At 32.7% G+C, this 72,089-nt stretch overlaps 1 protein-coding gene across 1 annotated transcript; it reads right to left on the bottom strand.

Annotated features, from left to right (window-relative positions):
- Positions 1 to 26,797: 26,797 nt before the first annotated feature.
- Positions 26,798 to 27,271, bottom strand: LOC131871764 (SKP1-like protein 14). The gene has a single exon (XM_059215995.1). It carries the CDS (start codon positions 27,269 to 27,271, stop codon positions 26,798 to 26,800), a length of 474 nt encoding a protein of 157 aa, XP_059071978.1.
- Positions 27,272 to 72,089: the final 44,818 nt, after the last annotated feature.

Below are 72,089 nucleotides of genomic sequence, written 5' to 3' on the forward strand. Positions count from 1 at the left end.
GTATATGCTGCTTTATATGTACTGAGAATTCTTTCAATGAAGTATGAATAAATATTCATTTTTGGTTGTTTGGCTTCTTCTTTAGATCAATCTTTGACTAAGAATTTTCTCGCTATTTAAACTATTAGTCTCGATGTGACTTGAGTTATTTATTTGATGTGTATGTCAAGCTTCAAGTCTGAGGATGAGTGAACTCCTATATAACTTATCATTGATGAGGCATTTCATCCTCTACTTAATAGTTTCAATCGCCTTGTTAAAGTTTCAAATCTAGTTTCAATCGCGTTGTTAAAGTTTCAAATCCTACATTGGATATAGTATAGCTTATCAAGCTTATTTGTAAAATATTCTGGTCATCTATATACGTATGCATGCTTTTGCATTCAAAATGTACATTAAATTAATTAACTTATTTTTGAATGTGCACTTTATTGCTTTCTGCAATTTTAGATTTGAATTTATGTAGTGATGTGGCCATGTAGTTAGAGGTGCCCAAGCAAATCTTTTATCCCAACATCTTTAATGCTTGGATGGTCCTATTTTTAGCTATGTTGGAAAGACCAGTTCCTTAAGAAGGGAAACCAACTGATCCAGGACAACACAAATCTTGGGAATGGTGGAAAGTAGAGAACTGGACAATGAATATTATGAATTGACTATACACACGGTGAGCTTAAGCTAGTTAGTTAACATTCGTTGACTATGTAAAAAACTGTGCTTGTTCAATGAAAATCAACAACAATAGAATCTATTGTCTAGCCTTAAACAATTCAATAATCCAATGAAAAGTTGTTCAATATAAAAACACAAAATGGTTGGTAATGTTCACATGTTTTCAACCATGCATTATTCAGTCTAAAAACTCACTACTAAATCAAAAGGTGTTTTGAGACTCAAGATTCTGAATGGTAAAATTATTCTTTAAAGGGTGCTAGCTCAATGGAAGAGCACCTACTTTACAAGTAGGAGAATGGTGGTTCAATTCCATCTTGCCCTAACATGAATTAATCAATAATATTGTAGTTTATATTTAACAATATTGATTTATCTGAATAGTGAGATATGTTTAAAACTTCATAATTTAATATCATCTCTTGAGAGACAAAAGTGGTACTCTCTAATGAAAATATTTTTATCGTCTTAAGAAAGACAATAATTTAAGACACTTGATTAAAGACAATATTTAAGACAATACATAATTTTTATTTTGTATCAAATTAAAACAATTCACTCAAAAATTGTCTCAAATATTGTCTTAAAACCCCCCTCTATGTAGTAATGACCTCTGATTCCATTGCAACCATTTTCTCCACCTGGAAATCTTCAAAGCCTTCCGTACCTTTGCACAGCCTCAATTTAATGATATTTGCTGCCATTTTGTTCTTCACGGAATTGAACGCGACTTCTGAATTGATAGCACTACGAAAAACAAATGTTATCAAACTGGTGAATTGATAACGGGTAAGATAGAACATCTTATATCCTTCACTTTGCATAACTTGCCCGATTTTGAACAAGTGAGATAGGCCGAGTTTCGCTTAGCTTTATTGTTAAAATGGGAAAAATTTAAATTCTAGATGATCTCCCTTTGTGTTAACTATTACTTGATAATACTAAATTTAAAAAATTTCATTGTGTTGTTTCGCAATAGGACCACGTTAAGTAGATTTCACTTCTTAGTTTAAAGTTTCTATATTTATGTTTTTTTAATTCAATGGAGATTTGATATCATTTTAAGTTTGATAGTCCCACGCAAGACTAATGTTTTCACCTAGTTAATTGTCTATTAATTCTTGTTTGGAAAGCATGAAAACATAGAAATAAATTGTTTTTCTTAATGTTGGCATGCTTTTGGATTTTAATAATGTAATTTTAGAAAAAAACAAAAATCTGATTTTTCATTCGTATTTTTTCTAATGGGTTTCTTATTTTTTTTTAAAATTTGAAGAAAAATATGTTCTAATGAATGAGCAATGAGGAGTAAAAAATATTAAGCATTTACCAATGTAGGAGCTCAAGAATCTAGTAGCTCTAAATTGAGATTGAACTAGTAGTTGTGGAGAGGTTGGTTTTGTCTTATGAAACGCTATCCATTTTCCCTCATCAACATTGTTGACATAATTTATGTAGATTCCATTATTTTAAATGTGATATTCACACACAAAACAATGTAAGTTAGAGAATCTAGTTTTGTCTTTGAATGTGCTTCAAAATATACATAGATCGATTGATTTTTAGTTAAAATAGTAGAAAAAATGATTTTTTTCTGAGTATTTTGTTTCCCAAAATGCTCTTGGCTAGAGGCCACTTTCTACATTTTATGGGTCATTTAAAAACAATAGAGTTTCTCATAGTTTCAAGCATAATAAGATTAGATGAATTCATTTGTATTTACATCATTAGGAGGCTATATTAAGTGTTTTAGGTTTGTTTAGGTGATTCTTAACACTGGCTTTGATGAAATGTTAAAAGCGAAAACTAAAATAGTTTTTTGGATCTATAATTAAGGCCCCATTTTGACACATGTAGGTAGAGTGATGAAATTTTTTTTATAGAATTTGGCTTTGCACCTCTACTTGAAGTTTTGTAAATCCTTTAATAAAATTCATTATATGTATATCCTATAATAGTGGCATTCCATGAAACCACATTTCTAAGTTCCTTTGAGGCATTTTGTTAAACAATCCGCCTCCTCATCTATGCTTCCACATTTTGCATATATGTCTACCTGTACATTTCCAACTATAATAGATGACAAAAAGCACTCTTGCATCATGCTTTGTTGGCTCTCCATATCTAGAACCAATGCATCCATTTTAGCATAGGCACGAACAATGATGGAAAAGGATATTGAAAAAACTTTTTAACAAATCCAATTTGTGCATATCGTGCAATTTCGAAGCAGTCCAGGATTGTTCAATAGCTAAGCTAGCGTTGTATGGAGACAAAATGCCTAGGTGCATATGCTGCACGCATTGTTGGATATGCTCAAAACGGTTTCATTGGGAAAGCCTTGCATCATTTTAAACAAACATTATTGGTAGGTGTAAAGTCAAATTCAGCAAGTTTTGCAAGCATCATCTTGACATGACCCAAAGTAGGAGCTTTTCTAGTGTATGAAGATCCATCAATAAATAATAGAAACTATTTTTTTGTTTGCGATTTTGATAGTGTTGAAAGGCTACTAGATTTTGTTATTGAATCCCTATTTGTCTTGAAGACTACTTTGATTTGGATGCAATTGATTCTTTATATATTTCTTGATTGTTTTTGTTGATTATTGCTTCTAGTCGTGGCTTTGGACTTAGTGATCTCAATGGTAGCATTGGATAGCCTTCGAGTTGAGGATTTCTTCTGGTACTTTTAGTCCATCGAGTGATAGCAGGACTTCCGACATAAATGGAGCGAAGTGAACTTCTTACCCCTGCATTGAATATTTTGGATTTGGGGTCAACATGTCTGTGCTCTGATCACCCATAATATAAATTAGATTCTTTGTATGAGATTTTTTACACTCTGGATCCAAGTTATTATGCATAAATTTTTTATACATTTTTTATTTTATCCATTTAGAAGTGCACATTTTGTGGAAAAAAATTGCTCATTCTTTTCAGCACTTTTGTTCTTATATAAGGAACAAGCTACAGATCATGTAAAAATGGACTACTGATGCCCCTTTTATTTTACTTTCATTTAAAAATCCCGACTCATAAATGTTAACATATACTGAAGATATCTTACTCAGTTTTACAAAGGTTTGTGAGGAATATTTTGATTTCAATTTTGAATCATCTCTTGTTCACTTAATGCAATAAATATGTGACAGAATTGATTAAGTGATTTATTGATATTTTAGCATCTTATCTTTTATGTTAAATCTTCTAATATCATTTCTACATTCTCACCCATATGTCCACAACAAAATGAACTTTGGTCAATTATGTAACTACTCTAACCTAATTTATAAGGACATTGTCTTAATAGCACCTTAATAGTGTGGATATTTTATAGTGTGCACAAAGGATGATGCAAGAAAGAATTGAAAAAAGAACAACTTTGATTATTGTGTTTAACTAAGTACATCGATTGCTAAAGAAGAGGTCACTGCTACAACTTTAGCCTCATTTCATATTGGCCTCAAGGATACAACATAGAATATAAGATTAATACTTAAATACATGTCATTTTTAAATTTGCATCTCTTAAGAGTGAGTTGTTCTTAAAAGTTTTGATTTTGTAATTATGCTTGATAATGATTAAATCTCGCACCATTTCATGAGTAAGTTTAATCAATCAAACTTTTGTGGCACAATTAACCTTTTGATAACATGGCTTACTAGATGCATATTCAGATTATATCTATAATTTGCATCATTGAAAGATCTTGCATTTTGCCTAGGCTATACATTCAGGAGGACCGAATGTTTCCCTATTCAAACTATTATCTTTTTGTGCCCAATTCATGAATTACTACATTCATGAATAGACATCCAGCAACATCCCTATTTTTTTGATAGAAATTCAATTTCAATGAATTCCCTTATCAAGATAATATTATTACATGCCTATTCTTGGAGCCTGTGCTAGCACCTCATTTCTCTTCTATTATAACTTTTCGGATCCAATGATGAGATATACTTTCTAATTTCACACTTATTGAGTTTTATAATTGATTAAATAATTTAGGTTTTTTTCTCTATTTTGAAGGTGTTCTCTTAATGTTCTTGAAAATCTAGCAAGTGTAAAACCGACAAAGTTCCATGGTAGGTCATTAAATGTGTATGATGATGTTCCTACAAACAAGGTAGGTTTAGTTTTGAAAAATGCATTTTGCATTAAGTTTATTGTAAATATTGTTGTTTGTTACTCTAAATGATTGTTTCAAATGGAGAGAGTTAGTAGGGTGTTTAGTACAATTGTCTTTCCTATCTTGTAGGGCTCTATCAAAAGAATATGTACCAAAAAGGTATCATTTAATTAAGTGGGGTGGAAATTGACTATTATATTATATGTTTGTTTTCATTACAACAAAGACATGTTCTCATATTTATAGCATGTGGCTGAGTATAGATGTTTATTTTGCAATATCAAGAAATTATATTTTTGCATGACAATGGAAGCTTTAGTTCTATAGGACAACCACTCCCTACCCTCAAAGTGCAATAGTTTTAGTCTCATTGTTAATTGTCTTGCATGTTAAGAAAGTATAATTCAATTAAATTTATTGTCTCTAATAAATACCCAACCTCATTTCCTCTAAACGTTCATAATTACACCAAGCAACAATAGATTTAACAAACTAGTGATACAAATTTTTCGATTTTAAAGATAGCAACTCAAGGAATGCAAATTGATGCCAAAATTATTCTCATTCTGAAATTTAAATAACAATAATATAATTGTTTTTAAAACTACCCTTACATTACCTTTTTTCCCAACCAACTACTAATCACTTGCATTACTTAATTGTTTTGAAATGAACAATGCAGGGACATAGAGATTTAAGAACATATGCATCACTTTTGATGCCTCGTGGGAAGAAAAAAAGAGAAATGGGTGAACCCATTCTCCTTTAGACCTTTTAATGCTACCAAAGGAAATTATTTGTTAAGTTTTTTATATAAAAATTTCGTAGAATTTATCTTCTATAAAATCTGTTGGTCATTCTTTTTTGTATTTTTTCTTTACAAAAAGTAGTTGTTTGCATTATTACAACAAGTGAACCAAGAGTATTATCTTTCGAAAGCACAAGCTCGAAGATCCATTTCAGTCAATTAGATCACTTAAAACTCTCAACAAGACTACTCTTAAACTCGAACAAAATATTAAATACTAGCTGAAAGTCACATTTAATATCATTTTTATTTTGCAGTCAAAATCTAAAATGGGCTTTGGTTTAATTTTAATTATTGCATGAACCTTGTGACGTTATTATGGATTATCAATGGATGTAATGTGGAATAATTACAAACTATGATGTAGAAAAAGTGACACATGTTATGCAACTTATATTGTTGAATTATGGATCAATACATAATAAAATATATTTCTAGAGGTACCAACGTCATGAGTGATGTTTGAGGTACAATTGAGTCATGTAATAGTATACACTTGTTTAAATTTATTTTAGATAGAGAAATTTTGGATAATAAATTATTATGCATAATTATGTTGTAATTCAACGGTTATGTGGACAATGCTAGTATTAGACACATTATGAATACAACAAATAAATATTGTACTATGTGAGATTTTGTTTTTAAACATTTGGTATCAAATTATGGAAGGAATTTCATTATTTCTTTTTTTTTTAGACTATAGGAATTTTGTATAACAACCCTACAAATTGTAGTGCACCTAGTAAACTTTTTAATGTGATCAGTGATGCTAGTAAACATGTCCTCCAATACCATGTGGGCTAGGAGCAAAGTGGACCTCACGACCTCATGCTTTACCATAGGAAGTTATCGCCAATAGAACCAAGCCCCCAGCCCAAGAAAGTAATTTCTTACTGCCTTCATCTAGTGCCTCCTAAATAATCTTCACACCAAAAATCAGACTAACCCTATCGCCTTCAACCATTTTCAAAATTGTCCTTAATCACATAACATTAAATTGACTAAGTACCTTTCCTTTCGTTGCTTTCTCTAAAGACACAAAATGTGGATCAACTACTTTCAACATGCTTCTTATCTTACTGGAGGGTGAGTTTGTTGAATCTTTCTAAAAAGATGGCATAATTTTCTCCAACACACTTGTCGCAATGGATATCACTTATTTATCTTCAAAGTGATACTTCAATAAGTTTTCACTTGCTTTGGCTTGTGCAAGTGTTACATGTGACAACCCACCAAATTTGATTTCCACAAATTGAGTGTTATTTTTTTTTTTTTTTTTTTATTATTATGTTTGATTCAATTGCATACTCTGGGCATCCATCCACTTAGGATTAGGCATTCATCCATTCGGGATGAGCTTCTAACCATACGGGTTAGGCAATTGTCCATACGGGACGTAAATTTCCATCTATCCAATACGGGATAGGCATCTACCCATACGGGGTAGGCATCCATCCAAACGGAATAGGAGATGCTCTGGCCAGAGACTTAGACTCATCGGGACCATTCGGGTCCTGAGCCACTCACTAAGTACTACACTCTTCTAACAAGAATGCACCGAGGTCGCCGTCCTTAGGAGTAATTAAAAATAACACAAGCTTGAATTCCGTCTCGGAATTTGGCTTAAAGCCTCGGGAAGTCAAGCGAATCCATACGGGATTCCTTCCGAGTATGCATTGAATTAAATTGATTATCTTATTTTTCATTTAGGATTCTTACTCAACCAAGCCTAGACCCCACCCACGAACGCCTGAGTACGAGGGACAACTCCGTCCCAAGACTGCCTACATACCCGCTTCGGCACGGGATCAAGGCGTAAAGTATGTAGTTCTATTTTCTAATCTATGGTTTGATGTAAACTGATTTGTGGGTACGCAACCCTTTCTAGGGTCAGTGTCCCAGACAGTTTCTCTGCGGTTGCTACCCATGATGGTAGCGCTTAAGCAAAGGCTCAAAATGGCCTATTGCTTGTGGCCTAAACAAAATAACTAGACCCTAATACTTATCATGAGCGTCACCCAATTGCAAATCACCAATATCCCTTCAAGATGAATTAAATAAATAAAGAAAGTAAATTTCATGAGGGTATTCAACTTGACCATCCTTAAAAAGGGGTTTACTATGGTGTATCTCAATGGATGTGAAAATCATTTAAAAGTTATCTTATTAAATTATCGATCCAAGGGGGATTACTAGCCCCTTGGATTTTAACTTCCAAATGTCCCTTATTACTCCCCGACGATTTATAGGGACGATGCCATAGACGTCGTTAATGCAGCTTTATTAGGCGTTAAGTGCAGTAGTTCAACACGACGACATTACCCGTAAGCATGACCTAGAGGCACCATATATACCGAACGCTGCTAGTTTTGGTGTTCCAACTTCCTTTGTTTAGTTTTCTAACTACGAAAACAAAAAATGAAAGCGTAATAATCGAAATAACTACTTGAAGTGTAATTTGCATAATAATGACCATCACGAAACTTGCATAATAGTAATTGCATGAAAGATGTAATTATTCCACAAATAATTCGCATGTTATGAACCATCAATGAAAGCAATTAATCTATGAGAAACTTGCATGATGTAAGGAGACTTAACGAGTCCAAATAACGATTAAATTTAAGCATTTGTATTAATGTAAGTTAATCTCTAAAGACCAATCAAGTGTCCCAATGATTCTTAATGGGTTGAGTAATTTAATTTTAAGAGGATATAGTCTACAATTTTAATACTTACTAAGGGTAATTTAATTATGAACTTGCTACATATTAGCCCAATTTTTCTAAGTCGAAATACGATATCTTAAAGTTTATACTAAAAAAAACAAAAAAAACATTATTTCCTAAATGCCATCACTATCAAACTAAAAATTTAACTAAATAACCAATAGTAATTGACATAAAGTATTAATTTATATATAAAAGAAAACCCCAAATAAAATTTCAATTTACAAATTAGAAAGAAAGAAAAAAAACTTTAATTAAATCGCTGGTTTTACCTTGGGTATTATATAGGGTGCGGGGTGGGGACCATGGGTCCTATCACCCCTGCGGCCCTGCATGCGCAGGTCCGCAGGGATGAGGGGACACCGCGGGCCCCTCCGTACCCCTGCGACGGTTTTAATGTAACCGTCCATGCACACTGCCGTCCTTTTTACGTTGAACGCTGTGCGTTACGGTTTTAGGGGGATTTTTCTTAAAGTTTGAATGATTTGATTTCCCTCTTTTTTTTTTGGTGTTTATTTATATATATATATATATATATGTATATGTATATAAATATTTATGTTTTTATATATATTATTATTTTTGATGCAGGAGTATTGTATTTTTAAATTATTGAAATCACTCAGAGAAGGGTAGATAACAGGTCTGATAGAAATAATAATAGTAATCACAGATTAAATTTCAGGGACAAATACAATGAAGCAGTAACCAGAGAGGTTCTTCTTCTTCCTTTTTCTTTCATTTCTTTTGTTCTTCACACAGGGAGATCTATTCACAGAGAAAGAGATAATTTATTCCTTTTTCTTTCATTTCTTTTGTTCTTCACACAGGGAGATCTATTCACAGAGAAAGAGATAATTTATTTATATACACAGGGAAAATCTTTCACAAAGGGGAAATGTTAAACGTATTTCTACAGAGGATTTAGAAAACCAGAAGATGAGAAATCTTAGAGAGATTGATTACAGCAAGATCCTTTCGAATACACAGTTCAGACTTTAAATCAATAACCAGAGAAAAGAATACATTTCAGACTTTAAATCAATAAACTAGAGAAAAGAATACATTCAGACTTTAAATCAATAACTAGAGAAAAGAATACATTCAGACTTTAAATCCATAACTAGAGAAAAGATTTTGGAGAAAGGAGATGAAGGTAGTTCTAAATTCAAATCTAAAAGTTAATAAGATATTCTAATGATTTAATCTAGATGAATCTAATTCTTATCAAAATTTGAAATGAATGAATCTAATTTTTATCGAAAAAAATCTGAAAACAATGAATCTAATTTTCATCAAATGACTCTAATCTACTAAACCATTTAATCTACTTCTTATCAAACTGAAACTAATTTTTTTATCAAGAATCTGAAACAAATGAATCTCATTCTCATCAACAATTAAATCTACTTCTTATCAATTTTTTTTTTTTTTTTTTTTTTCAAGAATCTGAAACAAATGAATCTCATTCTCATCAACAATTTAATCTACTTCTTATCAAAAACTGAAACTAATTCTTATCAAAATTTGAAACAAATGAATCTCATTCTCATCAAATGATTCTAATTTCCTAAATAATTTAATCAAATCTAATTTGCAACAAAATAAGATGCATGAAAACTAAATTTGAAAGAACCTGGGTGCTTGAAAATGGTGTAGAATCCTCTATGAATCTTCCTTGATCCTCCAAACTTGAAGAGAAGTCCTCCCAAACAAAATCTTAGCTGAAAAATGAAAATTGACTACAAAGGAAAATTTTACTTGAAAAATTTCTTATGGAATAGCCAACCACTCTTTTTGAAACTTGCAAATCTTTTATAAAAGAAATTTCAAATTTCCACTACCTAAATTTTAATTGAAAAAAAAAGAGATTCTCTCCCAATTTGGCCTCCATGCAAATTGATTAGGCTTAGTGGGAGGAGTTACATGCAAGGTGGTGGAGAAGCCTCTAGAAGCTTCTTATTCCTCCTACAACATGTGCCTTAATTTCGGTGAGGGAATTTAAATAACCAATTAAAAAAATATATATATATATATATTTTCCATGTGTGTGTGTGATTTATTATTTTTATTCCCTTACAATATTCATTCAATAGTTTATCCAAAGAAATATAATAGAGTTTTGTATTTAAATCAAAAGGTGATAAAGGAGGGTTGTGACATTACAAGCTTGAGTTCTTGGACTGGAGATAGAGAATTAAGATCTATAGGCCCTTTGGTGAGATCTGTGTCATTGATAATTTGTTTCCCTTTGTCCACAGTGTCTCTTGCCATTGGAACCTGTTTAATCTCATCTTCATCCTTCTCCTTCTCTTCCTTCTCTGCATCTTCACCTTTTTTTGCATCCTCTCCCTTTCAATCTCCAACATCCTCAGTCGCCTTCTTAGATTCAACATTTATCACAGGGAGATTCTGATCAGCTTCACTAGAGTCATTAACCTTCTGATTATCAACAATATCATCTCCAAATGTGTCTTGTACATTTGTCTGCACATCTGTACTGGAGGTATCATCCTGTACATGTACTTCCAAAGGGGTGTCAACTTTTGTTGTATTTACTTCATACCTATTCTCTTCCAAAATGTGTTTCAAAATTATTTCCATCTCCTTAGCCACTTCATCTAATTTTTTGAGCATGATCTTGTTAACTCTTGTTTTTATTCTAAATATTCTCTTCATAACCTTAAGGAGTCTGTCAACTTTACTCTTAGAAATCACAGAGCACAAAATAACTAATACCTACTATTTTATTTTCTCATCTTCTAAACTAGTTGTATGCCTTCTGGCATCCAAAATCATGTATAAACCCTTCTGAATCACAGATGATAATTCTATCAAAGCTTTGTTGTATACATTCATATACTTTACAACGACTTCCTCAAGAGTTCTTTGATCATTCTCATCACAATTCTCATAATATTTAGATATATTCTTTAAATTTCCTTCCTTCACTACTTCATCAACTATCTGACTAAGTGAAATGGGGGGAAAAATAGTGTAGTTGCCTTCTAGCTTTCTAGACTTCAAAGCTTCATCAAGCTCAAACTTGGGCTTCCTTCTTAGACAAGGTCTTTTGGATTGTTCAGCTACAACTTTAGGCTTTTTGCTTGACTACCCTGGCAGAGGTAGCAAACTTCATCACTTCCTTCACTGCTTCATCAAATTCTCTCTCTTCCTCAGCAATGGCTACCACATACACTCTCTCAGGCTTCCCTTTCTTCCTCTTCTTTTCTCCACTAGATGATTTGGTTTGAGGCTTATGTGGAGGGTATACTTTTGAGCACCGGATGAGGGTACTAACTTGGTTTGTCTTGGCTTAGGAGGAATCACCAGTGTAGTCTTCTGGTTGAACCATGTCCTCCACTTTTAGGTTGTTTTTCTCATGGGCTCTACAAATTGCTTCCTTAGTGATTCCCATATCTTCAACGCATTGTTCTACTTCTTTCCTAACTCTATTCTGCATTCTAGGCTTTGTAAACTGAGAATGCAAGCTTAAACGTGTTTCAAATAGAGAGAGTTAGCAGGTTGTTTAGTATAATTGTCTTTCCTATCTTGTAGGGCTCTATCAAAAGATCATGTACCAAAAAAGGTATCGTGTAATTAAGTGAGGTGGGCATTGACTATTATGCTATATGTTTTTTTTCACTACAACAAGGACATATTCTCATATTTATAGCATGTGGGTGCGTATAGATGTTTTTTTTGCAATCTCAAGCAATTATATTTTTTCCTGACAATGGAAGCTTTAGTTTTATATAATAACCACTCCCTACCCTCAAAGTGCAACAATTTTAATCTCATTGTCAATTGTCTGGCATGTTAAGAAAGTATAAGCTCATTAAATGGATTGCCTCTAATAAATTCCCAATCACATTTGCTCTAGTCATTCATAATTACACCAAGCAATAATAGATTTATACTAACTAGTGATACAAATTTGCTATTTTAAGGGTAGCAACTCAAGGAATGCAAATTGATGCCAAAAGTATTTTCATTCTGAAATTTAAATAGCAATAATATAATTGTTTTTAAAACTACCCTTACATTACCTTTTTTCCTAGCCAACTGCTAATCACTTACATTACTTAATTGTTTTGAAATGAACATTGTAGGGACTTAGAGAATTAAGAACATATGCATCACTTTTCATGCCTTGTGGCAAGAAAAAAAGAGAAATGAGTGAACCCATTCTCCTCTAGACCTTTCAATGCTTCCAATGGAAATTATTTGTTAAGTGTTTTATATAAAAGTGTTCATAGAATTTATCTTCTATAAAATCTGTTGGTCATTTTTTTTTGTATTTTTTCTTTAAAAAAAGTAGTTGTTTGCATTATCTACAATAGGTAAAGGAAGTGTATGATCTTTCAAAGCAAAATCTCAAAGATCCATTTCAATCAATTACATCACTTAAAACTCTCCACAAGACAACTCTTAAAATCAAACAAAATATTAAATACTAGCTGAAAGTCACATTTAAGATCATTTTTATTTTGCAGTCAAAATCTAAAATGGGCTTTGGTTTAATTTTAATTATTGCATGAACATTGTTATGTTACTATGGATGTAATGTGGAATAATTATAAACTATGATGTAACAAAAGTGACACATGTTATGCAACTTATATTGTTGAGTCATGGATCAATACACAATAAAATTGATTTTTAGAGGTACCAAAATCATGAGTGATGTTTGAGGTACAACTGAGTCATGTTCATACACAAGAAGGAGCCATGTAATATTATACACTTGTGTAAATTTATTTTAGATAGAGACATTTTGGATAATAAATTATTATACATAATTATGTTGTAATTTAACGGTTATGTGTATAACGCTAGTAATAGACACATTATGAATACAATGAATACATATTGCATTATGTGAGATTTTATTTTTAAATATTTGATAGCTAATTATAGAAGGAATTTGGTATCAAATTATGGAAGGAATTTCTTTTTTTCTTTCTTTTTAGACTGTAGGAATTTGGTACAACACCCCTATAAACTGTAGACCTGGTAAACTTTTTAATGTGATTGGTGATGCTAGCAAAACATATCCTCCAATGCCATGTGGGCTAGGAGGAGACTAGACCTCATGACCTCATGCTTTACCATTGGAAGTTCTCATCAATCGAACGAAGCCCCCAGCCCAAGAAAGGAATTTCTTTAACATGTAATATGATTAAGGTTTTATATTCAAGAGGAAAATAAAAAAGTAAAGATGTATGATTATGAAATTAATATAACATGGTAAAGTGCTGGGACATTTGTGACATCTAGGAGAAAATACAATCAAAGTGAAGCGGGATTCAAGATCCCACATCACTAAATGTTAATGCAACTCTAATTGTTAATTAGTTAAAATTGAATTGGTGATAGACGGTAGTAAGCTTATTCCATTGGTTGTATTTTCCTAATTACAAAAATGTACCTTCTTTGGTTACAATGAAATTGAACTAACTTTAACGTCTAATTTTTTTTTATGTTGAATTGATAATTACTAAAATCAATAATGGTATAAGAACATATGAAGTATTAGATATGACATGAATTTGTGATTTCTTAGAAGGGATGAGTAAATAAGTCATAAGTAGAATTACTAGAATTTTGATAGAAACTAGTATGATTTATTATGATTATGTAACTATACTTGTGGCTGTATTATGCAGGAAGGTTTTAGAATCAATGAACATTGACAGGGGGGTGAATCAGTGTTCTGCAATTAACAACTTTCTTAACCAGATTCTTTAACCACTAGATGCAAATGAATAAAAGAAAAGTGCAAAAACTAAATGCAGAAAAGCACAAAACCTAACACTAGAATTTTTACATGGAAACCCCAAAAGGGAAAAACCACGGTGGGATTGGAACATATATACACTAAAAATCGGTCTGGAGAATTGAATCAATTAAATACAAAAAATTTAATTAATGACCTTTATTCCTCTACTATATAAAAAATTCAATAATTTATTTATATGTTTCATTTATTCCTATTATTCCCACTTTAATCATATTCTTCCATATTCCCAATTAAATATGTAAATTAATTAGTTTGTGTATTTAAATTACTTCACATTAAATTTAAATTTAAAATTCGAATTTGAGCACATGGCTCCTACTCCTAACTACCTAGCCTAACCACATGCTAACCTAACCCACCCAATCCAACTAAGGATTTAACAAATCCTATCCCCTCCAACCTCGTATCCTATACAATATAGAATCCCAACCTTAAACAAAATTGAACTCTCACCCTAACATTAAACTAAATTAATCTATAGCACTAAACTAATTTGAAACCTAAGCATAAACATAAAAATAAACTAAACAACATTGAACCCTTAACCTAAGCTAAAGAAAATGTTGAGACATGGACCAATTAGGACTCGACCCTAAGACCTTCCATACATTGCTGGAGTGCTCTACCACTGAGCTATTGGCCCCTCTTGGACCAATCCATCATCGGTCTGGGTGTGGCTTATTTCCAACATGAACACCCCCCCTTAAGACACACCTCTCGTGTGCTTCGGGCTCCTAGCCTGGACCTGGCTCTGATACCATGTTGAGACATGGACTAGCTAGGACTTGAACCTAGGACCTTCCATATGCTGCCGGAGTGCTCTACCACTGAGCTACTAGCCCCTCTTGGACTATTCCATCATCAATCTAGATGTGGCTTATTTCCAAAACCAACAACAAATCCTAAAGAAAATTGAATCCTAGCTATAGGACTAAACCAAATTGAACCATAACCCTAAACCTAATTAAACATTAAGTAAAATTAAACCCTATTCCTAAACCAATTATACCCTAACACTAGAACTAAACCAAATTTTTATCATAACCCTAAATAAAATTTAATTTGAACATTAAACTAAACTTAACTATAACCTTAAAGTTAATTGAGCATTAAACCAAATTGAACCCTAATTGTTAACCTAATTAAAACCTAACCATAACACTAAGATAAGTTATATCATAACCATAAACCTAATTACATAATATAATAAATTGACAGAATGGAAAGGTGATGAGTGGTTCTTTTGGAATAGAATGACAGAGAAAATGAGGTTGATTTACCTCGTAGCAAGATATGCTCGAGAATATCTAAACATATGGTCTACATAATGTAATTTTTGAAAGGTAACAAAAGGATCTTTTGTAGGCTTGATGTATTTTACTTCAACAACGAATTTTTGAAAAATTTTAAGAGCTAGGAGAAGTTTTGTGTGAAAGTCACCCCCCTACACTCTCTCTTACCACCATCCCATTCAACCTAGGTTCTCTCATAGTAATCTTCCCCCTAGATGATTCTCTCATAAGGAGAACTTCACACTTAATATGAATATGCTAAATGAGAAAGAATTGATGCAGGTGACTCTCATTATCATATTATTCAATAAGAACATTTGCAAGCATAGTAACCTCATTCAGGAATGGAACCAAAATATTCTTAGTTGGACATCGTTGTTTCAATGAGTGGGAAGGAAATTGGCCAAGGATAACAGAAGGGAAGAGACTCTAACTCACTACAACATTCAGAGGGCTGAAGAAATCCTCCAGAATAACCCTAATGATGTGAAGGCTCAAAATGTTATTTTCCTAGCAAAAGACTCTCTGTAGAGGATACATAATATGAGTATTTAGGGGGCAAAGACTAGAGAAATAATTAACTGGCTAGAAATTGGGGACAAAGGAACCAATTATTTTTTCCAACTTCTTAAAGCTAAGGAAGCTAGGATTGGAATTGACAGTATTTGTGATAATGGTGCAACCATTACTGACCAAGTAGGTAGTTTAGAAGCTTTTGCTCATTTTTACAAAAATATTTTCTTCTCTGAGGACAATCAGAAAAATAAAGCTCGAGCTAGGGAGTACAATAAAGCGATAATCCTTAGAAAATCCAGCCCAGAGGATGCCCAGATGTTGGATAGAAATCTCTCTTTAGCCAAAATTAAGCCCATAAATACCCTTATCCATGGAAAAGCTCTAGGCCTGGATGGTCTTTTGACTGATTTTTACAAAGAATGTATTGAATGAATTGGGGGAGACTTGTTGTGTTTATATCAAGAAGCTATTAGTAGGGGATTATTAGGGGACTAGATTAAAAAAGGGCTGATTCAGTTGATTCCTAAAAAAGGGATAGATCTCAAATCAAAAATTGGAGGCTCATTACTTTATTGAATGTATCTATCTCTTGGGGAGGACCAAACCACCTAGTAATATATATAGGAATCCCCTTTTCCATAGAACCCAATTTGAAGCCAATGTTGGAATGGGTCAGAGGAAATATTGACAAAAACATCGGGAAATCGAATAGAAATGTGGGAATGGGTTAGAGGAAAGATTGACAACAGCATGGGGAAATGGAATAGACACTTCCTCTCATTGGAAAGGAAAGTGTAGATATGTCAGAATATCCTTTCCTCTTATAATATTTATTACACTTTTGCCTATCTCCTTACTAACTATTAGTTTTCTCACATTTAGAAGCAAATCAGGGAGTTTTTATGGTTGGATGGAAAAGGGGGAATGAAAAAACATGCAATAAAATAGCAATGGTGTGATTTACATAAGAATATGGGGGAATCGATCTCAAGGACTTGAGATGGAAAGGCATTTATTTGGCGGCAAAGTGGATATTCAAAGCTCTTCAAGGGAATGATCCTTAGAAAATCCTAATTAGATATAACCTTTCCAAGGCCACTCCCAAGAAAAGTCCAGTGTGGAAAGGATTGTTGCTTTGTGACATCATTGCAAGACACTTTGATCTTAGGCCCTTATGATCCACAGTCTTCAAATCTATTTGGAAGGCTTGGAAGGTACTAAGGAAATACATTTCCAATAGTGGTTTAGTGGGAGTTAATGAAGAGGTGTGTGGAGAATAGTCAATCTAGTGGAATCTGAAATACAAGTAGAAACCTCTTCCCCAGCTGCAAGTTTGTTCTGCTAAGGCCTGGGATTCTTTAGGCATTAATAAATGCTAATATTTTGAATGATGGGAAAATTTTGAGTTGAATTTTTTTGAGGGATACCTTTCTCATCCCCCCTCTCACTGCAAGACTTAGACTATTATGTGAGATTCTTGCTCCTCCCTTGACCTACCTAAAATCTATATGCTCGATGACTCCATATATCTTTTGTTTCAGTGGCCTAATGGATCCACATTGCCTAATGTTAAAGTGAAATATGTTTATGTTGTCCTTACCAATTATTCCTCTATATTGTCCCATTTTGAGTCCTATTGGGGTCTGAATCAAGGTCATGACTTTTGGAAGAAATGTTTTACCAGCTTGTGGACTAGATTCAATGAGCATAATAAAAAAACCTTTTTATGGTTATTGTTATTACATAAACTCCCCATCAGGAAGTCTGATGGTGAGATCTCTATTTTTTCTTGTTGTTAAGTTCTTGAGATTGTCAATCATATTTTCTTTGATTTCTTATTTGCCAGGGAGGTCTGGTAAATTTTTGGGATTTCTATTGGCACAAATATTTTGGTTTCTGAGATGATCTCTAGTCATATCCATAGCCTAAAAAAAGATACAAATGTTTTTTTGTTCTATCTTTTCTTTAGAATATTTATGGCTCATTTGGAAGTTTAATGTGCAGGTCACACTGACTATGAGATTGGCACAGAGGAAATTTGAAAACTTTATGCATGATGGACAAACTAGTCTTTACAGGGGAGATAGCGCACAGGTTCTCCTAGACCATGACCATTGAGGAGATGTCTGCATTTGAGGAAGGACTAGCTAACTTCATGAGGGATTTATAGTAGCAGAGAAATGAGAATAGACAAGGAACAAGGCTAGACCTACCAGTGGTTGTACCTATGATCCATCCATATGTAGATCCTATCCTTTGGGGCAAAGAATTGAGGTGGAAGGAAGAACCACAAGGTTGGACATGGTGGATGGGGATTGTGGGTGATTATAGCTATCTGGTAGGGGATATCAGACCTTGATATTATGTGCATGCCATCTTATCTCATATCATATTTTTGTATTTCTCAGTAATTTTTTACTATCACTGGTTATCTGGTAGTTTATATACTTGTTAATAAGTTATGATTTTGTGCAACCTTGTCAATGGTTTCTTATTTTTTGTTTCCTTAACTCTATTCAAGGAGAGATTGGCCATAGTTTGTTTTATGCTTGGACTTGCTACCATTTTGTAATCGTTACCAATTTGAACTATTACCTTATTTTCACTAAACCAAATTTAATCTTAACTCTAAAACCTAATTTAACAATAGACCACAGTGTACCACAATGCTAAACCTAATTAAACACTAAAAAACTTTAACCCTAAGTCTAACACTCTACCTAATTGAACCTTGATTGTAAACCTAATTAAACCATTATTGAGCCCTTATTTAATTTATTTTGAGTTACCACTGCGGATGCTACTAGCTTATATAATAAATTATATATATAAAGAAATCCTATAAATATCGACGCTTTCATTTTTTTTAATTATTCCACCTAAATAATACTTATCCAAATTGTACCCTTATGTTAAACCAAATTGAACATTAACCCTAAATGAAATTGAACCATAGTTATTAATCTAATCAAGCATTCAACCTAAATAAATCAAAATTGTAAACCTAAACCAAATTGTACCCTAATCCTACCACTAAAACAAATCAAACCTTAACTTAAGAAAAATGTAATTTTAACCTTAACACTAAACCAAGTTGTAGCCTAACCTTGAACCTAGAATTAAACATTAAACCAAATAAAAACCCTAACCGTATACTAAATGAAAACAATAAACTAAATTGTATAATAGCCCTATAACAAAATGAACCCTAACCCTTACTATATTAGATTTAATCTTTTAATTCCAACCCTAACTCTAATTTTATATGTAACTTGGCCCTAACAAAATTGAACCCTAACCCTAAAAATAATTGAACCATAACCTTATCACTATACTTTAATCCAAATCGAATACTAACCTAAAACCTAATTGAATTATAGACCAAATCCTAACCCTATCACTAAAACAATTTGAACCTAACCTAATCCAAATAGAATCCTAACCTCAATAGTAAACCAATTGAACCCTAACCTTGAAGCTAACTGAACATTAAACCAGATTAAACCCTAAACCTATCCTAATTTAACACTAAACTAAATTGAACCGTAACCCTTAACCAAATTGAACCATAAACTAATTTGCACTGTAAAACCAAATTGAACGCAAACACTTACTATACTATAGTTATTCTTTTAATTTATTTTTTATAGTGATTATAGAGAAAAAACAAGGGTACAAATCAAAAAGTCTCATAGTTTTAGCGGCCTCAAAAAATCATGCTACCATAACAGACAGTTTGTATTTTAATCCTCCTAGATCCCTAACTAATAAGGACTGATTAATAATATTCTTCCGACTAGATACAAAAATATGACAACTTGTAAAATAACGGACTCTTTACATCCATGCAACCCATCCTATGAGGCCTTCCATCCAGACCAATCTCTGATCATCTCTCATCCTAGCTGAGTATATCATCTACTGGTGAATCAGGGCTCTATTGCCTATGATTTCCTCCAAAAAGGTGTCCAGGGAACTTACAAAAGGAGAACCTTTAGCATTAAGTCTATGCCACATATAGCCATGAGAGAGATCATGGACAAAGATCTTGGTATGGTTGTCACTCAAAAATTTCTGGAATTTCTCCTTGTACAGCCTCATCACTAAATACACCTATGAAGAAGCAAAATAATGTGTTAGTCTACAAAAAAGACTCAGTAAGGACCCTCTCTTTTCTTTGAAACCTTTCTTCATTTCTTATTTTTCATATATAACAAAGAATTTCTCAAGATAACATATTCCAAAATAGATTGATGTCTTTTTCAATGCCTTTAATATAACTAGTATCAATATCAAGAGGGTTAATATGCAATGGAAATGAAAAACCAAATATTAACTAGATTTCCTTAGCAATAATACACTCAAAGAATATATGCCTAGTAGTTTCATTAAATTTACAAATGGTACAAAGAACATCCCATTTATGATCAAATCTAATAGGAAGCTTATCAATAATTAGTAGCCATCTGAATATCTTCTTTTTGGGAGCTAACGTGTTGCTCGAAACTATTTTAAACATCTTACCCCATTGCATGGGTTCCAAGTCAGAATACCAGTAAGAATCAATGTGTTTGATAATACTAATTGTGCACATAAGAGACTTATAAACCGAGATGGAGTTCAACTTACATAACTTAGTGTTGTCACACTAAGAGAAGTCTACAAACCTGTTATCAATAGTTACACATGTTTTGGGTTTCTTTATTGGAAGCAGGGAGGTCATACTTGCCAGAGAGGTCAACCAAGAGATGAGATCATAATACAAAAAAATCCTTAAAATAGCAAATACCTCTGTTAGCCCAATTTGTAGCCAAACAACCTTGAGTAAGGGCTAGGGGTTTACCATTATGGAATAAATTCCACCAGACTAACCTTTCCCTACATATGATATCATCCCTACTAGCTCAATTGTTAGCTATATTGTGCCTAACGCTCTCCCGCACCCTCCAAATTGACTTGAACACCGATGAGCCCACAATAGAGACAAAGAATCTTCCAGCTAAGAGCTCACTGAGAGGGAGGGATTTCCAGGATTTAGCGGTTTTGGAAACACCCAAACTAATATTATTTCTAATAAGTATCTTCTATGGCTCATTTCCTTCCAATGCATGAAATATCCATTTAGTTGTTGATGTAGTCCCTTGTGTTTTAATATCCTTCAACCCCAATCCCCCGATAGCCTTATCCATACAACACCACTGCCACTTGACTAAGTGAGGCTTTCTATTCTCTTTTCCATCTGACCATGGAAATTTTTTGATGATTTTCTGAAACTCATTAATTTGATAGTTACTGAACAATTATGATGGGTGTTAGTTGAAGATTAGGATTAGGGTCACGACTAATATCATAGTCAGGTTTATGCTTAGGATTTTCATTAGGGCTAGATTTAGGGTTATGGTTTATACCACAATTGGGGTGAGGGTTAGGGTTAGGATTATGAATAGGGTTAGGGTTAGGGTCATAGTTAGGATTATGGATACGGTTAGGGTATACATCATGGGTAGGGTTAGCATTAGGGCCAGGGTAAAGGTTAGGGTTAAGGTTTATGGTCAAGGTCAATATCATAGTTAGGGTTGGTTTTAGGTTTAGGGGAATGGTTTGGGTTAGAATTTACATCGTCATTAGCATAAGGGTTAGGATTAGGATTAGGATTAGGGCTTAATATTAAGCATCTAGGATTATAATTTAGGGTTAGGATTAGGATTATGGACAGGGTTGAAGGTTAAGGATACATATAGGTTTTCAATTAAGGATTAGGATTATTGTTAGTGTTAGGGTTTATCGTTATGGTTAAGAGTAGGGTTATGGTTAGAATTATGAATAGGGTTAAGGTTTATTGTTATGGTTAACAGTAGGGTTATGGTTATAATTATGAATAAGGTTAGGGTTTAGAGTTATAAATAGGATTATGGTTAGGGTTATGGTTTACACGTGGTTGGGATTAGGGTTAGGGTTAGGGTTAGGGTTTAGATTATAGTTAGGATTAGGGTAATGGTTATTCCTAGGATTATGGATAGATTGACCTTAGGCATTTTGGTTTCCTCTTTGGCCTCTTTCTGTGCATGTTTTTCTCTTGCCTGCTTCACCTCCTCTCTAGTGCATCCCATCTGCACTACCACTTCCTTAGCCATCTTAGTAACATTCCTTTTTCTAATAGGTGCAATGAATTGTTTATGCAATTTGAAGGTCTTTCTCCTTAAATGTTCCAAATATTACTTCTTTTGGATCAACTGAATGCTTCAATAGGTGTTGTGCATATTCCTCAAGTGGGATGAAGCAAATAGTTTTCTCATACCTCTCTACAATCTCCTTAGGGATTCTTTCTCTTTTTTTCATTGCAACTTGTAAATATTTGAAATAACCCCAAAGAGAAGATATTATCATTGTGGAATCTCCTATTCCCCACAATCCCTCTTTCATTTGTATTTCCACTGGTCTATCATAGGCTCATTGGACCTTTCCTTTTACACCGGGTATCTCATTCAGGAAATATAAGGCCAAGCAAATAAGAAGAGTCCCATATTTAAAAGTGTTCTTCTTATCTTGCTTAATTTTCTTCAAATTACTCGCCAACTCATTCAGAAGGACTGTATAAAGATCATACCTCGTGTCATTCTTTAACATTTGACGTGCATAGTATATGGCAATTCCAGAGATAGAGTTGTGTCTGCTAGACTGGTAAACTTTCTATCTGACCATCATTGATGCAAAATTCACATCATGCTCTAGAATGTCATTTATGGTCATCACTCTACTATCAAACATGGAACCAATAGTGGCTATCACTGTGTTATTCGATACTTTCCTCAGACCAGGTACTTCACTGGTTTCATTGAGGCATATCACAGCTTGAATTTCCTGCTTGGTGATCTTGTGAGGTCTATCAAGCCATATGAACTAATCATGAACTCGATTGACAATATATCGGATCCATTCTTCTTCATTGAACAATGAAAAATGGATGAACTGCGAAAAACCCTTGTCTTGAAGAACCTTATACTCTGGTTTGAGGATTCCCAAAGTGTTCAAAAAATGTTTGTTATACAGGTTCAACATGTCAACATTACCAGGCTCCTCAAGATCACAATGGATGTATTCCCTACTACCCTCATTGTGAAGGATGTTATGGGGTATAGAAGAAAAAGCACCTTCTGGATCATCTTCAATAGACTTGAAAGGGTGTTCCTTGAAAACAGGTCTGGCTCTATCCTTAATTTCAACAACCAATGGGGTAGAAATACCAGAAGTTGAATCCATTTTGAACTTAGGGTTTATGGAAATAGATAGTCTAAAATAGATAAATACCTTGATTCATAACCGAGCGCTGAAATTATCTTTAGGATCTCTCAAATTACTATTGAGATCGCCAAATTACTTTTCTCTTCTTCTTTGCATTATTCTCTTGATCTCATTGTGACAAATGAAACTTTGAAATCCCCGTTTAACTTTTAAAAACATAATTCTTCATTGAAATAAATACTACAACCGGTTAGCTTGATTTTCATAGAGTTGCTTATCGAAGTATCAAATCATCTCTGAAACTTCTAGATAACATCTGCGTATATAATTGAAGCCTTATGCAACCTTCCAGAATTGATTGCAGATCACCGAAGAGGGGGTTCTAATTATCAGTATGAAAAGTTCCCCCTAAGGCATTAAGCCCTAGTTACCAGATGAAGATCCTGCAATGGATTCAGGTGGATATCCATTATCTATTTTAAATTCATCTTTTCTAACACACATATTCTCATGTTTGTCTCTAATTTCTTCTACTTTTATCTTTCCCTTCTCATCTGATTTTTTCTTCTCTATCGAAGCACTATTCTTTCTTATGCAGTACTTAGCAATGTGACTGATTTTATTGCATGCACGACAAACAACATTTTGCACAGCTCTAAAGTTCATCCATTTTGGTCTCATCCTGCACTGGTTAGAGATATGTCCAAACATCCCACAAGCATGGCACCTCTTTTGTTAGAAGTTATTCATTGCTTCTCTACACATATTTGACTTGTGACTATAATTATTGCATATGAAACACTAACCAGTAAAGATAGGACCATTATACATGTTGTTCATTCCATTGTTCATCCTACTTTTACATTGATTCGTCATATGACCAGATTTATTGCAATTAAAGCATCTACCATTGAATTTATGAGCATTTGGTTGTCTTACTGAAGGATTCTTTCTCTTCTTCTAATTGGGTTTTGCATTTCTTTGTCTAGATTCAAAGGATTCACCTTTCTCAAATCTAATTCCTCGCATGTCCTTTCCATGTCTCTATCTTTCCAGCATCTCATCAAGACTTGCTGAGCTAGATTTGAATTTGTCTTTATAATAATTAGCAATAGAAAGTTCATCCCTTAAGGTAGCAATATGTCTTTCAAGTTCTTGACCATTATTCCTTGACTGTGTAAACCCAAGATTTAACTAATCATTCTCATAGATAAGCCTGAAGCATTCATTATCTCTTTCCTTCAATGATTGTGTCTAATTTTCTTCATTTTTCTTTTGGTCCTCAATCTCCTTAGTCAACCTCATCACAATGGATTGCATCTCATTCTTCAATGCAACATTCTCTCTCTCAAGCTTGTCAACTTCATCAACTTTACCTTAATTTTCCATGATTTGGTCTTCTTTCTCCTTTAGCCTATCCATCAATTATTTCCTTTTGTCTCTTGAAGTTATCACTTGATCCTTCAAGTCATTAATGAAATCATCATTAGCATTGAAATTTTTCTTCAAAGAACTAATCTCATTTCTTGTTGCATCAAGATCCCCAAGTGCCACACTGAGTTGTCTTTGAAAACCGAAATCCATTGATTCAATCTCCCGGACCTTCCTCAAGAATATTATTTTAAACCCATAGAACATTAATCATGATCTATGACACATCTAACACTTCTAACATATTATTTTCATCTTAATGTATCAATGCAAATATTCCCAAGTTAATAATCCTAGTATCCTAAACATTCCACACCCCTTTAGAATATAGCTGAAACCATTTCCCTATAAAAAGAATCACATAATCCTCATTACATTACATATTACATCTCATACAAGGAGTGCATTACAAATATGAATTATGTGCCTCAAATAGGAGATCATGTTATACACTAAATACATGAATAATATCCAAATTACATATTAAAATAAAATTTCTTGAACATATAAAATAGATCACATCTGCTTTAGGAGTCCATAGTGCAAGAACTAAAGAGAAGTAGAAGCATCCTCAATCACACACACAAAGATCTATCAAAGAAATCTTAAAGGAAGAAGGAATCAAACAACCCGACCATGTTGAACAAAAAGGGTCCACCCCACATGCTTTAGAGAATGACATAAGGCCCCACACACTCTAGACTTAGGTTGACACCTATAATCCAAGGAAATATAAAACATAGGAAAAATAGCAACAAATTGAAGACTAACAACATAAGGCATAGGCTTAACCACATTTCACAGATTCACTAGAGGCTTCCAAAAACAACAAGGACTAAGGCTATAGGACATGCATAGGGAAGAGTGTCATCACATGCCATCAACAATGGTCATCCTAATAGTCTCTCACTAGACCTCGACGCCCAAGTGACACCCATCTAGAACCAACTCAACCCTTGGCAAAAACAAGGGAGTACAACTTTATGCCAACATGGCCTTCCCAAATTCATCCTGAGCCTGAACTAGCACTCTTGACCATGAGTGGTGAATCATTATTAGCTTGTTAATGTGAAAACTACCCAACCCCTAAATTAATTAATTCAGATTATCACTTAATTAAAACAAGTTCCAATGAGATCTCTTGGTAGCCACTTTGGGCCTCAACACCCACTTGGAAGCCACTCCTCCTATCATGTTCCTAGAACATAGGGATCAATCATAGATACAAAGATCTCATAAAATGTACATGAAACATCATCACATGGGTTCTGTATCAAAAACTGAACCACATTCACAAATCTGTTCCATAACACATTATTCAAATAGATCTCATGCAACATCTAGTTGTCCAACTGATATAACAAAAAGTTTGAATAACAAGAAGGAAGATTTATCACATAAAATCCTCTTATTCCATCGAAATAGCCTTTGGGAAAAATACCACAACAAATCACAAACAGCATGAAATGAGCCGCAATATAAAACTGCGTAACTAACTAAATTTCCTGGGCATTCTTCGCATATGCAATTTTATTAGTAAACAAAATTATAACTGCCTCGGTATATAGCAATGTAAAATGCAGTGCTATATAGATGGTAGGGAGCAGTTTGAATGAACAAGGATAGGTCAATTGGATTATGAGATAAGGTAAGTATTTGCGATCATTGTTTGACAAAATGTCTCAAAGTAAAATGAGGTCTCATGGAATGCCTTGTTTGTAGCGTATGTTCGACAATTTGTTAAAAGGATGTTATTCAGATGCGGGAGCGGATGGTTTAAATTTCAATATTGTTTTAGAGGCGTAATTGTGCAGCAGGAGTAGACTTTGATATTTCGGATTAGGTTCTGACATCTACCGTCCTGCTCCCCAAACAACAAAGATATATTTTAACCTATCAAGGTCAAGTTTTGATGGAGATTAAATTTAGTTGAATAATAATTATTGTTTAAAATAGTATTACAAAAGATACGCAGGAGAGATATACGCAATAAAAAGCTATACTGCATTCAACAAGAAGAAAAGTATATTAAAACAATAAATGCTTATATATCACATGACATGTTTTCAAAAAACATATAATGTCAATGAACTAAACGATTCCCTAGAATAACTAGCTAGAAGATCATATATATTTGGAAAAAAATCGAGCCAAATGGGAATATAATTATGCGTAGGTCCACTTCGTCTCTTGCATGATTGCCTCCTCTTCCTGTTCACTGAAATCATTCTCTATCTTAAATATCTGGCGCAATTCTTCCACACTTTTGTCTTTCAATAAATCTGCCCCTGCCTTCAATAACAAACAAAAAAGATCTTCGATTTCTAGAAAATTCGCAGCCAAAAGAATGTGGCAGAAGGTCACCTGATTTTTATCCGCAGAAAGAGCCTTTTCAGCGAATTCATTATTCTGGTATAGTGCATGAGCATGGAATTTACAGTAGTCTAATACCATCTCCAGCACTTTGCCGCTTTTGATGTTACGACAAGGAATAGGAAACCTTAGAGGCTCCATTCCTGTGTCTTTCTCTATAAAATTCTTTACGACCTCTGATTCCATTGCAACCACTTTTTCCACTTCGAAATCTTCATACACTTCCTCATCTCTCAACAGCCTGAATGTCACTGTATTCGCCGCCATTTTATTCTCCATGAAATTAAATACTACTATTGAAATAATCGAACTGTAAAAAAGTTTTCAAAGATGAGAATTTCGAAAGGAAATGTATTTGTATAATGTATTGAATGGGGAACATCTGGTTCCTATTTTAAAGCCTCCCCTTGCAATATTTTAATGTGTGCGACTTTTGGGTTAATTTTATTGTTGGAGTTCGTTAATAATAGTATATAGTGCTATTATTATTGTTTTATTTATTTTAATAATGATTTTGCTTAATTTATTATTTAGATTTAATAACACAATATAAAAATAATTCAATTGTAAGAAAATTAAATAGCTAAAACAATTGTAGAAGGAGGGGAGTCCTTATCATTACATTTCCCCAAAGTTTGAATGGAAGTAGGATTAGAATCAACTACATTTCCCTAAAGCTTCAATGGAAGTAACACTACTACCAACTAACTTCAAGTCAATGAGGGAATGGCTTAAATCACACACACTAAGCTTATATTTCTAGGCTTAAAAGTGTTAAATACTCAGAGTTGACTGACATCTTCTAGGCTTAATATGTTGCTTAATGTATGTTGTCACACTAAGAATACACTTCTATGCTTAAAAGTGTTAAACACTTAGAGTTGACTAACAACCTTTAGGCTTTAATTTGTTGCTTAGTGTGTGTGGCTTAAGATTGGTTGTCAATGAGCACATAATGTTATATACGAGTATCGTCAAAATATTATTGAGCACACGTCATCATGCTGATGGGAAGAGAAAAAATATAGTTGTGAAGGCTAGGGCCAATGATTACAACATTTTTTTTTTGTTAGGGTTGAGTGCTACAAAAATAAAAAATATAGTATCTTTCCATAGATTGGTTATGATCTCCCTAGCATCATCAAGGAGGCCAGTATGAGGGATCAAAGAATTTGAAAATAAGTAAAGGAGCATTGCTCCAATAATGCAAACTTATAAATAAACAGACCTTCTCAAGTATAACTATATTTTATTTCATTTGACTTTGTATAAGCACATTAGAGAAATAGTGTATACAAATAAGTGAACATAAAAGATGTATCCTATAAAATATTACTTTTATCTTTGTTTGAAAACATTTTTTTTCAGCTAAGTTTATAAGGGAACCAAGCATAAGTCATGGCATTATAAAATCAATTAATTTGATTTTAAATAAGTGTTTATTATTTAAATCATCTTATAATTTAAATAATAAAATGTACAATGATATTTGATTTGCTAATGACTTTATATCTTCAATAAAAATTTATTTTTATGCATTTTTTTATTTTATTCCCAAAGGCATGAAATTGCATTGTGAAACATAAGTTCGTATTTGTTGATTAACTTGTTTGGCTCGTGGAGAATAAGGTAAACAAATTAAAATTAAAAATCTCACCAAAGCTATATATTCCTCACTATTCCACAAGGAAATTAGGGTTTGGTGACGAATGGGCACAGGATAGCAGGAAGAAGTTAGGGTTTTGTATTTGATGGCTTTCTTCTACCCAGCGATCTTGTTCTCTGATTAGCCTTGTTTTAAACACCATGTTTGCATACTGAAGGTGCTACTTGTAACGGAGTGATTCTTATAGAGAAGAGAGCATTGCCAGGAACGATAAGGGGTGGGATAGAACAGGCGCATTCCATTTTTTCTCTTTTATCGTCGGTGTTTCTCTTGGGCATGTGTATAATAAAGTACCTAGTGGGCTCTACTCCATTTCCTAGATCAAGAAAAATTCAGCAATAAGGATGAATTTATGGGGAGATACAAGAACTTGAGCTGGGTGGTTGAGAATGCAATCGCTAATTTACAAAAAGAACTATGGCCTCATATTCTCCGAACAGTCATCAAAGATGCTGAGAAGTCTTTAGCCCGTAAAATTGAAAGAATTTTGCGAGTTGAGATGTCTCCTCTCTAGAAACAGTATTATAAATGGATTTTGGAGTGGCTTGCAATTCCCCCGATTTTCTTATATCCTATCAAGACAATTTACTCTATTAATGTAAAGAAGAATTTGAATTATTTGGTAAAACGAAGGGCATTTTACAGAAAAAGTTTTCTGCTTTTTTAGCGCTACTTAATGCGTTTTCCTTCTATTTTTGTTGATTTCTCAGGCTCAAAGTAATGTGCTTGATGGCTTATTATTTATGGTTTTTGAAATCAGGTGTGGGAACAAGCCTTTGGAGTATTATTTATGGTTTTTGTTTGTAGATTAATACCGAGTGTTGAAAGTTGAGTATGTTTGGGCTTGAAGGTTTTCAATGTGTGTTGGTTTCATTTTACAAAATACACATATGCTATAAGGGTATAAAATACACGTGTTGGTTTCATTTGATGAAAGTTTCAAAGGAACAAGGAAATGTGATAGAGGGGTTTGTGCTTACTTGGCATTTGTGTCTAAAGATATCTCTTATTGTTGCAGGGGCACTGTGATCTGTCTATCATTAAATGTGATTTGAAATCATTAAATGCTTTCCTTGATGCACTCTAAAATGTTAAACATTTAGATTCTGTGTTGTAGTAACAGTTGGAGGAGTTGTGGAGAGTGATGTGTTCATTGTTGGTTTTTAAAATGTGTATGATAGAATGTTGTTTTTTTAAGGAGATATCATTTTGACCAATGAGCATAAAAGGGAAATATAGGATATATATTTTCACCGAGATGTAAAATGGTTTCATATAATTATCAAAAAGAGTAAAATAGTTATTTTATGAAAGAGGAGTAAAGTATTTAATTGCAAAATAAAGTGCAACAACAAAGTAAATGGTTTCACTTAATATTTTATAGGAGATGGTAAATGGAAGGAATTAAAAACTTTGTGAAAATGATATATAAATGGACTAAATATTTTTACATTTAAAAAGACAAGATGCAAATGCAAAGGAAATTTAATTCACTTAAGTGAATAATATTTCAAGGAGGATAATTACTTGAGGCAACATTGAAATAATTTAACAAGAGAATTAAAGGTACAAGCGTTATGTTGCAATCATATATTTTCACTCGAGTGAAATTGTGTCCATGAGAGGTCCTAAGTGGGGACAACCTGGAAATTCAGTTGTTGGCATGTGGGTTGAATCATGGAAATTGTTATACACAAATATGAAATGTTGTGTATAAACATTAGTTCAAGGTATTATTATTGTCAAATGATATTTCTTCTAATGTGAAAAAATATTTCATGGGAAAGAAAAGGAAAAAGTTATCTTGTTGAAAACAAAATAAAGAATTTGCAAATTGGAAGTTGAATTTAAAAGAGGGGAAATATTTGTGAAGATCAAACAAAGGGAAGGGAACAAGTGTCAGCAATAGATTGCGAGGTAAAATAGAGAGGATGCTGAAAATAGGTTTTGGAAAGAATGTGTAGATTGTAAATGCGTTCTCTCATGGAAATACCAATCAGATTATGAAGTATTTTTTATAATATCATTAAATTGTCTTCAAGATGTGCATTTTGAATCATATGAACTCCAATACCAAAGACATTTAAAGTTGTCATTGTGTCTTCTTTGTAATTGTATTATTTGTTCATTGCTCTTTTCAAGTAAAAAATAATATGTTTTGATTTAATAATTGTGTTCTTGAGTGAATGATATGGATTAATAACTAGAACTAAACGATTGCAAAAGAAAATTTGTTAATGTAATTCATTAACATAATAAAATCTATTTATTAGGTTTGAGTCATTGTTAATGTAATTCATATTACCCTTTCCCCAAAATTATTATATGAGTTTGGGAAATGGTGCATGATTGTCCAGAACTATTGAGTTCCTTTTCAAGATTGAACTATTGAGTTCCTTTTCAAGATTGCCAGTATACTGCTCGGCTTCATGGTTGCTTGGAGAAGAACCTATATCTAGGAGGAAGGGCTTTTGGGTAGAAAAGACATTGGTATTACGACCAATGGTGACATAGTTGAAGGCAACTCTTGGGGGAATGATTGCCTGGTAAGAATCTTGATTTTCATGTTCATTTTCATGTGTTGTTTAGTTGATTGTAGGTCTTTGGTTCAATCGATATTTTTCTCCTCTGGTTGTTTTCTCCTAGCTTTTTAGCATCTCGGCCAGCGTGGCTAGCTTCTTTTTTTTTGTATTTTCTATTGGAGCAATTGTAGGGGTTTTTCTTACTTTTTTATTAATACAAGGGTGTTGCCACTTTGCAGTTATTAATCTATTAAAAAAACAAAAACTTAATTTAATAAATTAATTAATGAAATTTTAATTTATAATTTTTTTTAATAATAAAATTAGATTTATTAAATTTAAAATATTATTTTATATATATATTTTTTAAAGAATTAATAAAAACTATTAGAGATAAATTAATAAATGTTTATTAATTTTGTTTCTTACATGTTGCAGCGCTGGATGCTACTAACTTATATATATTAAATTATATGCATAAAGTAAGCCAATAGATATGGAGGCTTTAATTTTTTATTTATTCCACTTAAATAATATAGTTTTTATTTAACAAAAACCATTAAAGCCTTGATATCTCTCCATTTACTTTGTATGTATGTATGTATGTATATAAGCTAGTTTATTCACTAAAGAGCTATTTTATAGCTCGTATATTTATTTTACAGTTATTTTATTTACTCTTATTCACTTAATAGCTATTATATGATTATAGTTTTAATTTTTATTATTTCTAATGCCACCTTTTAAAGTTTTTTAGTTCAATTGATTGAGCATAATTGGTAACATGAGGAAATAGTATATTCCTTGATTGTCCAATATCTATAATAATTAATTATTAATTAATAATTGATTACTATTATTAATTATTTATTTAATAATATTATTATTGATTGCTTATTAATAATACTAATTATCTTCAAAATATTATTATTTAAAAATAAACAAACAAAAAAATTATTTTTAATGCTATTAATTATCTATAACTATTCTTTCCCATTCACGAGATTTTTAATCCTAGTTACGTATAGAATCGAGCCCTATTATTCTATTATACATCCTTCATATGATCACTCACAAGTAACATGAATCATGGGTCAACCAAGTAAATAAAAATTGAATTATGATGATGCATTTGAGGAAACCCAAGACCGTTTGCTGCTAGATGTGTTATAAACCCAAGACGGTCGCTGCTACGTGTTATTTGGGATTCTTCAAGAAAGGTGATCGAAGTGAAAAAAAAAAATTAAAGTAAGAAACTAAAAACAAAGTAGAGGCTCACGCACTACCTGTCTTATATTTGAATAAATCATATAACCTTAATAATATTATTATCAAATTTGACTCAATTTTGGTGACTCTCTATTTGAGATATAGGCATTAAACAAACTAGAAAATAATAAACCTAAGGGATGTTTTGATTATCTTAAATAATATTTCTATCTATTTAATTAAACATTGATATAGGGAAGTGTAGTGTCGTAAATCATATATGCATACAATTTCATATTCATTTGGGCCTCACTTTGGTGTTTTTGATCAGATCAAAAGGACCCATATTTGAATCCTTTAATGATAAAAAAATATTGAGTGGGAATTAATTTTTTATGTTGGCCTTCTTCTTAATTTTTTACACATTTCATTACAATAGGTATAAAATCAATTCTTATCACCTCATTCTAAACATCTTCCCACAAGTTTCCAATTGAATTCCTCAAGAGAAGATTCAAATTCAAGTGAGAAAGTAGTCAAGCATCATTAGAGTATTGAATGAGAGGTCAAATATTTAAATTTCAAGAATTCAAGATGACATCCATGACCACGTTCTTATGAAAACATTCATGAATTTATGTGGCAACATCAACCTTTTCATCAAGACTTCAAGGAAAGGGAAATTTAAAAAGGTATAACATTTCAATCAAGCATTTTCAATTTCAGATCTAGCATCTACCCCATAAAATAATACCATCTTTTTCTATTTCAATTTATCATAAGCATTTAATTCGAAACCTAGGATTTGATCTAGGCAAACCACTATCAACCCAACAAAAAAATTCCTCCTATGTGTGTAAGTGACATATTCTAGAGAGAACATATACAGATCCAAAAAAACAAAATTAATACATGTAGGACTAGATTTCACAGAAGTCAAAAAGGTATGACAAGGTCACCTAGTCTCAAAGTTTGAAACTTTTTCATTGAAATTTTAGTAAGATATTCAAAGTGACATCGTGATCCTAAACTATTTTTGATATATACATCCAACACATTTGGAACAAGGTTGCCTAGCCCCATTATATGTATTTTTTATTTTACATTTAAGACATAGATTCCTCTTTGCATTCCATTTCTTGACCTATACTTGATGTTGCATATCTAAATTATTAAATTGTATGCTCATGTTGATTATTTTCAATTTTGCATCATTAGCCCTAGTTCTCGCATTTAATAATTTCATATCCAATTACAACTTCATATTGTAAGACATTGAGTTATAAAAAACTTTGTATTGAGAGCTATCATTGCCAAGCTCAAAGACAATCATATACCATATTCCATAGATGTAGAGATCTAGACATAATATTGTGTGCAACAGTTAGCATCTAATTTTGTCAAAAGTTATATTGAGTTAGCTAACTTGGATGAAAACAAACAGAAAAGGAATGGCAATTAAAATTTAGTAAAGATTGATCTTTGAGTGGTTAATGGCTCAATCGAAGAAAATATCACCAAGATATGAATGTTAACCTCTATTTTAGGATAGATGTAAGCTATCAAGTAAAATAAATTTAAAATTATATCTGAAAAGGTTTGATAGAATTGAAAGATAGATATTATAAGAAAATTAAATTTGGGAACAAGTAAAATTTTACTTATATTTAGAGTTTCTCAACACTCATCTCACTAGATGAAAGGAAATTGGGAGGTATGTTTATAAAGGTATGTTTGAATTTATTTTACAACAAATATATTGATCCATAGTGTGGTATAAGAATTTATAAAGGTTTTTTCAAAAATCAAGAGTGTAATCCTTTGAAGTTATTTAGATCTTTTGGAGAAATAAGGTTATTCAAATTGAAAAATTAGTTCCAATTGCTAAATTTCAAGGGTGTGATTTTTTGAAAAGAAAAATATAGATACAATTAATTTTAATTGGAAATATCTAAGGGATATTGTAAGCGAAATTGTTAAAAAAACACAAGATGTAGATGAAGTAACAAAATGGATGGATAAAGAAATACATAGAGCATTGGAGCCGAAATGGAGCTAAGGTTTCATGAGGTTGCAGAGGACTCTGAAAAGGGGGATGGAGATAGAGAGGTTGATGGCCTAGCGTTCTTATATTCTACCCTATTCCTATATAGGGTCTTGGTGTTGGTGACTGGACTTATCAAATTGTGTTGGTTCATTGGGTTGCTTTGGTGTTTGGTGTTTTTGCCTTTACTTGGTGGGGTTTTTCTCTTCTACTAGTTTGTAGGCAAGCGCTGGTTTCCCCTTGGGTCTTGACTCTATTATATTGGGCTTGGGTAAGTGCAAGAACATGAGTCCCACTTAGGGGGAAGTCTGCGTATTGGGAAACACATTGTTGTGAATGGGGCCCTATTTTTTTAAACAGGGACACATTTAGTTTCGAGCAACTGAGGCAAAATGAAACGGGGACCCAAGGAAAAAAATAACAAGCCCCCATTCCTTTGCAAAATGGGGGCCCGCTATGTAAAAGAAATGGACCCCAGTTTTCAAAAACACTTTTCCCCTTTTTTTTGAAAACGGAGGCCCGTTATTAAAAATAATGGAAAAAAAATAAAATGGGCCCCCATTTTGTGAAAGTTGACCCTACAGCCTGCCTCTTGCCTCGGGTTTAGGTCTGGGATAGGCATGTAATGCCCAGAGCTTAGACTTGGACCTGCAACTTCGAACTTCGATCAATGAAAGCACAAATAAGGACTTCTGCAATATTTTACATGCATGTTATTATATATTCTTTTTCACGAAAATAAAACCCATTTCATATTATACTGTGTAGATTTTGAATATGTAATTTTTAATTAAAATTTTAATTATTTTCTCTATTTTCATTTAATTTATACTGAATCTAGTCCATAAACTTGAAATATCAACTAATTTTGTTTATTTAACAACTTTTTTGTTTTAATTTTTTTTCAAAAAAACAATTATATGTCATCAATCTACACAAAATTATTTTCTATTGAAAAATAAATAAATTTAAAATGATAAGTTTAGGTGAAATAATGTGGGTCGTACACATCAAGTTTTTAAAACAATAATTAGGGCCAATAAAACATTAATAAAAAATAAAATATTACAAAAAAATATGATCTTCAATCTTGATTGTGTTATGAATCATTTCCCAAAATGGTTTGAAAAAAAAAATTACTTGTGTCAAAAAGTGTGTGTCCTATAGGTGCATGGTATGGTCCTAAAACATGCATTTTTAAAAAAGTGGTTTTTAGAAATCCATTTTGAAAATCAATTTCTATTATTTGGGTACTAAAATAAATTACATGTTTGGAAAGTAGACTCAGAGGGCTATATTTTTTATTAATGACATTTTCCAAGATTCAATCTCTAAGTGCTTCAAATTTTTAGCTCAAATGTGGCAAAATCAGAAAATTATGGAAAACATTTCCACTTTTTGGCCAAAAAGTGGACTTAGCTTCTTGCACTGACCCGCTTTGTTCTTCCTTTTTCTCGCCCATGTGATGTTCCCTCCTATGGGGGTGTGCGATGCTCTGAATCTTCATCTGGGTATTGCCCCTTCTCCTTTGTGGGGCCTTTGTTGGTGTGCGACAATTGCAAACCCTCTTGTATGTGATCTATTTGGTGAAAGTTAGGTTGTGCTGACCTATTAGTACTCTAGTTCCTTTTGAAGTGTATTTGTCTGGAAGACCTCTATTTGGCCTGTCTTGGGCATTCTACTTCCTTACAAGACTATTGATCACCTCAAGCATGTTGTGCACCCTATGTAGGGTTCATGGTTTTTTGACATTAATCTCTCCTTTTGCTTGTCTCAAATACGCTTTGGTATGGTGTTGGACTCTACTATACATTAAGTTGTTCAACTACTATTTCCTAGTAGTGAGTTGCCCTACTCCTTGGGGGTTTGCGGCTTGTATGGATAATGGTCGAGTCGCTTGCATAGTCTTGGCCTTGCCTGTAGTTTTTATTCCCAACTCTCACTGGAGGGATGCATTATTGGAATGCTATAGAGGTTTGTATTCCTTTGTGGATTTTTATCGCTTCTCTTTTGCTTGCTTGATCGAGATGCTAGTGTTTTTCTCTTCCCTCTCTTATGCTTCTTGAGATTTTGTGAGTTCCTGCATCTCCTCTCTATTTGTGGGTGGGTAAGACTTATGATTGTGAGGCTTTCTCAGTGTACTATGTCCTTTAGGTTGCTATGTTGCATTGAGTGTTTTTAGTTTGGCAGCCTACTATGGGTATGCCCTATTTTTTGTGGTGTAAGTGCTAGGCTTCCATTTTTGTGTGATGCTTCAAACTCTTATGTTCAGTGTTGGTGGTCCTATGGAGGGGGAATTTCATACTATAGCGGGTGGTGTCCTTTTCTGCTTCGATTTTCTTCAAATGGGTAGCTTATTCCTTTCTTTTGTTTGTCTATCTCTTAGTCCTCCTTTCTTGTTTGGATTGGTTTTTGAATGTGTCTATTTATCTACTCCTTTTGATGACCCTTAGAGGGGGGCCTTGAAGTTGCAATGCTCATAAAGGTTTCTTTTTATGTTGGGGATTTGTGAGGCTAGTTACTATGGGGGCACCTTACTAGAAGGGCTCTATTTTTTGTGTGTTTTCTATAGTGCTAGATTCTTGAAAAAAAAAGGTTATTTTTATTTTTGAGGGCTTCTACTTCTACCCCTTTCCCCCCTTATCACTTGTGCCTTTTTGGTTTTTTCTCTAGATCTCTTGCTTGCAAAAAGTTTTGGGATCTTTGCTTCTCTGTTGTTTTTGCTAGGGCCTCTCCCTAGGTTCTCTTCCTTTCTGAGATATTATTCCTAAGTTCTTATGTGATTAGGTGGCTTATTGAGGTGCCTCTAAGCATTTTTGGGCTAGTCCATTTGAGTATGTTTTATGTTTTACAGATATGGCTAGGTGTTCCTCTAAGGTTGCAAGATGCCTTCTAAAACTTGTTTTTAGGTTTTAGTTTTCATGACTATTCTATCATTGTAAGGGTTTTTGTTTGGGTTAATGTTCGGGGTGCTCTCCAGAACCCCTTTGTTCTAAGAATGAAAGCTTGTTGAGGGTTCGAGACCCTTATTCTTGTTAGTTGGGTGCTCTAGTCAAAATCCCTATTTTTAAAAAAAAAATGGTGTCATCATTTTTGGGTGTTTGGTTGTCTCACTGCTTGTGAGTTCCTCCTAGTTATATTAAGGGGTATGGTCCCTCTCTCGCTTTTAATAATCAGAATAAAATGGATCGATAAAGATTGTAGGGTCATAGCATCTGTTGATCTTAGTTTATCTAATAGATATTTATATCATATTGACATAACAATGATATCAAAGAAAATCTAAGAGAGGCATAGTTATTTATTTGGTTTATAGGCTTCAAGTGCTAAAATGTTGATAAATAAATAGAAGTTTAGTTTGAAGATGAAAGAGGGAGATAATATTGTTGAACATAGTATATTTTGTTTCCTACAATCACCTTGCAAGTTTAAACTCTATAGTCGGTGATGATAATTCTAAAATAATCTTACTAAGTAGTATGTCTTCAAATTTTTATCATATTATTTTTACATTAAACAAATAAATCCTAGATTGAAAATTGTGATGTCATCTTTGATTGATGAAGAAAGTATGAGTTAAAAATAATAATTCAATTAATTAGAAAAATTCTTTGTTATTAAGAAGAAGCCTAAAATTTCAACAATAATGCTATTATTTTTTAAAAAGTGGTCATTTTTAAACAAATTGTATTCAATGGGCTAAAGATATCATCATTGGTAAGTTGAATAAGATAAAGCTATCACTAAAACTAACGGTGAAAAACAATATTGTGACAATGCATCTACAAAATATTGACCATGCCATGATATTGATGAGGATTATATTCTTTACAAATTAAATCAAGGTCCAACTAAATATTGGAGGAAATAGAGGGAGGAGGACATCTATCATCTTGATCTAGCTTCTCACTAAGGGATGATTTATTTCATGGGAAGCACCTTTCATATTAGTATCCCTAAAGAAAAGAGGAGGCTTGGAATTATTTGTGTCCCTTCAAGAAGGGAAAGACAAATTTTTATGAGTGCATTTAATGTATTCATGTTTGGTTGACGTTTTGTATGCTAAAGGAGGGATTATTTCCATGATAATAAAAGAGGGATATGACACACTTAAAGGAGATGTGGACTCTAAGAGGAGATTTGTTCTCTCATGTCTATCACTAGAGGAGGTCTTTTGACACATTCAAAGGAGATGTGGACTTTTACTAGAAAGTTATGTCTCTTTGTGAAAGAATGTTAGGGACAACTTATTTTCTTTCATGTTGTGCAAATTATTGTAGGATCTATAGTCACACAATTAGTTGGTGAAGTCAACCTAATATCTTGGGTAAACAAGGAGGAGAGGTGAATATTCTTCATAAAATTATCAAGAAGGTTTGTGTGCAACTATTGCAATGTTTCGCCCATGTTCATATTAATATAATAAGTGGGGCATGTTATATTATTACATTATTAATTGTTTCTTGGTTGATTATCATGGTTATTTAACAGTTTTTGGTTTTTATTTTGTTTAATCAAATACACCACCCATTTAAAGGCATGTATTTGAATCAATATACATCAAGTATTTTGTGTTCTTCTTTAAAAGTGTATTTACTTCATAAATTTTACTTCCCTCAATTTTTAGAGACATACTATCCCACATTGTTTATACTTTCACACCTCTTATTGGTTTACTTGATATATACTTTCCTCTTTCTCTCATATGAACATTTCATGTCATCTAATCTTATAATAGTATATTTCTCATGTGTATTTTTAATAGTATATATAGTCCAATGAAATATGCATGTGTATTTGTGGATCCCTTTCATACACATCTATGCATTCTACTATATAGTATAGTGGTTGTACATTAGCATCCCCTATTGGTATATTTTATGCACATTTTTGATACCTTGGACATGATAAACTTACATGGATAGATATCCACTTAGGTTACCTGACTTTTATTCTCTCTAATTTACTATTCGCTATTGGCCCCATCATAGTCATAGATCTATCTTTATCTACTTTACATAATTTTATATTATTTCCACAACTTCCATAATACAACATTTTTCTTCTCAAACGTAACAATTACATTAACAAGGAAATATTATTCACATAAGAGTTATGTAGTTCAATGCAATCTTACTCAATTTTTTGAACTTTTTCTTGGACACTGTTGGCAATGCAACAATCTTACCCAAGAGAATGACCATGTATCTTTGAAACCATTCTTTTATAATTTATTAATTAATATATTTAGTTGAGGTATATATTATTATGGATATTTATTGTTAGAATTTGTTTAAAAAGGGTTTACATATTGATATAATAAAGTGTTGCCTCTATAAATATTTTAATAAGATAACATATCTTTCACAATTCATCTAGGTTTTTGTCCTAGGACTTTAATGCCTGGGATGTTTCATATAGATGTAAGTGTCACAAATTCCTTTGGTTGATAGAGTAGAAATTTATTAAAATATAGTGAAAAACTAACAAAAAAATTTTTGTAGTAATATTCTATATGATTGTAGATAGTCTATCTATTAATTATAAATTTTATCATTATAATTATAAAAAATTTAAAAAGAAAGTCTTGTAATGAACTAAAGGATCAATTTATAATACATTTCCGAGCACTTTTTGAAATCTAAAATTATAATTTTTTATTTATTTTTATTTCTATTTTAAACTTGGAATCTCATTGTAAATTTAAGTCATTTATTATGTGAGAGGCATCTACAACTAGTATACTTATATTTTAAAAAATCTATGTAAAATTCGCTGAGAGATATCTAATTTCAAAATATTTAAGATTCATAAAAATGAATAAATCATTTTACCTTCTATGTGACAAATGAGAGCTATGCAAGAAAAATACTTGCATCAATCAAAAGATTCACTATAAATATGTTATTAGAGGAGTTATGCAAGACGATCAAAATAACCAACCAAATGCCTTATAAATCATCATATTGATAGAAGAAAATATTTTTACATATAGCATTTTCGAATAGAAATCTCACATAGTATCCCAGAATTCATAAACAATGAATAAATCACCATACCTTCTATTTGACAAGTGAGAACTATGCAAGAAAAAAATTGCAACAATTTATAGAATCACTATAAATATATTATTATAGGTATGTTGCAAGAAGATAAGAACAATTCAACACATGCATTATAAATCATCAAATTGATAGAAGAAAATGTATTTACATATAACAATTTTAATGAAAACCTTAGATAATATCCCACACTAATCCTACCAAAAAAATATTATTTCTCTTATATCATAATATAAGTCAAACAAAATTGATAAATATTTCTAAAATGTGTAAAATGTTTGTAAAAATAAAAAGTATTGAAAATCAAATACAAAGTAACTATAGTAATAACACTTCATTGTAATGGTGTAAACGCATTGCAAATTCTTCAGTGATGAGAATAGTATTACGACCTTTGTTTTCATAGTGATCATGATATACTTCTTTCAACATAGCTGGAAATCCAGCCACTATTGTATATGCCTCATGAGTTTTCCTTGCAACATCTTCCATTTCCAATATTTCGAGTTCTTCGACATCATCTATCATTAAGGCAGTGTTTTCAATTTCCTTGACGATTTTGTCTCAATACTCTAAAATGGTTCTTGCACATTTGTCGATAGGGGTTTCGACAAAATTATTAGAGTTTACAGAAGCATGAGGACTCTCAACAATGATTTCTGATTCATTCTGTGAAGCATCCATAGTTTCAACTTTTTGCTAAAAATTAAAAAAAAACAATAAAACTAAGATTAGTATTAAGGTACAATGAGAATAAAATAATTCATAATTTGAAATAAAATAAAATTATAAAAAAATAATATTAAGTAATACAAATTGTACATGAAATAAATAATGAAAATACCTAATAGTCATTGGAAAAATTCAACCATTAAAATATGATATTAGATGGCTTACTATGTTGAGATGTCACCAAAATCATATGAAATACCACAAAAATTATAAAATCATAAGCAAATGACGTGACAATAAAAAAATTAATCTTTCTATAGAAATAAATTGTTGTTAAATGCATATGGTGGTATGGAATATAGAAATAAATTAAAAAAAAAGATGAGAATGTAATAAATTAGAATTTATTAAAAACCAAAATTTCTAAAAATAAAATAGATTATTGTTATAAATTAGAATTTACAATATATTTTAAAAATTATTTCACAAAAAAAAAATTATTGTAAAAAATAGCATACTAACCTGGAAGACAAATTCTCCTGAAAATGTGAAAGTGTTTGCTTGGTGAACAAAAATTTTAATGCCTACACAACATTAAATTAACAAATCTATATCAATATACATTTAATTAAGTGCACCCTATAGTTTTAGAGTTTCATATTAGAATAATGTTCTATCTTTTTATTTGAAATATAATATTCATCTTCAAATTTGAAAGAAAAAGATGTAACTAATAGTAAATTTAGAAAGTAAAATATGAAACAAAATGAAAAGTTTCTATTTTGAACAAATTCTATCTAAATTAACATTTCTTTTAAAATTTAATATTCTAAATTTATTCTATGATATGCAACTTTCTAATTTGAAAAATATTATATTTCCTATAAATTACACCTGTGTAAAAGAAAATGTAAGAAAAATAAGTGCTTCTCATCCATAGCTGTAGTAACAAGTTATAAAGGAAAACAAAAAACTTTCAAACAATGGTCCATAATTTATTAAAAAACAGAGTCTAGATATTAGAGAGCATATATAATATGGATTCTACCTAAAAAGCATTAAAAATTAAATTCTGATTCTGCACTGTGCTGATAATGTTTTTAATTCACCTCCCTTAACAAATATTTTATTAAATTCAATTTTTTTCTTAGTTATATAGTGGATCTCTAATGGCCAACTATGACTGGAATTTAACAATTTAATAAATTATTCTGAGAAGCTCATCAGAATTGTTAAAATTTTCAAAATCTCATGGGCTGGTGACAATTATCAAATTTTAAATAAATTACTATCAAATGCCAGGATTCTGACAAAAAATATGGAAAGAACGGAGAAATTTAAAATATTATCCAAAGACATGGGGGTTCCTATAGTGGCCTTCTCCTTCTCGCTCAAGGACAACACTGAGCACGATGAATATGAAATATCAGATCATCTAAGAAAATATGGATGGATTGTTTGAGCCTATACAATGGCTCCAGATGCTCAGCACATTACACTTCTGCGTGTTGTGGTGAGAGAGGACTTCAACCGAACGCTGGCAGAGCGCCTGGCTGCAGATGTTGACAGAGTATCGAAGGAATTGGAAGAGTTTCCTCCTAAGATAATTCATGCAGTTCAAGGCTTAGCCATTAGTGAAGAAGATAAAAAGGGGTAGCAGGCAAAAGAAGCTATCACAGAGTCGAATGGTGGTGATAGCCATAGTCACAGGCGAAGAAAGGGATGCCATGCCCGCCATCCTCAAAACTCTAGGGACAAAACAAAGGGCATCTGCTAAAACATTTGTTAGTCCTCTTATATGTTCTTATTTTCATGGGGTCCTTTGTGTTTGCTGAATAAATGTTTCCTATTACTGTAAACTAAATGCGTGTGTTTTCATTTCTTTGAAGTTTTGTAGGGGTGCAAAGTTTTTCAATGCATTTTTAAACATGTTAATATGTAGGAGTGCGCAATTTTACTGTTGGTCAGTAGCTGTGAATCATGATTTTTTCATCCTATATTGAATCAGCTTTGCAGTTTTACTGTTGGTCAGAGAAGAAGAAGAAGCAACAGCAGTTGGGAGGTTTGGCATAGTTAAGCTTGCAAAGGTCTCTAGTTTGAAACCCAGCAACACCAGTAGACTCTAGGAACAACAAAAGCCCAAGTTCACCGGTTCAAGACTCGACAAGACTAGAACCAAGGGCGTGTGAGATTTGTACCCAAGCAGATTGAAAAACAAACATAAACAAAGAATAATGATGTTTACGTTTCCAGCTCGAAATGGGAGAATCAAAAGCTTCTTCACAATATTGATGAGGCATTTGTGTTCGGATCAGAATGAAGCTTTTGTCACAGTGGGTGCGTGACTGAGGTAAGTGTTTTCATTGAGATAAATAAGTTTTTCTTTCTTTTTTTATATTCAAATTATTCTAAGTACGTAAAATCACATGATATGATTGGATTAGATTGGAATGAATGTGACTTGTTATCTTGCATGTTTTTAATGGAATTTAAAGAGAACCCATTAAAGTAGCTCAGAGCTCATCCCAAATAACATGGAATAAATTTTCACGGTCATTACACCACTTTCTCGAGCCACTTTTAAAATATGGGTCAACCATGTCATTTTCCCTGCATGATACAGATTATAGAGATGTGATTTTCAACCAAAAAAATTTCGTACGGAAATTTCAGTCATATTTTTATGAATACGTGTCAGTGTTTCTATTTAGAAGAGCATAATTCATCTTTGAGAAAGTGCTTTACTGCGCCACAAGTCTTTTAAAGCCAAAATAACCTTGATGAACTGTACAAATGGAAGAGCTTCTCAACAAAATCCAGAGAACTATAAAAAGCGCGGAAAGCTTCTTCTTTCTGAATAAAGCGTTTTTTCCTCGTATGTTAATGTTTTCTTTTAGGATGCCTTATAGTGTTGTGAGAGTTTTCTAAATAAATCAGTTTACAAACAAAATAATAGCAGATTTGGATACAGAGATTTTAGTTTTGCATGCACTGAAAATTCCCTTCTAAGCTTCTACAATATAGAGCATTTGAGAGAGTGCATATCTCTAGAAAATGGAATTTTTAAATGGTCATCGAAACTTTTCAACTTTGCTAATAGTTATTGTGCTACTTGCCTCAGTTTTTGTGTTGATTGCACAATGGAGAACAAATTGTCTGTTCAAAGCACCTGGTAATGAACAAAGATAATATTAACATATGCGATTTCTTTTTTCATTTGTACAAGACAATACAATAACATGCAAAATACCTGTAATGAGTCAATTGAATCTGAAGTTGGCAGAGATATTAGATCATAACCGTATGTGTTTGCAATGCTGGTCCGTTAGAAACAAAACACATCAGAGATATACACAATAAACTGAATCACAATAAACTGAATATATGTTCACACAAGGCAGAGGTAATGAAATTGGCCTACAAATAAACTACCTGCAACATTTGTTATTGTTTTTGGTACAACTACTGAGGGCTTTTTTCGAAAACATATTCTGCCAACATAAAGAGATAAACAATTGAATGCAAGATGTTAACATTGACTAAATAACATCATGAATCAAATTGCCCATCAAAACCAAAGACAACTATAATATATTATGTAGCAATAATATCAAAGTTGAACTTACAGACAAACAAATATAAGCAGATATTTCCTGAGCATATCTGTTGTAATCAATGAATTCCTATGTTTTATGAAGAAATCAAATATGACGAAAATCTGTGTGTGGCATGCAAAAGTGGAAACCTATTGAATAAAAAAGAAAAGTTATTAACAGATCAACAGTTCAAATCCTCGATATGTTTGCCGTCATTTATGAGATAAATGTGTTACACATGAACTGCAATAAAGAATATTCTACAACATTACTGTGCTTCATTTCCATTAAAGCGAATCAAATTTTAGGAGTTCTGTTAGGCCAGCGCGCCCATTAACCTCCCTGAACTCTCACGCCTTTAAGGCTATTCACTTATGAATTTATGAATGGAGATTTTTTAAGATTTCTAGGCAATATCTCATGTAAATATGAAATTCTCTCCGAACATGTTAATATTAAATTATTTTTATTCCATTGAACTTTGTCGGTCAAGTAATGTCTTCTCCTCTACGATACAACCAAAAAATTTCTTCAACCTTCGTGTGTAATTTGAAAATAGCAATAGGTGTTGTTTTTGAAATTTGTAAGTCTGTGAATAAGAAATAGTGATGAGAGCGACATGAGATAAAATTCTGCAATGGGTGGAGAATGGAAAGTGCAGTCATGTTCATCAGAGTCGCCTGTACACAAGGTTGACAATGTAGTGCGAGAAGAACTTCACAGAATTTGGCAGACCGAGGAACCTTCAGAGGAAGCATGTTTGGTTCTTGAAACAGACCCTCCAAAGGCTATTGAGCGGGTGGAAATAGTGAATGCAGGGGCGTCTCTTATAGAGCTTTATGGCTTGCTTGAAGATGGGTCTGAAGAAGAATTATTATTATCAACACAGCAGGTGATGACACTTAAGGATCTTACCAACAAGACTAATAGGACCAGGAGTTTTACATATACCATTCCCCAAAAACTTTCTCCCATTGCTGCAGAAAAGAGGTAATATAATTTTTTGGCAGAGATTTGACAGAATTTAATGAAATATAAACCTTTAAATCGATTGGCTCCTCAACAGATTGTTGAAGATATTCCAAAATAAGAACGCCATGAATTCAAAACTCTTTTATGAAACAACTTACTTATAGATTTCAACCTAAATAATAAAAATATTCAAATGTGTGCCTATGATAAAAATAAGAATGCCATGATTTCAACATTGTTCTCTAAATCAAATTCCTAAAATTTCTCCATTGAAAATTTAGAAAAGATACAGAGAGAAATGCTAGTATTTCTTCCTTTGGCTTAAATATAAAATATTGACAGAGGAAAATGCAAACCTAAAGCTTGTCGAAAGCAAGAGAATACAACTGCATAGCTATCGCAGTGACCAAAAGGAACATGATCATGTTCAAATAGTTGAGGCTCTGAACTTCCAAAGGTAAACGAAGAAACGAATGGAGAAATGGTAAGAGATGTTCGCTATGTATGAATGGAGAAAAGTGGTAGCCTATGCAATACTGACTATTTTAAGTCATCTTTGTCGTGCAAAATGTAACGCTCAATGGTGGAGTGAAATGCGCTACAAAATGTAACGCATGAGAGTGAGATGCAATGCCCTACAAAATTGGATTAAGTGTAATTTTCTGCTTGTACACTGTTACACAAATCCTCTGACATCACTGCCAGATATTGAAGCAGAGTTGGGTCACCCTAACCAAGAATAGTCGCACTGGCCAATAATATTCACCTTGGCCAAGAATACAATCCGCTACAGCTATATCGCCACTCCTTGAGATTTTTGACATCTGAATGCACGTCAATTTCTTATAAAAATGGTTTTGTGTTAACGGATAAGATCGATTCCATTGTAGATCGCCTCTCGGCGAAATAATTCTGTAAACAAAAAATTGATTTTGAATAAATTTGATAGGTAAATGTTTGCATGTTTCAGTTTTTCTGTAAGTATTATTTTAATAATCCGAATAAAATAGAATCATTGTCACTTGTCTCTAAGTATATGAAGAGAGTGAAAGAGTGCAGCACTATTCAGCTCCATGTCCTTCTTGACAGCTAATATACATACAAGACAATTATGTGATATCTCTTGAATATTTTTTTAAAAATATAAATATACTAGTTACTATGGCCAATAAAATCTATGTTTCCAACACCACCTGATGGCAATAATATAAACATATCTGTTTGCAAATCTAAATATATAGCTCAAGAGAAATTACATAATTTTGAAACATAAGTAGGGAACAGTTAACTATTTACGACAGTAATAAACAAATGTCCAGCAAACTACTTTCAGATAGACTTTATTCATATCCCTACCTTGACTCTCACAGGATTGCTGCCCTCTCTACAAAATTTGTTTTTAATGAATCTTACACTACTACATAATAGAGGTATTTAAGACATTAGTTTAAGAGAAAACGTTACTTTCATCTTAAACACATGTTTTTGTTTAGTTTATATTTTTAAAGTATTTTTTGTCTCAAATTAAGACGATAAGGAAAAACAATTTTTCTAAACTTAAAACTTTTCTTTTCCCTCCCGCTCAACTCATTTGCCCCCTTTTTTTCCCTTTCTCGCGCGGCATCATATTGATCGACATGCAACTTTCTGTAGCGAGAAGGCTTCTTCAGAAATTTGCGAGTCGGTGAAGAATCAATGGGAGAGGCCAGTTTGTGAAGGAAGGGGAAGTCAGGCTGCAAGACTCCAGTAAGGTACCAATTTTTCCCTAATTTTTCCCAATACTCTTCCCATTCCCCATTCGATTGAATGTCTCTTTTTCGTTTATTCTCCTTATTTGATCTTTTTATGCTTGTTTCAAACAGAACATTTTTCCATTTACTACAGTGGGAGCCGTGTACATCATCTCATATCTCTTTAGACGCAACCAGACTAGAAATGGTTTCGATTGTTACTTTCATCTGCTTGACTTTGTCTTTCTGTATATCCATATCTATTTTTTCTTGCCTCTGTTACAAGGATTATGGACTTCGTTTATATGCCCTACACAAATATTTATTATCGAATAGAAGAATCATGTTTCTTTATTGCCCTTTAGGTTCTCAATTTACAAAATGTTTGGCTGACAATTCAACCTACTATGGTCATAGTTTGTAATTTCTATTTATTTTATGGTTCATATTTACAGTAGGACGATTTTTAAACGTAGTCACTATACACTTGGACCCCTGCTATTAGCTTTGATGGTGGCGCCTAGGTTTTTATAGAGAATAAGGACAACATATACAAAGCACATTGCGAGAAGGTCGTGCATGCAAGAATCGCCCAGAATGCAAGGTTTATGACAATATATCATTTATCCCTTAGAGCAACCTGTGCGAGGCATTCATAGCTAACATTATATGGTGAATGGACCTAGTATTTGCTAACAGTCCATGCGATTATGAGCTTGTTGAGCCCATAAATGCGATGCATTGAGCAACTCCCCGAGGGGCCAATCAATGTATGGAATAGAGGCCGCTAACAAATGCAAAGGGGACCAGCATTGGAAAAGCGAGGTTGGCAAAGCATCGTGGAAATAGACGTATTCACTTTAATGGACGTGAGACCCATGTCTTATATTTTAGAGAAAATGCATTAAATATCGTTGATATTGGAAACTCTGTCAGGATTTTCTCTGCAAAGTTAACATTGCTTTCACTGTGAGGAATGTTCTATAGAATCTTCAAGAGCTGAGATAATTTCCTGTTTTCTCTCATCGGCCATACCAATAGGATTTGATTCAGACCTATGCAAGTCTTCTAAATTTACATTAGTCTCGCTCAACCGAGGCACCTTCCCACTATTGTTTCCTTGCTCTGTAATTTCCAATTTCTCTGTTTCCCTGGAAGGCTCACTCACAACCATATCCTCTTCAAGAATTGTAGCTCTTAAATCCTGATAATTATGTCTGACTTTAGATTTAAAATCACGAGGAGGATTTGTACCTACAGATTGAAGTATGTCTTGACTGGCAGTGATTACTTCAGAAATTGTCACATGAATATATAATTTGATCCAATCCCCTCATCTTCATATTTTCATCTTTGTTAGCTGTTAGGTTGATTTCTTTTCCTTTCTGCTCCTCAGATTGATATTCACTACTTGCTTTTGAATGAGTTTGGTCAACAAAATTATCTGAAACATGGACAACTTCCCCTTTCTCAATCCTGCTTTTGGCATCAGCTCCAACATTGTCTCGTACAAGATTAAGACCATGGTACTGGATATGCTCTTCCAGTGTTATAGAATTCTTCTCCACCATGGTTGGAGCGCACTACAAGAATGGACTTCTAAAAGTATGTTGCAAAATCCAGGGCTTCTGATCCACTTACATCAACAACCTTCTCATTTTCCCCACAAAGAGTCTATTTGATTTCAGACTAGTCATCGGCTGTATCTTCCTTTGCATAATGACAGAGATGCTCAGATCCAGTTACCAATCTTAGAGGACTTTTTTTGGTAGAATCAACATCTTCAATATTTTTCTCCTTTTGGTTATCACATTCCATTTGTTCTGGTTCCAAAGCAGATTCATTCCCTAATTGCAACATGTAATTTTGTTCTTGCCCTTCAATCTCTGCATCTTTACTTCCAAAATCACAATAATTTGCATGATCCACAACTTGCTGATTAGAAATCGAATGTGTTTTTTTGGTGTCTGCAACATGCAAAAGTTAATAAGAGCCTTTATTTCTAGTACTTACCATAGATGGAAGAGCACTAGATCCTTGGGTTGAATCTACAATAGGCAGAGGCGAGTAATAACTAATAACTACTTGATCTTAGTGCAGATGAGTCTACATCACTTGAACGTTGAATAGGTGAATTGGAACCACTTGAACCTCAAACAGGTGATTTGGAACCATCTGGGACATGCTAAGATAATTATCACTTGATGTATTACTGAAATTCTCCTCAGCTTCTTTTCGAATAAATTCTTCAAGTTTCTCTACAAGATCTTTCTTCAACCCTTTCAGCGTAATTCCTCATTTTTTCCGCTTCGACACTTTGTGCTGTCCTCGGGTCCGAGTCTAAGGGTCTGACATATCTCTGTCTGCACCAAAGCTACCAATTAAGCTAGATTTGGAATAGAAGAATGTAAAAAAGTATTCAGGTATGCACCTGCAACTAATAGAATACTGAGACAGGTAAACAAAAAGGCAAGGATCAAAAGGGAGAAGAGAAAAGAAAATTATTTGACAAATAATGTGAAAGGGTAGTCTAGAAGATGAAAAACCAAATGATGATGTCAATAGTCGATGACATGTAGCTAAAGCTCCTTCCATAAACTTTAAAAATCACTCATGGATTCCATCCTTGAGAGTGTTAGAAAAGCCATGCAGGTTCTCATCAAAGATTTACGTTTCCAAGGTAGGTGTAGTTCGTTGAAACTTGTTAAAGGCTTGCAGTCTGCACTAATGTGAGTATAAAATCTCCTGTTCAAGTCTCAAGTGCGAACTAGCAAGTAAATTTGCTACTTCTTTCGCTTAAATATTTCCAACTATGCTACTCTCAGGTTGAAAACTCCCATTGTTTATCATAAACATTCCTCTGATTTGCCAAAAAGAAATAGTTGCAGCAACTGGAACATGCCTTGCATATGCATTTAAGAAGTAAGGTAAAAACTAATTAACTACTAATCAATCATTAGCATAGCTTCAATGCTTTATATGCTTCCCAAAACTAGTCACTGAATGCACAAGCTAATCATTCTAATTTCTCTTTCAATTAGTAAAAATATGAAAAGCCACCACCCTCATCCAATTTAAAACATTGGCATAGCATGCACACTAAAACCATCCAACCAAGAACAAAACTATTGTCTGATCCAAACTGCTCTGATCCTTTAGACAGAGACTGTTATATTTGTATACCCTCAAAGTATTGCCTATGCTTGACTATCATTAACTTTACTATTTTTTTACCAGTCATTATGATGTTGTTATAACTGATTTCTGCAACTTAATATGTGACTTTCCTTTCTTGTATAAAGGATTGTGGCTAATAATTCATTGTTGTAGTCCTTGATGCATTGGATTCTCAAAAGCTATGATTCTTTTGTGCCCATTGACTGCTTTTAGAGAGTGATACTCTATGTTGTGCTTATTGAAGACATCCTATACTATTGCTTCTGATCTTTTCTCTTCATTATCTTCCTAATGTCTGTAATATTATCAAACTTGTCTCAGACCTCTAATATGGTTAGTTTAGGTAATGGTCTTTCCTCTATGTTATAGGACTATGTATTGGTCAACACACTACCGTAGTTTTGCTTGATGAAGTATACCACAACATTAATTTTACAAAAGATGAAAACTGTGCTGTCTTTTGTTTGCCCTTAGAATTACTGTGAATTCTCTGTTTAGAGAGTCATAGCCCCTTGAACAGTGGTTGTCTCCTTGATTGACCATGCTTTTCTATTCTTATATTGGTTTGTGAATATGCTCATTAGATATATCATAATAGTGGATGTTGCTCATAACTGCCACTTAACCTTTTTAATGTCTTTTTATATGATTCTTCACTGCTCCTTGTTCACTGTTTGGTTGGGGTTTCATTGTTTGTTTGGGGTTTCATTGTTTGTTTGTTTGTTTCCCAAATAATGGATTGTTTCTTCATGACTGCATTCATGTATTCCTAATAGGGCTTGGCAATACTTTTTTCTTTAGACTGTTTTCTAGTTGATGGACTGTATCTTTGTTGTTGTTGACAGTGATATCTTGCTCTTTTGTGAGGGTTGCTTCTTTCTTACTCTTTGAAGTTTTGCTACTGTGTCTCAAATTGAAGTAAGAGATAAATCTGGGACTGTCCTTTGTCTAAGACACTTTCTTCGCATTATTCATGCTCCATCACTTCATATGCATTATAGACATGACAATTTTTTTGCAGTCTCTTATTTCTGCGTTCTATGGTATTGCTAGTGATGTACGTGAAGCATGATTTGTTCATTAGTGATTCTTATCATTACTGGGACAATCATGATAGTATTGTTGTCCTTTTTTACTTCACTATTTTGTTGGAGTCTTTTGACAAAGTTGGGAAAGAAATGAGACCTTATATGCTTTGTTTGGCTATCTTTTACAGTGACTGATATGCTTTGTGACTTTGACATTGTTTCAGAGTCTTTAGATTGTTGTAGGTGTCATTGATTGAAGTTGGGACTATCATAAGCTTCTTGTTTTGACAGTGAATTTCTGAATTTGTGTCATTCCCTTTGGTCTACTCACACAACCCTTTCTAATTGTCCTTTATAAGCCATTCTTTGTGCACTATGTAAAAATAAGTGTATGAAGTATATTATAGACTTGGGAATGGATCTAAACTTTACACATACTATAATTCATTTTCCTTATTCAATCAGAACCTGCTGTTAAATACTGTTTCCAAATTGCCTAGCCTATTCAAAATGTCGATTGTATCACAACATATAGTGTAAAACTACTGCAAAATATAGTGTAAAACTATTGCAAAGATGTAGGAGAAGATCTAAACTATCGATGAGGTGCATTTTTGTCTTTGCACTTGATTTTGCATTCATGATACATTTAATAGGATACCTGGCCATATTATAATGCCAAAATATCATTTATGTTGCTCATTCTATCAAGGATACTACTCATTGTAATGGCTGCAGGGACTTGTTTGAAAGCTCTGGGAATGGATATGAATTGTTTATGCGTGTAAAATTTAAATACATAGAGGCTTAAAGTCGATATTGAACAAGAATATGAAGTAGGAAACTAATCCTAAATAGCTTGGAAAAACCACAACCGTAGAATAACAATAAAAAAGACATCCTCAACTTACAAGGAAAATAGTCTGTAGTTTTGTAATATTTATACTTCTGTTGTAAGAATTTAATTGTAAATTTAAACATTATATATTTAAATTGTTTGATAATAATCCCAACATCCTTCTTTTTGTTTACCTACCGTAGACCATCTTGTCCCTCCACTGCAGTCTTTTTAGTCTCCCTATCTTGGATACAATGGATAATTTTTGAATTTAAAATTTGATTGCAATCCACTTGTGATTATCATATACAGCAACCAAACTCAGAATTAAATAATGTATAAAGTTCTTTTGTATTTCCCTCTTTTGCTGGAAACATCTAGAAGTTTCATAACATTTATATATTAGTTTCCCTTACAACTTGCTGAAGTTTCCAATATGTTGTCTGTAATATAATAAAAATGTCTTCTGATAAGCACATTTTCATTACAAATTCACAACATTTGGGGCTTGGATACATGATGAACTCAACATGACATCAGTAAACCTAATCAAGAAGGATTTTTCTAACATAGATGATCTTGTCTTTATTATAGTGTCTCACTATTGTTGTATTTTACCGAACATCATGTGTGGAATAAATGTTTTCTGTATGCAAGGGATTGTCTTGACTAGATTAACAACGGAGTGTTAGCTTACGTTAGATATGTATCAAAAATTACTTTAATTTTGAAAGTTAATTTTTTGATGGAAGGAATATTGTAGTGATGGCATGTGGCACTTGATATTTCAAAGTAAGTTAACAACATGCTTTGAATATGAATCATATTAAATTATCTAGTTTTCTAGTTTTAAGTATTGTTTGGTGTTCTCCATCTATTTCAATGGTAGCTTTGGAATTGAAAATAATGAAATAATTTGTTGGTTTGTTATTAGGCTTATTTTACTTGTAAGATATATAGACATCTTTGATGTAAGATGTCTTTGCTTGCTATTAATGCTTTATCTGTTATTCAACTAATTTTTCATGATGCTTATGTTTGTGTTACAACATCTCAACATCTTGTCAGGCTTCTACAAGTTATTGATAATGGGAATTGTTATTTGGCAGTACCCCAGGTTGCAAGCATCTACTTCAAGAACTCTATAGGCAAAAACTGGGCACCTCATGAACCTAGTGCATCTATATCCCATATCTATGTTTTATTTCAATTTATTTGCATATGTGATTTTTTAAAATTGAGCAACATGGTGGGTAGGAGAACAACAAAAGATATCACCAGCCGAATTTATTTGCATATGTGATTTTTTAAAATTGAGCAAAATGGTGGCAAGAGAACAATAGAAGATATATCACCAGCCGATAAGGCAATATTTAGAGAAAATCTAATTTGCTGAGGTACGTAGTTAGTACACGTTTTATCAGTCAAGATTTTTTAGCTATGGATTATTCTTGCAATTACTTATCTTTCTTTCATTTGTTTATCTTGATTTATTTTTTCCTACAAATATGTTTACGATTCTATCACTTGTTTATCTTGATTTATTTTTTCCTACAAATATGTTTACGATTATTCTTGTTGTAGAAGTTAGCTATCTAATTGGATAAAATCCATGTTCTTATCTCAATTTAACAAAGAAACGGGTATCCCTGCCCTACTATCTCTTCAGGTCCCTTTCTAGGTCTCTCAATAAACAGAGCAAGAATCCCTCGAATCCGGTACTCCATTGTGGGCTTTTGCTGCTCATTTATGAGCATTGTAAAACCCTTGTCATGCTGGAAAACAAGAGGTTATTTGCTTCTCTAGGGAAAGGTAAGAGAATGATGGAGGAAAGGGAACCTAGCAAGGAGGACGCTACCTCTAGGAAAAAAAGCATGAGTGTCATTGGGATGAAAGCCCATGAAGATAAGAATGCCATAGAGAAAATTGGAAAAGAGGGCAGTGAAATGGAAACTGATGAGTCAGAGGGTGAGGACAACTGAAAAGATGAGGATATGGGTGCAGAGCATGAAGAAGGTGAGAACGAGTCCGACAACGATAGCCCAATTCATAATGCTAGCCTTGGCAATGATAAAAGCCAACCTATGGTGGATGAGGATGACAAGGATAATGAGGAAAAAGATTTCAATTCTAAGAGGGAGAAGAACAAGGAACCTGAGAAGGATATGGCAAAGGATAGTTTGAGTGAGGAAAAGGAAAGTGCTGGAGAAGGGTTATTCTTGGATAACCTTAAAAATATTACTGAGGCCATAGTAGGTTATGACATATGGACTTATGAACTATTGAAGAACCTGGAGAAAAATCAGAAATAGATGGATGACAAAAGGAAGTAAGATGACAGGGATCAGAAGAAGTGGAAGAAGGAAATGGAGGAGAAAGTTAATAAAATGGTTGCTAAGATTAACTTGTTGGAAGAAGGGAAAGTGTCAATGAAAAACTTGTTGGGTATTATCCCGAATATCTTCTCTGTTGTCACAAAAAACCTTGAGGATATCTCGAAGATCCTTGATAATTCCAACACTCCCAAACCAGTGGTGGACCTCGACATGGATGAAGATGCTATCGAGATTGGAAGTGGTGAAGCTACTCCGGGTGGAGCTTGAAAGAGAACTAGAGCGAGTGTTAAGAAAGCTGCTGCTGCGTCTGCTAAGGAGATCCCTAATCTTAGGGAAAATATCAAAGACCTGTATGGGATTAGCAATAACTTGGCTAATGCCCTAAAAAATATTATTTAGTTTCTTTTGTCGGGTCTTGACGGATTTTGCTGGTTTTTTGGGGCTTTAGTTGGTTTTCTCTAGTTATTTCGCTGGCTTTTCTTGGGTTTGTTCCTCCTGGTTGCTTAATGCTTTTATCTTGTAAAGTCCTTTTGTAAAGGGTTTTAGGGTCCCTTCAAAACCCATTTTTACCTTAATAAAAAACAAAGAGAAATTCCTTTCTTAGTTGTGAAATAGTTATTCAATATTATCACATGTAGATTGGTCGGAACTCTCCACCACTCTAGATTGGGGCTAGGGCACTCTTGACTGCCCCTAAGGGGGATTACTCAAGATATTGTCTTTGTGCTTCTTGATGTAGACTCTAGTTTTCTATGCATCAAGACACATAATTTGAAATGTTTTATTTGATAACTCAAAATCACAACTTCAATGAATGCAAACATGCCTATATTGTAAACATACTATGTTATCTTATCCATGCTTTACTGCCTATTGCTTTGAGTGATACCACAGTTGTGATTTTTTTCTAATTTGCCTTCAAATTATTTATACAATTTCTATTTTCCTGGTTTGATTTGCTCAAGGTTTGACTTACACCTATTTGTAAATATATTACTTCATTTTGTGCATGAATTACAGTTTTTTTATCCTAGTAATGCCAACCTCGTTGGACTCTTTTCTTTTTTGTGTTACAAACAGTTGTGTTGTTTTTTGATTTTTTGATCTGGTTTGCTTATGGTTGTAGATATGCCTATTTGTGTAAACATATACTTTAATTTTTAATGTTTTACTACATTTTTCTTTGAGTGATGTCAAAATCACAGGATTTGTTTTTCTAATTTGTATTACATGCACACAGTTTTTTGGATTTTTGCTAATTTACTTTTGTTGTTATATTTATTTTTCCATCAATGTTACAAGTTGTAGATGCAAAAATCTTATTTGGTCATTTTTAAGGGTCGTAATACAACTGATTTGCATATCTTGTTTGTGTGTACAGAGCACAATTTGCAGAAATCCATAAAAGTATTATAAATGCATGTTATCTAGAGCAATGGCCTAGCCTTCTTCCTTGGGTCAAACATAATTTGTAAGATCAACAAGTATATGCTGCTTTATATGTACTGAGAATTCTTTCAATGAAGTATGAATAAATATTCATTTTTGGTTGTTTGGCTTCTTCTTTAGGTCAATCTTTGACTAAGAATTTTCTCGCTATTTAAACTATTAGTCTCGATGTGACTTGAGTTATTTATTTGATGTGTATGTCAAGCTTCAAGTCTGAGGATGAGTGAACTCCTATATAACTTATCATTGATGAGGCATTTCATCCTCTACTTAATAGTTTCAATCGCCTTGTTAAAGTTTCAAATCTAGTTTCAATCGCGTTGTTAAAGTTTCAAATCCTACATTGGATATAGTATAGCTTATCAAGCTTATTTGTAAAATATTCTGGTCATCTATATACGTATGCATGCTTTTGCATTCAAAATGTACATTAAATTAATTAACTTATTTTTGAATGTGCACTTTATTGCTTTCTGCAATTTTAGATTTGAATTTATGTAGTGATGTGGCCATGTAGTTAGAGGTGCCCAAGCAAATCTTTTATCCCAACATCTTTAATGCTTGGATGGTCCTATTTTTAGCTATGTTGGAAAGACCAGTTCCTTAAGAAGGGAAACCAACTGATCCAGGACAACACAAATCTTGGGAATGGTGGAAAGTAGAGAACTGGACAATGAATATTATGAATTGACTATACACACGGTGAGCTTAAGCTAGTTAGTTAACATTCGTTGACTATGTAAAAAACTGTGCTTGTTCAATGAAAATCAACAACAATAGAATCTATTGTCTAGCCTTAAACAATTCAATAATCCAATGAAAAGTTGTTCAATATAAAAACACAAAATGGTTGGTAATGTTCACATGTTTTCAACCATGCATTAATCAGTCTAAAAACTCACTACTAAATCAAAAGGTGTTTTGAGACTCAAGATTCTGAATGGTAAAATTATTCTTTAAAGGGTGCTAGCTCAATGGAAGAGCACCTACTTTACAAGTAGGAGAATGGTGGTTCAATTCCATCTTGCCCTAACATGAATTAATCAATAATATTGTAGTTTATATTTAACAATATTGATTTATCTGAATAGTGAGATATGTTTAAAACTTCATAATTTAATATCATCTCTTGAGAGACAAAAGTGGTACTCTCTAATGAAAATATTTTTATCGTCTTAAGAAAGACAATAATTTAAGACACTTGATTAAAGACAATATTTAAGACAATACATAATTTTTATTTTGTATCAAATTAAAACAATTCACTCAAAAATTGTCTCAAATATTGTCTTAAAACCCCCCTCTATGTAGTAATGACCTCTGATTCCATTGCAACCATTTTCTCCACCTGGAAATCTTCAAAGCCTTCCGTACCTTTGCACAGCCTCAATTTAATGATATTTGCTGCCATTTTGTTCTTCACGGAATTGAACGCGACTTCTGAATTGATAGCACTACGAAAAACAAATGTTATCAAACTGGTGAATTGATAACGGGTAAGATAGAACATCTTATATCCTTCACTTTGCATAACTTGCCCGATTTTGAACAAGTGAGATAGGCCGAGTTTCGCTTAGCTTTATTGTTAAAATGGGAAAAATTTAAATTCTAGATGATCTCCCTTTGTGTTAACTATTACTTGATAATACTAAATTTAAAAAATTTCATTGTGTTGTTTCGCAATAGGACCACGTTAAGTAGATTTCACTTCTTAGTTTAAAGTTTCTATATTTATGTTTTTTTAATTCAATGGAGATTTGATATCATTTTAAGTTTGATAGTCCCACGCAAGACTAATGTTTTCACCTAGTTAATTGTCTATTAATTCTTGTTTGGAAAGCATGAAAACATAGAAATAAATTGTTTTTCTTAATGTTGGCATGCTTTTGGATTTTAATAATGTAATTTTAGAAAAAAACAAAAATCTGATTTTTCATTCGTATTTTTTCTAATGGGTTTCTTATTTTTTTTTTAAATTTGAAGAAAAATATGTTCTAATGAATGAGCAATGAGGAGTAAAAAATATTAAGCATTTACCAATGTAGGAGCTCAAGAATCTAGTAGCTCTAAATTGAGATTGAACTAGTAGTTGTGGAGAGGTTGGTTTTGTCTTATGAAACGCTATCCATTTTCCCTCATCAACATTGTTGACATAATTTATGTAGAATCCATTATTTTAAATGTGATATTCACACACAAAACAATGTAAGTTAGAGAATCTAGTTTTGTCTTTGAATGTGCTTCAAAATATACATAGATCGATTGATTTTTAGTTAAAATAGTAGAAAAAATGATTTTTTTCTGAGTATTTTGTTTCCCAAAATGCTCTTGGCTAGAGGCCACTTTCTACATTTTATGGGTCATTTAAAAACAATAGAGTTTCTCATAGTTTCAAGCATAATAAGATTAGATGAATTCATTTGTATTTACATCATTAGGAGGCTATATTAAGTGTTTTAGGTTTGTTTAGGTGATTCTTAACACTGGCTTTGATGAAATGTTAAAAGCGAAAACTAAAATAGTTTTTTGGATCTATAATTAAGGCCCCATTTTGACACATGTAGGTAGAGTGATGAAATTTTTTTTATAGAATTTGGCTTTGCACCTCTACTTGAAGTTTTGTAAATCCTTTAATAAAATTCATTATATGTATATCCTATAATAGTGGCATTCCATGAAACCACATTTCTAAGTTCCTTTGAGGCATTTTGTTAAACAATCCGCCTCCTCATCTATGCTTCCACATTTTGCATATATGTCTACCTGTACATTTCCAACTATAATAGATGACAAAAAGCACTCTTGCATCATGCTTTGTTGGCTCTCCATATCTAGAACCAATGCATCCATTTTAGCATAGGCACGAACAATGATGGAAAAGGATATTGAAAAAACTTTTTAACAAATCCAATTTGTGCATATCGTGCAATTTCGAAGCAGTCCAGGATTGTTCAATAGCTAAGCTAGCGTTGTATGGAGACAAAATGCCTAGGTGCATATGCTGCACGCATTGTTGGATATGCTCAAAACGGTTTCATTGGGAAAGCCTTGCATCATTTTAAACAAACATTATTGGTAGGTGTAAAGTCAAATTCAGCAAGTTTTGCAAGCATCATCTTGACATGACCCAAAGTAGGAGCTTTTCTAGTGTATGAAGATCCATCAATAAATAATAGAAACTATTTTTTTGTTTGCGATTTTGATAGTGTTGAAAGGCTACTAGATTTTGTTATTGAATCCCTATTTGTCTTGAAGACTACTTTGATTTGGATGCAATTGATTCTTTATATATTTCTTGATTGTTTTTGTTGATTATTGCTTCTAGTCGTGGCTTTGGACTTAGTGATCTCAATGGTAGCATTGGATAGCCTTCGAGTTGAGGATTTCTTCTGGTACTTTTAGTCCATCGAGTGATAGCAGGACTTCCGACATAAATGGAGCGAAGTGAACTTCTTACCCCTGCATTGAATATTTTGGATTTGGGGTCAACATGTCTGTGCTCTGATCACCCATAATATAAATTAGATTCTTTGTATGAGATTTTTTACACTCTGGATCCAAGTTATTATGCATAAATTTTTTATACATTTTTTATTTTATCCATTTAGAAGTGCACATTTTGTGGAAAAAAATTGCTCATTCTTTTCAGCACTTTTGTTCTTATATAAGGAACAAGCTACAGATCATGTAAAAATGGACTACTGATGCCCCTTTTATTTTACTTTCATTTAAAAATCCCGACTCATAAATGTTAACATATACTGAAGATATCTTACTCAGTTTTACAAAGGTTTGTGAGGAATATTTTGATTTCAATTTTGAATCATCTCTTGTTCACTTAATGCAATAAATATGTGACAGAATTGATTAAGTGATTTATTGATATTTTAGCATCTTATCTTTTATGTTAAATCTTCTAATATCATTTCTACATTCTCACCCATATGTCCACAACAAAATGAACTTTGGTCAATTATGTAACTACTCTAACCTAATTTATAAGGACATTGTCTTAATAGCACCTTAATAGTGTGGATATTTTATAGTGTGCACAAAGGATGATGCAAGAAAGAATTGAAAAAAGAACAACTTTGATTATTGTGTTTAACTAAGTACATCGATTGCTAAAGAAGAGGTCACTGCTACAACTTTAGCCTCATTTCATATTGGCCTCAAGGATACAACATAGAATATAAGATTAATACTTAAATACATGTCATTTTTAAATTTGCATCTCTTAAGAGTGAGTTGTTCTTAAAAGTTTTGATTTTGTAATTATGCTTGATAATGATTAAATCTCGCACCATTTCATGAGTAAGTTTAATCAATCAAACTTTTGTGGCACAATTAACCTTTTGATAACATGGCTTACTAGATGCATATTCAGATTATATCTATAATTTGCATCATTGAAAGATCTTGCATTTTGCCTAGGCTATACATTCAGGAGGACCGAATGTTTCCCTATTCAAACTATTATCTTTTTGTGCCCAATTCATGAATTACTACATTCATGAATAGACATCCAGCAACATCCCTATTTTTTTGATAGAAATTCAATTTCAATGAATTCCCTTATCAAGATAATATTATTACATGCCTATTCTTGGAGCCTGTGCTAGCACCTCATTTCTCTTCTATTATAACTTTTCGGATCCAATGATGAGATATACTTTCTAATTTCACACTTATTGAGTTTTATAATTGATTAAATAATTTAGGTTTTTTTCTCTATTTTGAAGGTGTTCTCTTAATGTTCTTGAAAATCTAGCAAGTGTAAAACCGACAAAGTTCCATGGTAGGTCATTAAATGTGTATGATGATGTTCCTACAAACAAGGTAGGTTTAGTTTTGAAAAATGCATTTTGCATTAAGTTTATTGTAAATATTGTTGTTTGTTACTCTAAATGATTGTTTCAAATGGAGAGAGTTAGTAGGGTGTTTAGTACAATTGTCTTTCCTATCTTGTAGGGCTCTATCAAAAGAATATGTACCAAAAAGGTATCATTTAATTAAGTGGGGTGGAAATTGACTATTATATTATATGTTTGTTTTCATTACAACAAAGACATGTTCTCATATTTATAGCATGTGGCTGAGTATAGATGTTTATTTTGCAATATCAAGAAATTATATTTTTGCATGACAATGGAAGCTTTAGTTCTATAGGACAACCACTCCCTACCCTCAAAGTGCAATAGTTTTAGTCTCATTGTTAATTGTCTTGCATGTTAAGAAAGTATAATTCAATTAAATTTATTGTCTCTAATAAATACCCAACCTCATTTCCTCTAAACGTTCATAATTACACCAAGCAACAATAGATTTAACAAACTAGTGATACAAATTTTTCGATTTTAAAGATAGCAACTCAAGGAATGCAAATTGATGCCAAAATTATTCTCATTCTGAAATTTAAATAACAATAATATAATTGTTTTTAAAACTACCCTTACATTACCTTTTTTCCCAACCAACTACTAATCACTTGCATTACTTAATTGTTTTGAAATGAACAATGCAGGGACATAGAGATTTAAGAACATATGCATCACTTTTGATGCCTCGTGGGAAGAAAAAAAGAGAAATGGGTGAACCCATTCTCCTTTAGACCTTTTAATGCTACCAAAGGAAATTATTTGTTAAGTTTTTTATATAAAAATTTCGTAGAATTTATCTTCTATAAAATCTGTTGGTCATTCTTTTTTGTATTTTTTCTTTACAAAAAGTAGTTGTTTGCATTATTACAACAAGTGAACCAAGAGTATTATCTTTCGAAAGCACAAGCTCGAAGATCCATTTCAGTCAATTAGATCACTTAAAACTCTCAACAAGACTACTCTTAAACTCGAACAAAATATTAAATACTAGCTGAAAGTCACATTTAATATCATTTTTATTTTGCAGTCAAAATCTAAAATGGGCTTTGGTTTAATTTTAATTATTGCATGAACCTTGTGACGTTATTATGGATTATCAATGGATGTAATGTGGAATAATTACAAACTATGATGTAGAAAAAGTGACACATGTTATGCAACTTATATTGTTGAATTATGGATCAATACATAATAAAATATATTTCTAGAGGTACCAACGTCATGAGTGATGTTTGAGGTACAATTGAGTCATGTAATAGTATACACTTGTTTAAATTTATTTTAGATAGAGAAATTTTGGATAATAAATTATTATGCATAATTATGTTGTAATTCAACGGTTATGTGGACAATGCTAGTATTAGACACATTATGAATACAACAAATAAATATTGTACTATGTGAGATTTTGTTTTTAAACATTTGGTATCAAATTATGGAAGGAATTTCATTATTTCTTTTTTTTTTAGACTATAGGAATTTTGTATAACAACCCTACAAATTGTAGTGCACCTAGTAAACTTTTTAATGTGATCAGTGATGCTAGTAAACATGTCCTCCAATACCATGTGGGCTAGGAGCAAAGTGGACCTCACGACCTCATGCTTTACCATAGGAAGTTATCGCCAATAGAACCAAGCCCCCAGCCCAAGAAAGTAATTTCTTACTGCCTTCATCTAGTGCCTCCTAAATAATCTTCACACCAAAAATCAGACTAACCCTATCGCCTTCAACCATTTTCAAAATTGTCCTTAATCACATAACATTAAATTGACTAAGTACCTTTCCTTTCGTTGCTTTCTCTAAAGACACAAAATGTGGATCAACTACTTTCAACATGCTTCTTATCTTACTGGAGGGTGAGTTTGTTGAATCTTTCTAAAAAGATGGCATAATTTTCTCCAACACACTTGTCGCAATGGATATCACTTATTTATCTTCAAAGTGATACTTCAATAAGTTTTCACTTGCTTTGGCTTGTGCAAGTGTTACATGTGACAACCCACCAAATTTGATTTCCACAAATTGAGTGTTATTTTTTTTTTTTTTTTTTTATTATTATGTTTGATTCAATTGCATACTCTGGGCATCCATCCACTTAGGATTAGGCATTCATCCATTCGGGATGAGCTTCTAACCATACGGGTTAGGCAATTGTCCATACGGGACGTAAATTTCCATCTATCCAATACGGGATAGGCATCTACCCATACGGGGTAGGCATCCATCCAAACGGAATAGGAGATGCTCTGGCCAGAGACTTAGACTCATCGGGACCATTCGGGTCCTGAGCCACTCACTAAGTACTACACTCTTCTAACAAGAATGCACCGAGGTCGCCGTCCTTAGGAGTAATTAAAAATAACACAAGCTTGAATTCCGTCTCGGAATTTGGCTTAAAGCCTCGGGAAGTCAAGCGAATCCATACGGGATTCCTTCCGAGTATGCATTGAATTAAATTGATTATCTTATTTTTCATTTAGGATTCTTACTCAACCAAGCCTAGACCCCACCCACGAACGCCTGAGTACGAGGGACAACTCCGTCCCAAGACTGCCTACATACCCGCTTCGGCACGGGATCAAGGCGTAAAGTATGTAGTTCTATTTTCTAATCTATGGTTTGATGTAAACTGATTTGTGGGTACGCAACCCTTTCTAGGGTCAGTGTCCCAGACAGTTTCTCTGCGGTTGCTACCCATGATGGTAGCGCTTAAGCGAAGGCTCAAAATGGCCTATTGCTTGTGGCCTAAACAAAATAACTAGACCCTAATACTTATCATGAGCGTCACCCAATTGCAAATCACCAATATCCCTTCAAGATGAATTAAATAAATAAAGAAAGTAAATTTCATGAGGGTATTCAACTTGACCATCCTTAAAAAGGGGTTTACTATGGTGTATCTCAATGGATGTGAAAATCATTTAAAAGTTATCTTATTAAATTATCGATCCAAGGGGGATTACTAGCCCCTTGGATTTTAACTTCCAAATGTCCCTTATTACTCCCCGACGATTTATAGGGACGATGCCATAGACGTCGTTAATGCAGCTTTATTAGGCGTTAAGTGCAGTAGTTCAACACGACGACATTACCCGTAAGCATGACCTAGAGGCACCATATATACCGAACGCTGCTAGTTTTGGTGTTCCAACTTCCTTTGTTTAGTTTTCTAACTACGAAAACAAAAAATGAAAGCGTAATAATCGAAATAACTACTTGAAGTGTAATTTGCATAATAATGACCATCACGAAACTTGCATAATAGTAATTGCATGAAAGATGTAATTATTCCACAAATAATTCGCATGTTATGAACCATCAATGAAAGCAATTAATCTATGAGAAACTTGCATGATGTAAGGAGACTTAACGAGTCCAAATAACGATTAAATTTAAGCATTTGTATTAATGTAAGTTAATCTCTAAAGACCAATCAAGTGTCCCAATGATTCTTAATGGGTTGAGTAATTTAATTTTAAGAGGATATAGTCTACAATTTTAATACTTACTAAGGGTAATTTAATTATGAACTTGCTACATATTAGCCCAATTTTTCTAAGTCGAAATACGATATCTTAAAGTTTATACTAAAAAAAACAAAAAAAACATTATTTCCTAAATGCCATCACTATCAAACTAAAAATTTAACTAAATAACCAATAGTAATTGACATAAAGTATTAATTTATATATAAAAGAAAACCCCAAATAAAATTTCAATTTACAAATTAGAAAGAAAGAAAAAAAACTTTAATTAAATCGCTGGTTTTACCTTGGGTATTATATAGGGTGCGGGGTGGGGACCATGGGTCCCATCACCCCTGCGGCCCTGCATGCGCAGGTCCGCAGGGATGAGGGGACACCGCGGGCCCCTCCGTACCCCTGCGACGGTTTTAATGTAACCGTCCATGCACACTGCCGTCCTTTTTACGTTGAACGCTGTGCGTTACGGTTTTAGGGGGATTTTTCTTAAAGTTTGAATGATTTGATTTCCCTCTTTTTTTTTTGGTGTTTATTTATATATATATATATATGTATATGTATATAAATATTTATGTTTTTATATATATTATTATTTTTGATGCAGGAGTATTGTATTTTTAAATTATTGAAATCACTCAGAGAAGGGTAGATAACAGGTCTGATAGAAATAATAATAGTAATCACAGATTAAATTTCAGGGACAAATACAATGAAGCAGTAACCAGAGAGGTTCTTCTTCTTCCTTTTTCTTTCATTTCTTTTGTTCTTCACACAGGGAGATCTATTCACAGAGAAAGAGATAATTTATTCCTTTTTCTTTCATTTCTTTTGTTCTTCACACAGGGAGATCTATTCACAGAGAAAGAGATAATTTATTTATATACACAGGGAAAATCTTTCACAAAGGGGAAATGTTAAACGTATTTCTACAGAGGATTTAGAAAACCAGAAGATGAGAAATCTTAGAGAGATTGATTACAGCAAGATCCTTTCGAATACACAGTTCAGACTTTAAATCAATAACCAGAGAAAAGAATACATTTCAGACTTTAAATCAATAAACTAGAGAAAAGAATACATTCAGACTTTAAATCAATAACTAGAGAAAAGAATACATTCAGACTTTAAATCCATAACTAGAGAAAAGATTTTGGAGAAAGGAGATGAAGGTAGTTCTAAATTCAAATCTAAAAGTTAATAAGATATTCTAATGATTTAATCTAGATGAATCTAATTCTTATCAAAATTTGAAATGAATGAATCTAATTTTTATCGAAAAAAATCTGAAAACAATGAATCTAATTTTCATCAAATGACTCTAATCTACTAAACCATTTAATCTACTTCTTATCAAACTGAAACTAATTTTTTTATCAAGAATCTGAAACAAATGAATCTCATTCTCATCAACAATTAAATCTACTTCTTATCAATTTTTTTTTTTTTTTTTTTTTTCAAGAATCTGAAACAAATGAATCTCATTCTCATCAACAATTTAATCTACTTCTTATCAAAAACTGAAACTAATTCTTATCAAAATTTGAAACAAATGAATCTCATTCTCATCAAATGATTCTAATTTCCTAAATAATTTAATCAAATCTAATTTGCAACAAAATAAGATGCATGAAAACTAAATTTGAAAGAACCTGGGTGCTTGAAAATGGTGTAGAATCCTCTATGAATCTTCCTTGATCCTCCAAACTTGAAGAGAAGTCCTCCCAAACAAAATCTTAGCTGAAAAATGAAAATTGACTACAAAGGAAAATTTTACTTGAAAAATTTCTTATGGAATAGCCAACCACTCTTTTTGAAACTTGCAAATCTTTTATAAAAGAAATTTCAAATTTCCACTACCTAAATTTTAATTGAAAAAAAAAGAGATTCTCTCCCAATTTGGCCTCCATGCAAATTGATTAGGCTTAGTGGGAGGAGTTACATGCAAGGTGGTGGAGAAGCCTCTAGAAGCTTCTTATTCCTCCTACAACATGTGCCTTAATTTCGGTGAGGGAATTTAAATAACCAATTAAAAAAATATATATATATATATTTTCCATGTGTGTGTGTGATTTATTATTTTTATTCCCTTACAATATTCATTCAATAGTTTATCCAAAGAAATATAATAGAGTTTTGTATTTAAATCAAAAGGTGATAAAGGAGGGTTGTGACATTACAAGCTTGAGTTCTTGGACTGGAGATAGAGAATTAAGATCTATAGGCCCTTTGGTGAGATCTGTGTCATTGATAATTTGTTTCCCTTTGTCCACAGTGTCTCTTGCCATTGGAACCTGTTTAATCTCATCTTCATCCTTCTCCTTCTCTTCCTTCTCTGCATCTTCACCTTTTTTTGCATCCTCTCCCTTTCAATCTCCAACATCCTCAGTCGCCTTCTTAGATTCAACATTTATCACAGGGAGATTCTGATCAGCTTCACTAGAGTCATTAACCTTCTGATTATCAACAATATCATCTCCAAATGTGTCTTGTACATTTGTCTGCACATCTGTACTGGAGGTATCATCCTGTACATGTACTTCCAAAGGGGTGTCAACTTTTGTTGTATTTACTTCATACCTATTCTCTTCCAAAATGTGTTTCAAAATTATTTCCATCTCCTTAGCCACTTCATCTAATTTTTTGAGCATGATCTTGTTAACTCTTGTTTTTATTCTAAATATTCTCTTCATAACCTTAAGGAGTCTGTCAACTTTACTCTTAGAAATCACAGAGCACAAAATAACTAATACCTACTATTTTATTTTCTCATCTTCTAAACTAGTTGTATGCCTTCTGGCATCCAAAATCATGTATAAACCCTTCTGAATCATAGATGATAATTCTATCAAAGCTTTGTTGTATACATTCATATACTTTACAACGACTTCCTCAAGAGTTCTTTGATCATTCTCATCACAATTCTCATAATATTTAGATATATTCTTTAAATTTCCTTCCTTCACTACTTCATCAACTATCTGACTAAGTGAAATGGGGGGAAAAATAGTGTAGTTGCCTTCTAGCTTTCTAGACTTCAAAGCTTCATCAAGCTCAAACTTGGGCTTCCTTCTTAGACAAGGTCTTTTGGATTGTTCAGCTACAACTTTAGGCTTTTTGCTTGACTACCCTGGCAGAGGTAGAAAACTTCATCACTTCCTTCACTGCTTCATCAAATTCTCTCTCTTCCTCAGCAATGGCTACCACATACACTCTCTCAGGCTTCCCTTTCTTCCTCTTCTTTTCTCCACTAGATGATTTGGTTTGAGGCTTATGTGGAGGGTATACTTTTGAGCACCGGATGAGGGTACTAACTTGGTTTGTCTTGGCTTAGGAGGAATCACCAGTGTAGTCTTCTGGTTGAACCATGTCCTCCACTTTTAGGTTGTTTTTCTCATGGGCTCTACAAATTGCTTCCTTAGTGATTCCCATATCTTCAACGCATTGTTCTACTTCTTTCCTAACTCTATTCTGCATTCTAGGCTTTGTAAAATGAGAATGCAAGCTTAAACGTGTTTCAAATAGAGAGAGTTAGCAGGTTGTTTAGTATAATTGTCTTTCCTATCTTGTAGGGCTCTATCAAAAGATCATGTACCAAAAAAGGTATCGTGTAATTAAGTGAGTTGGGCATTGACTATTATGCTATATGTTTTTTTTCACTACAACAAGGACATATTCTCATATTTATAGCATGTGGGTGCGTATAGATGTTTTTTTTGCAATCTCAAGCAATTATATTTTTTCCTGACAATGGAAGCTTTAGTTTTATATAATAACCACTCCCTACCCTCAAAGTGCAACAATTTTAATCTCATTGTCAATTGTCTGGCATGTTAAGAAAGTATAAGCTCATTAAATGGATTGCCTCTAATAAATTCCCAATCACATTTGCTCTAGTCATTCATAATTACACCAAGCAATAATAGATTTATACTAACTAGTGATACAAATTTGCTATTTTAAGGGTAGCAACTCAAGGAATGCAAATTGATGCCAAAAGTATTTTCATTCTGAAATTTAAATAGCAATAATATAATTGTTTTTAAAACTACCCTTACATTACCTTTTTTCCTAGCCAACTGCTAATCACTTACATTACTTAATTGTTTTGAAATGAACATTGTAGGGACTTAGAGAATTAAGAACATATGCATCACTTTTCATGCCTTGTGGCAAGAAAAAAAGAGAAATGAGTGAACCCATTCTCCTCTAGACCTTTCAATGCTTCCAATGGAAATTATTTGTTAAGTGTTTTATATAAAAGTGTTCATAGAATTTATCTTCTATAAAATCTGTTGGTCATTTTTTTTTGTATTTTTTCTTTAAAAAAAGTAGTTGTTTGCATTATCTACAATAGGTAAAGGAAGTGTATGATCTTTCAAAGCAAAATCTCAAAGATCCATTTCAATCAATTACATCACTTAAAACTCTCCACAAGACAACTCTTAAAATCAAACAAAATATTAAATACTAGCTGAAAGTCACATTTAAGATCATTTTTATTTTGCAGTCAAAATCTAAAATGGGCTTTGGTTTAATTTTAATTATTGCATGAACATTGTTATGTTACTATGGATGTAATGTGGAATAATTATAAACTATGATGTAACAAAAGTGACACATGTTATGCAACTTATATTGTTGAGTCATGGATCAATACACAATAAAATTGATTTTTAGAGGTACCAAAATCATGAGTGATGTTTGAGGTACAACTGAGTCATGTTCATACACAAGAAGGAGCCATGTAATATTATACACTTGTGTAAATTTATTTTAGATAGAGACATTTTGGATAATAAATTATTATACATAATTATGTTGTAATTTAACGGTTATGTGTATAACGCTAGTAATAGACACATTATGAATACAATGAATACATATTGCATTATGTGAGATTTTATTTTTAAATATTTGATAGCTAATTATAGAAGGAATTTGGTATCAAATTATGGAAGGAATTTCTTTTTTTCTTTCTTTTTAGACTGTAGGAATTTGGTACAACACCCCTATAAACTGTAGACCTGGTAAACTTTTTAATGTGATTGGTGATGCTAGCAAAACATATCCTCCAATGCCATGTGGGCTAGGAGGAGACTAGACCTCATGACCTCATGCTTTACCATTGGAAGTTCTCATCAATCGAACGAAGCCCCCAGCCCAAGAAAGGAATTTCTTTAACATGTAATATGATTAAGGTTTTATATTCAAGAGGAAAATAAAAAAGTAAAGATGTATGATTATGAAATTAATATAACATGGTAAAGTGCTGGGACATTTGTGACATCTAGGAGAAAATACAATCAAAGTGAAGCGGGATTCAAGATCCCACATCACTAAATGTTAATGCAACTCTAATTGTTAATTAGTTAAAATTGAATTGGTGATAGACGGTAGTAAGCTTATTCCATTGGTTGTATTTTCCTAATTACAAAAATGTACCTTCTTTGGTTACAATGAAATTGAACTAACTTTAACGTCTAATTTTTTTTTATGTTGAATTGATAATTACTAAAATCAATAATGGTATAAGAACATATGAAGTATTAGATATGACATGAATTTGTGATTTCTTAGAAGGGATGAGTAAATAAGTCATAAGTAGAATTACTAGAATTTTGATAGAAACTAGTATGATTTATTATGATTATGTAACTATACTTGTGGCTGTATTATGCAGGAAGGTTTTAGAATCAATGAACATTGACAGGGGGGTGAATCAGTGTTCTGCAATTAACAACTTTCTTAACCAGATTCTTTAACCACTAGATGCAAATGAATAAAAGAAAAGTGCAAAAACTAAATGCAGAAAAGCACAAAACCTAACACTAGAATTTTTACATGGAAACCCCAAAAGGGAAAAACCACGGTGGGATTGGAACATATATACACTAAAAATCGGTCTGGAGAATTGAATCAATTAAATACAAAAAATTTAATTAATGACCTTTATTCCTCTACTATATAAAAAATTCAATAATTTATTTATATGTTTCATTTATTCCTATTATTCCCACTTTAATCATATTCTTCCATATTCCCAATTAAATATGTAAATTAATTAGTTTGTGTATTTAAATTACTTCACATTAAATTTAAATTTAAAATTCGAATTTGAGCACATGGCTCCTACTCCTAACTACCTAGCCTAACCACATGCTAACCTAACCCACCCAATCCAACTAAGGATTTAACAAATCCTATCCCCTCCAACCTCGTATCCTAACCATTTTTTGAGTGTCTTCCCTTTCTTAGAGATACATGCCACTTACACCACATGTCTCTCATCTCTAGACCACTTGCCCCTATGTTAGCATATGGTTGGAGATTCTTTGCCTTTTGTCTCCTTAGGAATGACGAGTGTCCATCTCCTCAACTTCTTTTCAACTTCTTCTATCTTGGTTGTCAATTTCTCCAGACTGAATCTGCACCATTGATTCTTGCCACCTCACCTCCGGTTATGGAAATATTATAAAACCCCCTCTTTTGGCTATAAGGGGACCCTTAGCATCTTATCATTATTATCATTCTATCAACATTTTCAATCATTTCCAGCAATCATAGCATAATTATCATAGCATCATAGAGTAGCATTAGTATCATTTATGGCTTTCATGGTAGCTTAATCATAATGTAGAATTAACATAGATATTGCATTATCTTTTTGCATCATAATTGCATAATCAATTCCCATCTCTTGGGTTGTCACTTTGTTGAAATCATGCATCTAAGAGCCATCAATTGAATTGTCAAAGTCATCAAGACAAGGGAGTGATGAGACAACACTGGGAGTGTTTTGATTGTTTTATTTTATTTCCTCAATACAATGTTTCATTGAGTGTGTGTGATTTTTATGCTTATTAATGGATTAAACACAATATTTGCACACATAAATTTTGGTGCCCACCATGGGGCATAGCCCCTAAGATCTTTAACAATTCTTGTTGGCATGAAATTTCATTGATAGGTTGATTAGCTCTTTTGGTGCTTAGATTAGCTCTTTCGGGTTCCAGATTCACATTCTTCATCTCCGTATTAGCATTTCGTCACTTATAATGGTGCTCATAAAGGATTTCTCAAGTTTGTTTTTGTCTTTTTTTGTACTTTAGCATTTTTGGTCTTTGTTTTAGCATTTTTGGTCTATTTTGCAGCGTTCCTAGTCTATATGATAGCATTTTTGGCTTGTTTTACAGCATTTCTAGTCTATTTCACAGCATTTTTGGTCTTTTCATCAATATTTATGGGCTACAAAGAAATGTTTCTAGCTTTGACAACAACGTTTTTGGCCAATTTAACAACATTTTCAGTAGTTCTTGTAGCATTCTATGTTTTTATTTATCAATTTAATGTTTTATTTTTCATTTTTCATTTCTGCATCTGAACATTCATTTTCTCGGGTTTGATTTGCAGATTGTTGAT

Source organism: Cryptomeria japonica, unplaced genomic scaffold (genome assembly GCF_030272615.1).
Source record: "Cryptomeria japonica unplaced genomic scaffold, Sugi_1.0 HiC_scaffold_455, whole genome shotgun sequence".
Classification (NCBI taxonomy): domain Eukaryota; kingdom Viridiplantae; phylum Streptophyta; class Pinopsida; order Cupressales; family Cupressaceae; genus Cryptomeria; species Cryptomeria japonica.

What these genes read in the sequence shown, in the direction of transcription:
- LOC131871764 (XM_059215995.1), bottom strand. Translation starts at nt 27,271, where the DNA reads ATGGCGGCGAATACAGTGACATTCAGGCTGTTGAGAGATGAGGAAGTG.